Here is a 65,151-nt window from a genome sequence, read left to right on the forward strand (position 1 = left end):
CAGTGGCTACTCCTACCAGAGGTGGCGCTGTCTCTAAAATAGAACGTTCGTGTTACATAGTCATAATTTCTCATTCATAACTCTAGTGCTCCATTGTTGATTGGTTATTTGGTCCGTAAAACGGAGAAATACCAATCTATTTGCTACAATACTCTCTTCGGAACAAACTATCTTTTCAAGAAAAACAATTAAAGGAAAAGTTAGTGGATATGCTACCTGCGCGTTATTTTTAAAAAATTAATCCAAACCACATTGCTTTGCCACTACCTAATTTATTGACTCTTTTTAAATGAACTATTACTACCATACTCTTGCCTTTCAATTTTTCAAATAGAAATGGAACATTCCACTCCCCCCTCTTTTTATTCGTCGCCATCTTGATGCCTCCTTTGCGCAGGAGTCGATGGCACAACTTGTTCTGCGGTGGAACAAACCACGGAAAGGGAAGCATGAGGGGGGAGGTGGGGTGGGGCGATATATTCATAGCGGGTGAAACTAATCGAACTTTGTTATAAAGGGGGGTTAAGGTTAGGCTCACTTGCGGAGGGAAGTAGACATTACTATTTGATAAGTGACAGGGGGTGGGGCTTGGACCTAACTATGATGTGGAAGGGGAGTTATGGTGTGGTGCCCGGTTCTCTGAACGGAACTCTTGCTTGTAATGAGAGGAAGGGTGTGTGCCTGTAGGTGGTACTGTTGTGATTGGTGCGCGTGTATGTGCACCTGTGTGTATCTCCGATCTATTCCGCTGAATTAGGCGGAGAGAAAAGAACAAGAACGACGGGCGGAGCGAAGATTGTACCGTTGTGAACGCTTTTTTCAAAATTGGGTGGGGGGGAGGAATACGGCTGACTTAATTGCGCTGGGACTGGTCTAGGTTTAAAAGGGAGGGCTGGATGGTACCATTTTGGGGAATTTACAGGGAGAACTAAAGTGCCGCCGATTCGAATGATATTCAACCGCGGTTGAGCGGAGAAGAATAGAAGCGGTGCCTTTAACGGCCCACTGTAATCTGAAGGTCGGAAAAAGGCAAGAAGAAGCACCGCTCCAAGTTTAGGAAGGTGGCATCAATGAGAGGCCGGTCCTAGTGGTACCTTGCAAGGAGGTGTCAAGTCTAACCAGCCTATATACCCGGTGGTGCCATTTTGAGCTGATCTTCAAAGAGTGAGGAGGGAAGAGTGGCTTGAGAGCTGAAGAAGCAGAAGTCTGGGCCTTTTCTTGGAGAACATTTTGACATGACTGCCCAGGTTGGAGGGGCCCAAGGAGAGGCATGAAAAAACCCTGCTTTTAGGAAGAGGCCAATATCTGTTCAAGCAACCCCAAAGACCCCCTCTCTCTCTGCCATGGCTTCAAACTGTACTGGAGGCACAGCAGCTGCAAGCACTGGCTCAGCTATAGGTGCTGCCCTCAGTGCTTCCAAGACCAAGACAAAGAAGAAGCATTTTGTCTGCCAGAAAGTGAAACTCTTCCGAGCCTCTGAACCACTCCTGAGTGTCCTTATGTGGGGAGTCAACCACACGGTGAGCAAGAACTGCACAGTTCACCTCCCACCTCTTTGAACCTAAGACCTCTCAACTAGAGAGGCACATTCTGCTGTTGAATATTTGTCTCATTTTACAACTATTATGTAGCATCTCTTGTGTTGATTATTAGGTACAGGGTAAACATTTTTATTTTGGTATTTATATATTAGAATCCATATCTTGCATGAAAACAAATATTGGAAATATTGTAGAGAAAGGCATCATTTAAAAATGGACAGCAAGTAAAATTTTCTAAAATAATTACAAAGGGGAAGCAATTCTGTGTTGAATGAATTTCAAAGTCTTCCTCTATAGAAGATAGAAGTTCTTTACTGTCATCTTTCTTCTCACACATGTGAGGGAATTTGGTGGAACTGGAGCATGTGAGTGGGTGTGTATTGTAGGTACCTATTAACGTCTTCTAAAAGCTGTGCTTTTCCTGAACTTGGTTTAAGGAGAAACATTTTTGTTGAATCACCCTTCTTCAAAATCAGGATTGCTTCACAATTTTAGTTTTTAGAACAAACCAGGAAATTATCTTTATTCAGAAGTTGACTCTTGAATTTAGGAACACTGCTCTGTATATAGGAGTGTAGCTTCAAATCCTCAGCAGCAGATTCTGGTAACCTATGTTGTCACCTGGGTTCAGTAAATCCCTTTTTGCATATTCCTTACCAAAGATGAGTTTTGATTTTCTGTATTTTAAATGATTGCTTGCCTGGATAACTATCTTCATAAAGCAATAATGTAAGTTCTCTGAGTAAAGAAGGGATAACAGATGGAATTTTTTTCAATATCTAGTATAATACTATATAATTCTTAAATATCTATAAATATTATGATAAATCATTTTGTTGGACTCTGTCTGAATATATTTGTGCATTGTCTCAGTTGTACAAAGCAATAAAAGTCTCTTGCCATTTCAGAGTCCAGGGACAGAACTGTACACATCTTAGAAATCCCAGTGAGCATTGTCAACTAATACCCCTAGAATATTTGAAAAGTTGCAGTTTAGAAGGTTACTAAAAAATATTCACCAGCAAACTTCACAAGTTAGTAAGATGGTCCCAAGGAAATTGAGAATATTTCTTTCAATAGTAGCGGTCCTGACAAATGGAGTGGAGATTTTTTTTATATCAATCTTACAAGCCCTGTTGTGTGTTGTATGTACATATCTAAATAGGAAATTATGGTGTTGATGGACTACAAATCACAGTATTTTTATAATCAATCATGCTTCCTGAATATTAATATTCAGGAATATTAATTTAGCAATGACCACACAGGTAGTCTGTGCTTAACAATGTGACCAGGATTTCTATTGTTAAGGGATGCAGTCATGATGTGTAACATCACATGACTACATTGCTTAGCACTGGCATGCCTGGAAATTCCAATTGCTGTCATTAACTGAATTTCACGGGTCATTAGGTGAGGACCCACCCTGATCCAAGCCATTCCCAACTATGTCTTCTCCTCTCCATGCTTTGGTAAGATAAGGGGCTGCCTCCTCTGTCTTTTCCTGAATGCCCCTTATTTCCCTATCTTCTCTCCAATCTCTCCCCTTTTGGCTACCTGCTATCTCCCCCAACCACCCAATCCTTACCCCTACATCTTACATCACTGCAGTACCAACTGGGACCTTCTTTTGCAGGTCTTTTCAGGCCAGGACAGCCAAGATTTCTTTCGCATCCCAACCAGGATTTCTATTCGCAACCCGGGCCTCATTCATACCCCAGTTGGCCCAGCTGGGACCTTTCATGAAAGAAGCCTGGCATGTGAAAGAAGATTTGGTTAGGAGGGTTCTTTTATGCTGGGGCTTTTGTTCATATGCCAAACATCTTTGCCAAAGGCTTTGGGTGGGACATAAGAATAACCTCAGCTACACTGGTGCAAACAAGGCCCTGGTCAGTGCAGTAATGACTTACAGTGTAATGGTGAATATAGTATCAGGTAGGGCCAGCTAGCAGCAGTGGGTAAGTGGGCAGTTGTAAATTAAGATGGATCCAAGTGGGCCCAAATTTTGTTCACATGACCATGAGAATGTGGCAACAGACAGAACATTGAGAATTAGCAATAAGTCCCTTTGTTCGGCACCATTGTTGCTAGGGAATAGAAATTAAGCAAGATTTATCTGTATATGCTTAACAGACAGGGAATATGGTCTAGTGGTTAAGGCAACTGGCCAGAAACCAGGAGACTGTGAGTTCTAATCCTGTCTTAGACATGAAAGCTGACTTCTCTTTCAGCCCACAATGACAGGATCGGACTACAAACAAATCAGTCAATTGTTAATGAATCAACATTGACTTGATATGGAAAAGTGAATCCTGCATAAGGGAAAACAAGAAAAAATGTGTAGATGGTTAAACTTGGTTCATTCAATTGCAATAGGTTCAATTATTTAAAAGTCACTGGTGAATATTTGTAAATGTTCGGTGAATATTATTTATACAAAGTGTCTTCCCCAAGTCACTTTATTTAGGTGTTTGTTTATATGCTACATTGTGGGGAAAAACATCTATTGTTATTGCAGTAGCAATAAATACTATTGAATAAAAATGCCTGACAATTAGAGTTGAATATATTTATCATCGATCATCTTGTTTTGTACTTGATGATTTATCTGATCGAAAATTATTGGCCAAATACAAATATATATGTAGTACAGCACATGAAGTTAAGAAAAAACAAACTACTGTGTTTCTCCAAAAAGGAGGCTGGGTCTTATTTTCCTTTGACCCCCGACAAAATGGCTAGGCCTTCATTTTGGGGGGTTCTAATTATTTATTCACCTAACAGTGGTGACACTGACAACCCCACCCAGCAGGAGCCCATTGCTGGCCCACTTCTGGGGCTGCTTGCTGCCACTTGTAGACAGTGCCCTGGCCTCTGTTTCACCTTCAGATTCCTGCCAGAAAACATCTGCAGCCAATAACAGAGGTCTGGATCGATCCGGAGCTCTCTTATCTGCTGCAAATTCTTTCCAGCAAGCATCTGAAGGCGAAACAGAGGCCAGGGCGATGCGTGGGAGTGGAGGCAAGTGGCTGCAGAAGGAAGAAAGGCAGGTGTTGGGGTATGCGAGGCCTAGTAAGTAGGGCAGCTCCATCCCCACACTACCTTATTTTTTACCTGTGTGCCTTACCCCCACCCCCAACCTTAGGGTGGGTGGGGTCTTAATTAAGGCTAATTTTGTGGTTGGGGCTTAATTTGATTGCATATGCTCAAAAACATGATGGGGCTTCTTTTCAAGGTGGGTTGTCTTTTTGGAGAAACACAGTAATAAGAAAAATAACATTTTAGCAGGTGCTTACCATACTTTCAAACACATCTGAGGATCAAAATACAATCAGATGATTATCTAAAAGTATGAGTGATTAGGACAGATTGAAATTATTAATATAGATGTAAATAATTATCTGAATAAAAATTGATACAGAGAAAGAGGAACATTACACTCTCATAAATTATGCAAACTCATAAACTGGAGATAGCAACTGCTCATGATGTAGATGATGTAGCCTGGAACACTCAGATACCTATGATTTCCTCTCAATAAATATCATCCCTTTCATAGAACATAACTGCTTTCTTGACCACATGCATTTAATGTTGAAACTGCCAGTAAACGTTAATGTGATTTATTGGCTCTACCATTGTACATTCCAACAATTCAGGTGACTTCCTTCCTTTTTTCCCTCACATCCTGTTTAGATGTTGCATTTCTTTTGCAGATTAATGAGTTGAGTAATGTCCCTGTCCCTGTTATGTTAATGCCAGATGACTTTAAAGCCTACAGCAAGATTAAAGTGGACAATCATCTTTTCAATAAGTGAGTAATAATTTTTTTGATTAAAATATACTCCCCCATTCCCCATTTAACTTCAGTATCTGAATAGATGGCTTGTTATGAATATATAATGACATGAATCTGAATGTTGCAGAAGACAGTGTGACATGAAAGAAACACAACTATTATAAAAGAGTAATTGAACTCGGCGCAATTCATTTGTCTGAATGTGCTTTATGTCCAGCCGTGAAAGGATATGATTGGGGACCACAATTCATTTTTGAATAAAACCAGGACATAGAGGATAAAATTTACACACTAGGGGTGAGGGTGGCATCATTGACTCATCCATAATATGCTTTGAAAGCGACAATCTCAAGTACATACATGTTAACCTTTGGTGAGAATGCAATTGCCAGGCAACCTAGATCAACTTTTAATAATTAGATATTTTTTAATTTTTCCCATTAATACCATTAGTATAATTTGAATAATATGTATAGTTTGGACAACAATTGTTAATGGATCAAGAATGTTTTGTAGATATAAAGAAAACTTCTTTTCTTCTTTAATAGTCTATCACAGTGATGGCTAACCTTTTTTGGATCACGTGTCAAAAGTGGGGGGAGCGCAGGGAAGTCATGGTCATGTGAGGGCATGCCCACACCTATAATGCTGTGTGCGCGAGCCTCCCATGCGTGAACCTGCCCACGTGCATGTGCACACAACCAGGCCCTCCCTCTGCTTTTGCTGTGCTTTTTTCACCCTCCCAGACTCCAAAGGCTTTCTTAGGAGCCTGGGGAGGGCGAAAACAACCTCCCCCACCCCCTGAAGCCTCCCCACCCCCCGAAGCCTCCCTGAAGCCTCCAGTGGGCAAAAAATGGTACTATGGGCAACCTGGAAGATTGGGAATGATGACTTCCGGGTTGCCCATAGGGCTGTTTTTCACCCTCCGGAGCGTGAAAAGCGGCCCAACACGCAAACCGGAAGTCTGTTCCCAAACCTCAGGGAAGCCTCCGGAGGGTGGAAAATGGCTGAGGGTGGAAAATGGCCGAAAAAGAAGACCGAAGTCAGCAGGCTAGCGCACACATGCGAGCTGGATATGAAAGGGCAACACCTGGCATGCCCTACAAATGGCTCTGCGTGCCACCTGTGGCACATGTGCCATAGGTTTGCCATCACAGGCTTATCATCATTTTAGCCATTGAATATCCATTGCAGCATGAAGACCTCTTCCGCATGTTTCCAACCAATAAAGTTCCCAGCATCCTTTTGCTAGTCAGACCCACAATACTTGCTGACGTCGTCGATCCATCTTGTCTTAGGTCTCTTTTGTGGACACTTTTTATCAAGTGGGAGCCATTCTATGACTGGCTTTGTCTACCTGCCATCAGTTGTTCTTGCTATGCGACCAGCCTATTTCCATTAGAATTCTTTCACACTCCTAATAATATTGTATACTTTCATTTGTTGTCTAATCTATGCGCAGATCTTTCTATCTTGTCTTGTAAAGCTGAGCATGTATCTTTCCATGGCATCACTATAGTCTTTGTGCTGATAGCAATAGCATTTAGACTTCTATATTGCTTCACAGTGCTTTACAGCCCGCTCTAAGCAGTTTACAGTGTCAGCATATTGTCCCCAACAATATGGGTTTTCATTTTACCAATCTCGGAAGGATGGAAGGATGAGTACTGAATAGACTGCAGTACTGTATTCTAACCACTGCTCCACCATGGATCATCGTGAGGTTAGTGTCCATGTTTCACTAGCATATGTTAGAGCAGGTAACACTGATCAAAAACTTTCTCTTCAGGCATAGGGGGAGCTTGCTAGAATACCGAATCAAACACCTTTTCGTAGTCAATAAAAGCCATGAACAGAGGTATGGTGTACTTGTTGTGGCTTTCTATGACTTGCTGAACAACCTGAATATGATCCATTATTCTGTAGCCACTTCTGAACCCTGCCTGCTCCTTTGCCTGTGTATCATTTAATGTTCTCAATATTCTTTTTGCTGGTATCTTGGTGAAAGCCTTGTAAATGACTGAAATAAAGTTTATTGGGCAGTAATTTTTTAAATTAATCTGAAGCTCCTTTCTTATGTATAAGAATCACTTCAGCATTTTCCCCTGCACTGGGTAATTTTTCTTCTCTGGGGCCTCTCGAATACAGTTTTGCTAGTATTTTATCTAAACTATGACCACCAGATTTTAGCATTTCAACCATAACAGAGTCATTTCCTGAAGCTTTGCTATTTTTCATTGATTTTATGGCATTTTATTTTATTTTATGTATTTTATTTTATTTTATATACTTTATGGCACTAACAGCTTATCACTCATTATTTTTGTTTTTCATTATGTCTTTATCATTTTATATGATATGATTTTTTCAGCAGTGTATCTTCACTTTAGCTTGTACCATTCTATTGATGACAGTACAATTGCAGAATATGGTTTTATCACTTGACATGATATAGTCAACTTTACTTGTATACCCAGATGGACTCTTCTATATCCATATTCAGCTAGTTTTTTTCTTGTAAAATTCGTTCATGATGTAAAGTCCTGTCCTTTAGCAATGTCTACTAGTTTGTTGCTTCTGTTATCTCATTCACACTTCCATATGGGCCAGTTGCTTTTTCTTCAGGTATTGTTCTTCCTATTCTTGCATTAAAGTCACCTATTAGAATTTTGTATTGGCATTTTTCTTTGTCTTGAAGGTGGACCATATAGTCATAACACTCTTCAACATCTCATCATCACTATATCTTATTGTTGACATATAAGATTGGATGATTTGAAGCTTGTATTGTTTGTTCAATTGAATGATGCATTGGGCTAGTTTGTCTGATATACTTTCATCTCTTAGTACAGATTCTTTTAGCTTTTGGTTGATGAAAAAACCAACTCCGCCACATCATCCATTTTCAGTACCTCTAGTGTAGAGTAAATACCCAGTCCTATCAAGTTCAACTAAATTTTGAACTTTTTGTTGTGTTTCACATAATTTAATGATATCCCAATGCATATTTCTGCGTTCAGTAAGCAGTTCTTCTAGTCAAGCATCTGTTTTCAAGGTTCAAATGTTGACCATTTCTGCGTCCAAAGTCCAAAGACAGACTGATTTAATCCGGTGATTCTTAGCACCCTCTCCCTTTAGGCAGGTCTTTCTGCTGCCATGGTTGTTGCCATAGGGCCTCCAGGAATGAGGGCCATTTTTGAGATTGTATTGGCATGAGGAAGGAATAGACCATAATCTGCCACAATGGTGCAATGCAGGTTGGCAGATGTGATCTGTGTTAATCTGAGGTATCTATCGTGGCCTGTTCACCTTGTGAGACCTTTCTGGACATTTACATGTCCAAAAACATAACCCATAATCTTATTTACACTTTTGCCTTGTTAAGACCCTGATCATAGAAGGAGCGTTAGCCTACATTTCCCATTAAAATTGCTTGGAACATACCTCCAGCAGTTACATAAGATTTGAATGTCAGAATCTATGGAACTACCCAGAATTGTTTCAGAAGTCTTCCGACATTTTAATGTAGTTGAGAGGATATATAGTAGTTGCAAATTAGAAGAAGCATTTTATTTTTTCTTTCAAAATTAGCTTCTTTTTTGAACTCTGAACAACTATTATGAAATCACCAAATTGCTTTTTGTAGCTTGTGTCTTTTAAACAGCATCATGGTGTTTTAATTTAAAAACATAATTTTACAATTGTGATTGTGGTGTTCATTCAGTCCAGAAGCCAGCCCAGATTTTGGCTATACCCTTTATGCATAATGCTTTTCATGTAGTTTTTAAACAAAAATATTTATTCTTAAGTAATCCTACCTTTCCTCTAGGTTTCAAGATGGTGTACGTACCATACTACTTCCGCCAGTTTTCCCCACAACATCCTTGTGAAATAGGCTGTCTGAGAAAGAGAAATTGGTCCAAAGTACCCAGTGAGCTTATGTGGCTACAGCTAAAGATGATTTGATTCTGGATCTCCCCAGTTTTAGTCTAACATTTTAATTTTACACCACACTAACATGTTTATTCAATTGATTAATATTATTTGTCCCCCATGGAGACAATGATATTTTCCAACTGGTACCTACCTTATCTAGTGAAATAGAAAAATAATTTTAATCAGTCTGAATAAAGAATTTTAGATATAGGAGCCTCCTGACATGAGAAAGAATTTACTTTAGGCAAAGTATTTGTCTTTAATATTTATACAGAATATAACTTTTTATCCAGATTTAACCTGATCTTGCAGAAATGAAATGTTTTATAGATATTGACAGTATGTTTTGGGGTAGCAGTTAAGGAAGGATAATTTCTATCACGAAATATTATAGAGATGAATCTTAACTGTTTGCATCTGGACAGTTGTACTACATTAGATAAGTATTTGACAGGGATCGCCCCTCAGGCAGATTTTTTGCATAAAATCATTAGGTAAGGTTGAGAATAGAGCTGTTAATATGGTGTAATAATGCCCTCATACAAAGTTTCAATTAGAGTATACTTGCACCATTGTATACCTCTCTTAATGAAAATATTCTAGAACTAGACAAGAGGCAAAATAGGGCAGGCAAAACCATTAGGAGGCCAGAATAACATCCTGTTGAAAAAAAGGCACAATGGTTCAAACACTTTAGCTTGGAATGAAGGAAGGTAAGAGGAAACATGTTATAAATATATATTATACAGTGTGTAATATATAAACACTGTATAATATATATTTATTATATTAATATAATAAATGCTTAAAAGTTTGTGAATCTTTTTGAATGCTTACTGTTTCTGCAGAAATATGAGCTAAAATGATCTGTTCTCCAACCAAGTTTAAAAACTAGATACAGAGAGGTCAATTAAGTGTCTCTGTGTGTATGACAATGTGTGTATATGTATATACTGGAAAATGGATATATGTCCATGAACTGATGCTCAAGACAAAGTGTGTCATGCAACAAGACAACAACTCAAAACACACAAGCATTTCAAACCAAAAACTAATTAAAGCAGAAGAAAGTTATTGTTTTGGAAAGACCAAGTCAAAGTTCTGATCTTAATCCTATAGAAATATTGTGGAAAGACCTGGAGTGAGCAAGTTCATGCGAGGAAACCCCCCATTATCTCTAAGTTGAAGCTATTCTGTATGGAGAAATTGGTTAAACTTCCTCCAAGCAAACATACAAGACTGGTTAACAGTTATCAGAAATTTGGTTGCAATTATTGCTGTCCAAGGAGGTCACACCAGTTATTGAAAGCACAAGTTCATATACTTTTGCCACACATATTTATGTCACTTTGGATCATCTTTCTCTATAAATTAGAGGACATGTAAAATGTTTTTGACTTATTTGTTTTGTTGAATCTTTAGTTTTAATAATCACATTTTATATCATTTGTACCGAGATATTGAAAAAAGGCTTCAACATTTTTAAAAAATACTGTTGTAAAGTGCCTTGATTATGTGAAAAAGATGTTTGTATCATATGAATCACACTTTCATATCCAGGAGGCATAATCACACAGGACGTAATTTGAAATTTGCTAATAATACTTATGTTAATGTCAAACTATTTTTAAAAAGATTGAACAAATACACATAGGGTCAGAAGCTACTAATATTTATGGTTATTTATTGGCAGTGTGTGTTTATGGAAAGTCACTGTAAAAGGGTCTATTGCTTTTCAATCCAAGTTTGTGAGCTTCCAAAATGCATCCAGATGGCTGATCCAACATGATTACTTATTGAGTAGATTTAGTCTAATCCTCCTACTAGTAGTCCCCAGAAGAGATTGTCAAATCTAATGAAGGGACATTTTTTAGGACTGATCATGAAAAGACAAATGTTACTTGAAAGATTGAAAATGTAACCTTCAATTTAAGGTGGAATAGAACTCTAATTCATTTAACCCCCTACAGAAAAGGAAGTGAAGTGACAAAAACTTATTTTTATGCTACATGAATTACTGAAGGCTTTGAACAATTTTGCCTATATATATTCACTTATAAAATTAATTGTTGAGCATAATTTTTAGTTTCTTTCCTAGGTTTTTCAGTCAATATATGAAGTCAGAAATTCAGAACTGTTACTAACCAACTCATTTGCTTTAATTAAACCCAATTAATCTTTCTCTAATGCCATAGTGCAGTGGTTCCCAAACTTGGCAACTTTAAGACTTGTGGACTTCAACTCCCAGAATTCTCCAGCCAGCTCTGGGATTCTGGGAGTTGAAGTCCACAAGTCTTAAAGTTGCCAAGTTTGGGAACCACTGCCCATAGTGGAAGATGTATGAAATTGCCTTTCTTTTTATTCATTTAGATTTTTTTTAAATTCTTAAGCCAATGTCAGTATTAACAAATATAACTTCATCATAGAATAAGCAGTCAGCAGCAGTCAATCACAGGTTTTGATTTGGCAGCCAATAGTCAGATATTCAATCTGATTTTCATTGAATGTCTTTGAACTGCTATGTTGCATTACAGTTGCAGAATTCCAGAACAACATAATCAGAATTACAGCATATCTGGGAGAACATTGTGCTAGTGAAGTCTGAATTCATCATCACATAATGTACTGTAGATACACATTTTAAAAAATAGTTATGTACAAAAAATGTAGAACTAGACATATAGTGTTAAGGTATATTCTCAATCATACCATGTCTCTAAAGATCAGGCTCTTCTGGTTGGTCTAAGAACCAAATAGGGGAGTTCTACACTGGAGATGTAGAGATTAGGCTGGAAGTGGCTGCTAGATTAATGGCAAACTCCACCTACCCTTCCCACCCTTACTCTCTGCTGCCCACTTATCCATCTTTTTATTTACCATATTCATGTATTGTTATCATTGTGTTCCTCTTTCGTTGTTCATTTTATTATTCTGTTATTTTACTTCGGTTCTGTTTATACTTTCATTTTTCTTTGTTTTTATTTTATAAGCCATTTTAGAATAGCCCTATAGTGAGGTAGACAGCAAATAAATGTAACAAATAATAATAATCTATATGTATATTTAAATTTTACATTTACACGCTAACGTCAACAGTATCAACAGTAGAGACCTTCATGTTTCTAGGTTCTGTTAGGTCCAAGGACTTGGGAATGGGCACCTAACATTAGAAACATCATTAAAAAGGCACAACAAAGAATGTTCTTCATATGTCAAATCAAAAAACTCATATTGCCAAGAATCTGTTGATGCAGTTCTACAGAGGAATTATCAAGTCTGTCATTTGTACCTCTCTAATTTCTGGTTTTGCACAGCGACCAAACAGGACAGACATAGACTTCAATGGATAGTTAACAACTGCACAAAAATGATCCCAACCAGCCTGCCTTCCACTGAAGTTCCGTATACTGCACAAACCAGAAAGAAGACAGAAAATATCTACAGACCCCTCACATCCTGAAAATCCTGGACATAATTCATTTCAAGTTCTCCCCTTAGGATGCCACTATAGAGCATTGCATGCACAACCAGATATAGTGTTTTCCCCTGTGCCATCATTCCATTGAACACTTAACACAGCACTTTCTCATTTCTCATCTTTTTTCATCTTCTAATCTTTTCTATTCTGTTGGTTTCCTATAATTTATCAATTATTGTTTGTAATCTATATTTAATGATTGTAATTATGGTTATAACCTATGATCTAATACTTGCTGTTTATATGTACATTGTGAGCTTATGCACCAGAAGTACATTCCTTGTGTCCAATCACACTTGGCCAATAAAGTATTCTGTTCTGTTCTAATTTTCTATTCTATTTCTAGTATTGAATCACAAATTCTTTGTGGCTACTTTCAGAGAGAATCTCCCAAGCCGCTTCAAATTTAAGGAGTATTGTCCAATGGTATTCCGAAATCTCCGGGAAAGATTTGGGATTGATGATCAGGACTATCAGGTATGGAACAAACTAATAGTTTTTATTGAGATGTGTCAATTATATAAATACTTGAAGTATGAAAGTATTTCTGCCTTTGTTGTAATTGGAAATGAATCTTGTGCAACAACAGCTGGTGTCAGTGAATCAGATTGAATTATTTATTATATTGATTGTATTTGTATTTTCCTCCAAACAAGTTGTATATTTAAAATAAGTCAGGCTGAAAAAAATGGTAGATAGAAAAAAAGTTGGATTTGGGGAGCAGTTGATGAAAGTATGAGTAAAGAAACATACAAAGCAGTGATGAAATTCATTTTTTTTTACTACCAGTTCTGTGAGCGTGGCTTGGTAAGCGTAGCAGGGGAAGGATGTTGCAAAAAATCTATTCCCATCCCACTCTGCGGCCAGCCAGAGGCAATATTTGCCGGTTCTCTGAACTACTCAAACTTTCTGCTAGCAGTTCTCCAGAACCTGCCAGAACCTGCTGAATTTCACCCCGATACAAAGACATGAGGGAGAAGCCTAAAAAAAGAGGACAGCAGAAACTTGTAACTAAAGAATAGATATTGTATGTAAAGCAGAGTTTCCCAACCTTTCTGGTTTTGTGGACTAGTGGCGGGGAGAGGAGATGTTTCTGTCTGTGTGGTGAACAAGCGGGTATACGCTCATGCAGCTCCATTAGCATGAGCAGCGAGGGCACACACCTGCCACTTAAACAAATGGAGTGCTTGCATATGTTTGCCTGCGCAAATGGGTGTGTGCACAGACTCGCCATTACTTCCGCAGCCTTGTTCTGAATGGCTCAAGGCCTGGTAGGTTCAAGGCCAGGTAGGTTCCTTAATCCCTGGTAGCCAAGAGATTGGGGAACCCTGATGTGAAGAAATGTTCTATGAACAGAACAAATACAGGTAGTCCTCGAATTACAAATGTACTGGAGCCTGCCCATTCCATTCGTAACCCGAATGGGAGTGACTCTCATACCTTGAACAGGATCACTCCCCCCTTTCACCCATGCATTTGCTAATCGAATGCGAGGCTTGTTAAGTGCACATGAGGTATTTCAGGGTGGGGAAGGCCGGGGGGGGGGCATAGTCAAGGCCTCTCTGACCCACTAAAATGCCTCATGCTCCCCATGATTGCTTTCCCTCACAGCCAACCTGCCGCACCAGGTCACTTACACTGTGAAGATATAGCAAGCAGTCTCTTCTCCAACCTCTCAGCCATGTGCAGCTTTGTTCAGGTCTACGCAGACCTCACCTGGCACGTTGCAGGCCAAAATGGAGCTTTGGAGGGATGGATTCACCCCTCTGGTACGCCGTTCAGGCCTCCGGAGGCCTCACCCAGCACTTTGCTGAAAAAGGAGCTCTGGAAGGGTGGATCCAAGCTTCTTTTCGGCCTCCGTGCCAAGCGAGGCCTCTGGAGGCCCGAATGGAGCATTCAAGGAGTGTATTCGCCCCTCCAAACCTCAATTTTGGCCAGCAATGTGCAGGACAAATGTTGCAGAGCTTCTGCTGTTGTTCATAAGAGTAAACAACTAACTGCTATGGTGCTGCAAGATTCATAGTTTGGGGACTTGTTCATAAACCCTAGGAGGCGCTTATCGCATAGCGTCAAACGTTCGCTAAGGGAACACTCATAACCCGGAGATTACCTGTACATTGTGGCACAAAAGTTTAGCAGAACCATTTTGAGTGGGCTGAGTTCAGAAAACTAAAATCTGGAATGACCTGTTTTCGGTTTCAACCAAAACAAACTCCGGTCTGCAACGTAAGTAGAGAAAGTCCTAGAACTTCCCTTTGTTCTCTTTGATTTCCTTCTCCGTGTCATCTTTATGCTGATTTACCCATCAATGTTCCTAGCACTTTTCTTCCCCACACCTTTTAGTTGTCATCTGTATAGTATTAAATTCTCATTGACCTGACCTTTAATTAGGTGAGATGATACATCATAGGAGGATACTTTTTGAACCAACCCATAATAAGCTAACTTATAGAATGTGTCCAAAAGTCCAGGACTCTGCGGGGAATGAAATTTGAGAAAGTTGTGGTTGCTTCAGTTCTCCTGGCTGCTGTGGTCACATGATCTTTACTTGTGATATTCTGTAACAGTTCCCAGTCAGTCTTGCAATCCCTTACTCTTCTCCCATGCAGCAGCAGCTACTTACTAGCCTGCTGAAAATAGAAGGGATGTTGTCTAATGGTCCCTGCCAGTGGGGAAGCTGGCAGAAAGTTTTAAGTCACTCTTACTCTCTCTGTTTTTTGGGGGTTTTTGTTGCCTGCCCTTGGTTTTTCTGTGCCTAAACAGAAGCACAGAAATATCGGGTATGGTCTTTCTAGTTTTATACAAGTATGACATACCCAATTTGTCTGTCTGGTCTTCTCTTCCCCATTATTTCCAAGTATGGATTTTGTTCTTCTTTTATCTCCACACAGAATTCTGTGACCCGGAGTGCTCCAGTATACAATGATAGCCACGGGCGGTGTGGAGTTCGCTTCCTTACCACTTATGACCGGCGGTTTGTCATCAAGGCAGTGTCAAGTGAGGATGTTGCAGAAATGCATAACATTCTAAAGAAATATCACCAGGTGAGATATATGCAAGGAGAAAGTATACTGTTTTTTTTCAATAATTATTTTTTATTTTTTGTTACAAATTTTTAAATTATTTTACGAACAGTCCGTGTTTTCCCCCTTTTTACATTCTCTTATATATAATTTGTTTTACACCACATTACCATTCCAATTTCAGCCCATTATTTTCTTCCCATGGTTCCATCTTAAATTTATTTTTTTCTTAACACAGATAATATCATTTTTCACCCTTTCAGAAAAAATATGCTAAATTTATCATTTTATTTTTCATTTGTTATTCTAATTTCTATAGGTAGCATATATGATCACATTCAATTTTACTATAACAAGCATTTTACTTAATTGGTTATCCACAATTATCAATGTTATTTTTTTAAACTATATATCATTAGCAGTATTAAAATATTTCATTTTCTACTAATGCATCTCTTCTTTCTCTTCCTCCTTTCCTAGCCATTTTCTCTTGACTCCTCTCTTGCTCTCTTTGATATTCCATTTTTCATCAATTTTATGTTTGTCCTTCTATCCCCTTCTCTTATTTTTCTTTTTTTTTCTTTTATATGTATTATATCTTTTCTTCAGAATTTTCCCTATCATTCTTCTTTGAATTATTTGAGTAAGCCTCTCTAGGATTTCTCTTTTTTGCTTCCCACTATTTCTCTCTATTTTTGAATTGTTCTTTTAGATAGCATTTTCCTTTTTCCCTCTCTACTCTTTCTGTATCTCTGTAAATCTCAATAGAATTTTCTAACTGGTTTGTATTTTCAGCTTTTTTTTTACCCACATTAACCTCTTGCCTCTCTTTTGTGTTTATCTATGTCAGTTCCTCTCCTTTGCCCTGTTTTATATTTTTCAATGATTTTTCTGGTTCTTTAATACCCTTTAGTGTTGTATGTGCGTCTTTTAACATTTCAAGTAACTCTTCATGCCACCCACACTACATGTTCAAGTTTAACAAGTTTTTAATATTATTATATTTTACCACATTTAATTAGGTTTCTCTCTTCGTTTCAAATTTTTCCAGCTGTAATACCAAATTCCAGTCCCAAAATAAAGCAGTTCGTTCCAAGATTTTTAGCTTTCTTTCTTAGCTGTGGCAAAACAAAGTCAAACAACAGGAAATGGCCATACTGTTAGGCATGCCTCCCTCAGTAACCAAGAAAGAAACCTCTCAGTTCAATGGTTGTGGAATTAAAAGTACTTTTACTGGTCATGAATAGATAGCAGTGAAGTAAAGCAAGGTCTGAGGCAGAAAAGCATGAAATCATACATATCAAACTTTTGCCCAGCCCCCTCCCTCCAACAACCTCCACCCCATTGCCCAATCTGCATCTCCCTTAGGTGTCATGTGGGTTGCATCTCCTCTGGGGGTTTAGCGGAACGGATGCATAGCTACCCTTTTCTCCAATTCACATAAGGGTTCCATTTACGTAACCAGGGTAATCCTAGTATGAGGGGTCGATCCATCCCTGGGGCAACGCTAAAACTCAAAGTTTCTTGGTGATCCCCCATCCACATTTCTACTGGTTCTGTTACAAAATGGGCACACACACCACCACCACCACCAGCCACAGACCCGTCCAACTGACAAAAAGCAATGGGCACTTTCAAAGTTCTCAGTCTCAATCCCATTTTTCCACCACTTCCGGGCTAATTATGCAATGTGTGCATCCAGAATCCAAAAGGGCTAGCATTTTTCCTTGGGCACGAGTAGAGGGCACTTTAAGTTCTACTGGAATGGTCATGGGGCCCGATCGTGGACTTACCAAATGGTCATCATCGGAGTCAGTTTTGCTTTCTCCAGAAAAAAGGAGGGTTCTTCTTCCCCTTGGCTTGGCGGGAAATCTTCGACAGGTTCCACCCCTTTCATGGTGGTGTCCTTTCATTTCCACGGTTGTTTGTTTGGTTTCCTCCCACCCACAGCAGTGGGTTTCAGGCCAATTTTTGAATGGCAGATAGCTGCCCGGTCCCCCTCCTTTTCACAACGGAAACAAACAGCCAAGCCTTTCCTCCTTTCGGAGCGCCTCTCAGGAGAGTGGGAGGGAGACTTTTACCTTTCTCACTGTCTTCCCGGTATTTATCCCTGGCGAGGTCAATCACAACATCTGCTGCCAACTCGTACCAACGTTGTAGGTTGCATGGGGCCCCTCTGTTAACACAGTTCTGGTATATATCCTTGTTCAAGCCATCCATAAAACTGTCCATTAAAGCCTCCTTGAACCATTCCCGCATGTATACTGATAGTTCACGAAACTCTTGCATGTAATCAGCTCCCGGACTTCTTCCCAGTAAGAGTTTTTATTTTGGTTTTCACCTTATGCTCGGCTAGCGGGTCATCAAAGCGTTTCCTCATGGCGGCCATAAACGCATTATAGTTCCTCAGCAAGGGGGAGTCATCATTATGCAAAGTGACCATCCAGGCTGCCGCCTTATTTTCCAATGCCATAGTTACCACTCTCACCTTGGCTTCTTCTTTGGGGAGATCTTCTCCAAACTGTTGCATGGACAGTTTTCCCAGACCAGGAAAAATCCTAGTTCCTTGGGGTCACTTCCGAATTTCACGCCAAGAGGAGGAACTTTTGCCATTCGGCATCTGCGGGGGGGGGGGGGGCTTCCTCCCTTGGAGGGGCTCTTTTGGCTGCTGATGAGACAGGTCCTCCTCACATTTCTCTTCTTGATCAGGAAAATCAGCTTCCTTCTCAGCCCGGCTCTCATAAAAATGATGCTTCTCTCAGTCCTCTTGGAAGAGTTTCATAGCGTGGGACATCACAAGATCCTCCTCTTCTGCTTCCTGCCAGGCAGCTGCAGGTCGCCGGTGTCGGCTGGTGGTAACTCTGGCAGGAATTTCCTCACGCTCATACTTCTGCCCCATTCCCAAGGCAAACAGATCTTTCCTCCAAATTCAGTTCACCATACACTCCGTCTCCAAAGGGCAGGAGTCTCCTGCAGCCAGCCATTTGTCCTCTGGTCACTGCCTGGATTGGACATTTCTTTGGAGGTTTGGGTTTTTATTGCACTCCCCTCGGAAGTTGTTAGCTCCGGGATGAGCGCGAAGAGAGACCTTGCTTACTGTCAGGAATGCGTCCCTCAGTAACCAGGAAAGAAACCTCTCAGTTCAATGGTTGTGGAATTAAAAGTACTTTTACTGGTTATGAATAGATAGCAGCGAAGTAAAGCAAGGTCTGAGGCAGAAAAGCGTGAAATCATACATATCAAACTTTTGCCCAGCCTCCTCCCTCCAACAACCTCCACCCCATTGCCCAATCTGCATCTCCCTTAGGTGTCATGTGGGTTGCATCTCCAAGTAACATCATCAGATTGGTATGCAGGATGGTTGGCCTTGACCAAGTCCAAACATCAGCCATCAGTATGTGCAGACAATGGTGAAAACAAAACTTCCTGTTTGATAAATCCTCCTGTACTAATTATTCCCATCCAAAATACCATGCCCTCCCCCCGTTTCCATGGCAGCCGAAAGCAAGCAAGCGAAGCAGAGGCTGACACATACACTCCTTAGAAAATCTTCCACTTATTTTTCTTGTATTCAAGGTTGAGTTTGTCCACTGTACTTTGTTGCCAGATGTTGTATCTTCTTTCCTCCAGTAGATGGTTTTTACAATCCCAGAGACAGTCAAATCAATAAATTGTCAAAGTTTTCAAGAACCAAAAGTTCCAAATCCACTCAATGAAGTTTTTTCTGTTTTCTTTGTGTTTTTCCCTTTAAAAAAAATGTTCCAGTTCCAATTATATTAGCCACAATCTTCTTGGACAGTCCCCATTTTTTTCCTTTTCTTTTTCCTACTTTCAAATTCCAAGTGACAGTTAGCCGCTATTTTAAATCACTGGATAATTTTTTTAAGCTCCAAATTTAAAGTTTTCTTTACCCTTGGGTCAGCCAGACTTTCTCCCGGTCCCAACACTCCGTCTGATCGCCGCTCCTGCTCTAAACTTGATCTGGATGCCCAGGCTCCAGAACAGTCATTGAAGATGGCTGCCACCCCCGCTGCCAGACTGGAGCGCTTTGTTTCCAACCTGCCGAGGAGCTTTTCTTGCTCCTTGTGGTCATTCAAAACGCCTCTCCTGCTTCACCATCCCTTCAGGCCGGTTCTGGCCCGAAGGCCTCCCGATTACGATTTGCCAGCTGGGTTTTTCCCAGATGTTTCTGCCATGATGCTTCTGGTTTCTTGAAAGTATACTGTTTTGGTGGGAATTTTAATAGATGCTCGTATTTTAGAGAAGACTTCTGCAGAAATTTTCCTGTTCTCTCCCAGCAAGAGAGAAAGAAGAAGCTGAAAAAAGAGATTGTTTCTTTCTAGTTTATGAGATTATTGCATGCATAATTTATGAATTATGCTACAATATTTTTATTTAGAAGATGCAGATATGCCCAGAGTCATTTTCCTCAATTTCTTTTTCACTTTCCAGTTACTGAAAAGACCTGCCTTAATTAATTTATATCTTGTGATGGAGAAGCAACATTCCAAATAGAGGAAATAGGATATCAAAAGAAAAGGCTCTTTTACCACCCAAATGCACAGATTTAGTTTTGTATCATTCATTTATTTTATCCTGAAATTCATTTTTATTTTAATTTATTTTCTTCATTTAAGACATTCTAGTTGTATTATCAAAGAGTTCTAAACCAATAGTCTCTATTGGGTTGAGTTGAATGTAGGGCTCAAAACTATGTTTCTTGTTTCTAACATTAACCATTGTAGTAAAACAATTATGCTTTACCAATGTCATATTTCTCAAACATTCTACAAAATAAAAAAATGTTGTCCTTTTGGTTTCATTTACTATAAATAATTTAGTATATCCGCTTAGGTTATGAAACATTGATACTTTTAAAAGTACCTCAAATGCCCTTCTAAATCTTTTGTGGCAGCCCCCCAAAACCTGGCAGCTTTCAGACTACACTAATTGATTATATATTCTTTCCTTTTTTCCCTTATTCTCTTCAGTTCATTGTGGAATGTCATGGAAATACACTTTTACCCCAGTTTCTTGGCATGTACAGGCTTACAGTAGATGGTGTGGAAACTTACATGGTAGTCACCAGGAATGTATTTAGTCACCGGTTGACAGTACATCGAAAATACGATCTCAAGGTAAGCATCTCTGAAGTTTAACAATGTCCCATTCTGGCTCAAAAAAGTGCATCCTTGTAAGTTTAGAATTCTAAGCAGATACTTAAATCTTGGAGTTGTGAAAAAAGTAAGATTGTTTGAAAAATACTATTCACATGGCTACTACAGGTAGTCCTCGATTTACCACCATTTGTTTACTGACCACTTGAAGTTACAACGGCACTAAAAATGTGATATGAGCATTTTTCACACTTAGGACCATTGCAACATCCACATGATCATATTTTGGATGTTTGGCAACTGGTTCACATTTATGACAGTTGCAGTGTCACACTTTGTGACCTGGCAAGCAAAGTCAATGGGTAAGCTGGAATCACTTAACTATGTTACTAAATTAAGAATTGCGGCAATTTACTTAACAACATTAAGTAAGGTCATAAAATGGGGCAAAACACACTTTATTACTGTCTTGCTTAGCAATGGAAATTTTGGGTCAATTGTAATCATAAGTCAAAGACTACTTTTATATTCACATGGTTTGGTTTCCTTGTATAAGAACATTGGTTTTCTTTGAGGGTTGAGTCTTGTAGACCATGGCTACACTGAAGCATTTAGGCCTGGTGTTGATTTTGCGTTCAGTAGGAGTTTTATGCTGGAAGAAGAAAGCTATCACCACAGAGTTAAAAGGAGAAAGATTATTTCCAGATTTTCTCTGTAAAATGAGATGCGGTATTCACTAGTTGTATTGTGTTTTTAATTCCTGTGATGTGCTAGTATAGAAATATTCTATTCTATTATAATATTATAATATTTGGTATTCCCTATCTCACTCCCCAAATTGGGGTTGTTAAGAGACATTAGAGCGTAAAGTAAATATTTTCTTTTGAATAACTGTGATTTATTCAGAAATGTTTAGACTAATTCTTTGGAAATCTTTTGTTTTTAGGTAATCTTATGACTGTTTGCCAACTTCTATTTGCATATAATGCAAAGAGTAGCCAACTTCTATTTGCATATAATGCAAAGAGTAGCTGACAATCAGAAGTGAAATATTATTGCATATATATTCCTGCACTACATATCCCAAAAAAATTCAAACTGTACTGCATAAATGCACTTGATTTCCTAAATCAAACACTGTGATAGTTTTAAGGCAATTAGTTTATGGTTCACTGAGATGAGAGAATTCAGCTGTTGTTTTAGTATGTTGTGTGAGCCTGACTATCCATAGAGCCATAATGTCTTCATTTATTGGATGTATTATAAACATAGCAGTTCTATTGTATTATTCTGGATCAAATTTAGCATGTTCCTTGAATCTTGCTGGTCTGTCTGTATAAGCATTCTGCCTTCAGCCATGGAAAATACATGCCTTCTTGGGGGAGAGGATAATGTGATCCTCACAGATCCATGTGATCCATGTGGATCACATTAGGAAAGTGAGAAAAAGGCTGTTTACCTTCAATAAGTCATTTCTAAATCATAGAATTGGAAAGAATCTGAGAGGTCCTCTTTTTCTGTGCAGCATCAGTTAAAGCTAACATACCATAGTAAAGCTGACTTAATGTATTCAGTTCTGGGGAGTGTAATATTTTCCCAGATACCTTTTTATGGTTTAAAGGTTTAGAAAATGAAATTAGAGTAAAGAAGAAAAAGAAAAGTGCATTGACTTAGCCCTTAATTTATAGATATGTAGTCAGAGTTTTTTTTAAAAAAAACTTTTGGCTTTAAGTAGATAATTGCTTTCCACTTTTACTTTCTCCTCCAGGGTTCAACAGTAGCAAGAGAAGCCAGCGACAAAGAAAAGGTAAAAGTCAAAGTTAGAGAAAATTTTAAAATAAAAACCTTTGTGCTTTGAATAAACCTATAAAAAGTTATTTCTGTATCAGTACTTCTAACAGGATTAGACAAAAGATCCTATGTTATACAAGCCCCCAACCCAATATCTCCCAGAGAGCATGATGGGAATTGTAGTCCAGCAAAGTTTTGGAAAGTGACAGTTTAGGAAGGATTGGCCTCTGCTATATAATAGAGGAAAGTGACATATTGAAGGGCTGAGAAGATGCATTAAACTGCATTTGAGTAGCTACCTTGCAACATATATGGGGTAGAAATAGGAAAGAGCACACAATGATTGTGTTCTTATCCTTCATATGATGACTTTGCATTCTTTTTTCAATTAAGTTTATTTTTTTGTTTTAAAAAGAAGCTGCATTTTTGTTTAAAAAAGACTGATAATCAAAATCATATATAAAATATCAAAGTTTAATAGAATCTGGCAGTAATACATGACATTAGCAGCTTGATATAATATTAAAATAAGTATTAACTAGTTCTTAAACCAATTAGTGCTTATCAAAATAAACATGTTTCTATTCTTCTCGATGGCTTAAACTCTTGTTTGGGGGTAAAATATTTGTTCTAAGCCAGGATGGGATATCTTTTTAGTGTTGAGAGTTAACTAAATGCATATAAAAGATTATTAGAAACTCAGATATCAGTCAAAAGTGGATATCCTCTCTCCTTCCATTTCTCCCCTACAAGCATGTATGCCCAGGCATACATTTAAACACATAAGCATTGATTGTGGCTCTCCAGTTATAAACAAAAAACTGCCAGTGGGTTTGCCTCTGAGACTCCTCAAAATACATTTATTCAAAGATTCTTCCTGTTGGGATTGAGAGCAATACAGACAAAGGCAGTTTAAACAGCATTTTTTCCTTTGGACCTTCTCTCTTTCATGTAGTCCGCAACTTATGAATGTTCATTTAATAGTGCTTTGAATTGAGATGGCCATGGGAAGGATGCCATCTTACCATCGCAGTACATTATACCACTTTCTTAGATACAAGTTGTCTCTCTCCTCAGGGACTGAAAATCCTGCTTGGATTTCAGCACAGAGAATTTACAATTTCGGAAGTGAGAGACGCACACATATGGCCTGGATTTCCTAGGGCCCGTCTCATGCCCCTGAGGTAATCTTACCTGGGACTCTGTCCACTTAACGACCTGTGAGATAGCTAAATGACCACAACCAGGAGTATCGAAGCTGTAGTCATTGAGTGAAGCAATCAAGGGACATCTTGCTTAACAACCACTTTGCTCAAGATTCCAGGTGCAGTTGGTTATAAGTCAAGGACTACCTGTATTATAAATTATATAGTCACTCAAAATTATTTGCATTTCACTCCATATATCACTATGAGTACAGCTGTCAAACAGTTCTAGAAGTCACTCTGGATTCTCTTGGTGAGACAGAAAGTGGAAACTGCAGGTTTTAGCAGTGAGAGAAAGCACAGTTGGAAGGAGTAAAGTAGAAAATGGAAGGATTGGAAGGGAGATCTGGGATGCACTTTTTTTGAAAAAGTTTTTCATTTTATTTTAATTTCATACATATAACCACAAGTATACCATTACATCTGAACAGAATTTTTTTTGTGTTGTCTATTATCATATCATTCCTTCAACTCTGAACAGTTGTCATTTGCTCTTCTGTTTTCAATATACCATATTATACCCTATTTCACTGCCGTCCTATCTCCTCTCCCTGTGTCCTTCTCCCTATCTCCTTTCTTTCCTCTACCATCCCTCTCTTTTCTACTTCCTCTCTCCTTCTCCTCTCTCCTCTTTCCACTCCTTCCTTCTCTCCTACTTTTCCTCTCCCTCTCCTCTGTATCCTCTCTTTCTCCTTATCTTTACCTTTCCTTTGTCTCCAATTAATTTACATGGTGTATTTCAGCATCTGAGCACCATTTAGTATTTTCTGGTATTGATCATTACATTCCAATAAACATCTTTCATATTTATGATTTTACATATATGGGATGCACCTTGAGGGACCACTGAAGACCTTATGTTGGCTGAATGTGCCACCTATAAGCATCCCTGGTTATAAATGTAAAGAACCAAAACAATGTTTATTCCTTCTGTTGCTGTTTTGGGTTTCTAATTGTTATTATTGCCACCATATTCTTCAATGAATTATTTGAATTAGATTGATTTCTAAATGTATCTATCCTTTGCCCTATCTTTTTTTGCCCCAGTTAATATTAGTATGATCTCATACCATATAAACCTTTTACTGACCCAATTCTATGCTTCATGAACCCAACCTTTTTTTAAAACAAGGAAAATGCTTCAATTATTATTATTATTGCTTTTTTGCAACCTCATTCTAAGGTGGGGCACTAAGGCTTCCAAATGTTACAGAATATAAGCATTGAAATATACTATTGCACTGTTAGACATAAGCAATCTAGAAAGTCAATAGGGTAAGATAAAGATGGTATATGTTATTGAAATCTGAACCTGAAATTAATACTATAAATAGAGGACAAGCACTTTCAAGAGCAACAAGTATGTTTCCTAATTACTTAATTGGTGAAAGAGAACCAATTTGTTGTATGGTTAAGGCACCAGCTAAAAAACACAAGACTCTGAATTCCAATTCTGCCTTAAGCACAAGCCAGCTGAATGACCTTGAGCCAATCATGCTCTCTGAGCCCTAGGAAGGAAGTAATGACAAACCACTTCTAAAAACTGTTGTTGATAAAACAACAACAAAAACTGGTGAAAACAAGGGAAAGACTGACTTGTCCTTGTCCTGAACTAGGAGTTTTACAGCCTTTCTAATTATGGAAAACTTGATGTGTGCATGTTCAAAATGGGCGACATCATCCAGGAATCCCAAAGATGCCCTTACTATGTAGCCCCATCAGATAGATCAAAAGAACATATGTAGGTTAGGAAGATGGGGCTTTTTTAAAAAAAAAGACACTCCACCATAGTTAATTTAGTAAAAGTATGGCAGGAATTGCCCTTAAAAGTTTCTGGTTTTATCCCAGATACATCATCTTGAAATCTATATGGCTTTGGTTCTTTGGTTTGCTAGCTGTGTGAGGCTTGACAACAAAATGGAAAGACCAGTTCCTAGGAGGAGTCTCTTTTTGAACTGCTGTCTTCAACTGGGCTGTGTTGCTCTTCTGACCTAACCTGCAATCCTTCTCTACTTCCTTCCCACAATCTCTCACAAACTTTTACTTTTAGCCCAGTAGTTTATCATCAATATTTTCATAATTTTTAAATTATTTACTCAAAGTTGATTGGAATTGAATTTGCCCCAACTTTAGCAAAGAGTATATTAAGCTGCTTTAGATTTTAAAATATGGAAGCAATGTTTTGCACTTACTTGAGTTCAATCCTCTCTAGGCTAAGGACCTACCAACCTTTAAAGACAACGATTTTCTAAATGAAGGCCAAAAGCTCCATGTTGGAGAGGAATGTAAAAAAAATTTCCTGGAGAAATTGAAGCGAGATGTTGAGGTAGGATAGCTGACTTGTTGATTTTTGGGAATTGGGACATAACTAAGGAGTGGGATTGACAGAATCCCCACTGTTACAATAATTTTCAAACTCTTTAAAAACTAGATAAGGTAGAGATGTCAGGTAGGCTCTGTCTCAGACTCTAAAGTGAATTTAGATTAATTTGAAAATCTGTTTTAAAAAAAGCAAACAGAGGAGTTTTATTTCTCTTGCATTTACTTTGGAAATTTCCTCCTTCATCTTACTCAAGAGTAACTGAGTTTTCCATTACTCAAGATCAACAGAAGTGAGTGTTACTCCTACACAATGCAGAAGGAATTTGGTAGCGCCTTCTGTAACTAACAAGCTTTGTTGGATTGTTTAATCAATTTAAATTTAAACAGAATGCAGACTTCAAAGTACAACAGATCTTAAAATGACCATTTTGTAAAAGTTCAGGATCATTGAATGAGAGAGTGCTGAACTTACAATTTTATGCAATATTTCTGCAAAAACAGTGTTTTCTTTAACATATTACAATTGTTAATTGATTCGGTACTTGCTGTCTGTCTGATATGTAACCTGCACATGCATAATTAACTAGTCTTCCCTTCCACCTCATCCCATTTTAAATTCTACATCCATCTAGCCATTCTATGCATCTGATGAAGTAAGCTGCAAAGTCACAAAATGTATTAAAAGTATTTTCCTTCTATAACTCGGTAAACCCAAGAATTTCAAGCAATCATGTAAAAATGCTTTGAGATTTATGGGACTTAATACTTGGAGCTGGTGCCAAGTTAATGAAAGACGGTTTAACCCAAATTCCAGAGGTGATAGAGAGACATTGAAAATGAAAAGGATTTTTTTTCTTTTGACTTCCAGTTTCTTGCACAACTGAAAATCATGGATTACAGTTTGCTGGTAGGAATTCATGATGTTGATCGAGCTGAGCAAGAAGAGATGGAAGTTGAAAACCGGGCAGAAGATGAAGAATGTGAGAATGATGGCATAGGTGGGAATCCAATTGGTTCCTATGGGACTCCACCTGACAGTCCTGGTAACCTTCTCAACTTCCCACGTTTCTTTGGGCCTGGGGAGTTTGATCCATCTGTGGATGTCTATGCTATGAAAAGCCATGAAAGTAAGTACTGAAATATGGATGTTGGTAATGGAAATGGAAGACAAATGTAAAATTGTGAAAGCCAGAGTCTGATTGTAAGCTTTTATTGATACACGGTGGTTATTTGAATCAACTTTATTTTCTCCACTTTTTTTGAAATCTTAAGACTGTTTGACTCCCTGAACTGCAACAGTATATCCAGTAATGTTGCCTTAATTAAAGACATGACTTCCAGATTAATTTTCCTCATAGTGTGTGCAGCCACAGTATAGAGTAGGAGTGTCTATTTGAGAGCCAGGTGATAGAGAAGATCATTTGGATGTCTTCTCTAATACACAAATGTCCAGAAGATCTTCATGTCCTTTAGCAGCTTTGTCTAGTATTCACTATGCCTACAGGTAGTCCTTAATTTATGACCATTCATTCAGCAACCATTTAAAACTTGTGCCCAAAGTTATGTCTATTGTAGTTCCTCTGTGGTTACGTGAACAAAATTTGGCAGATTGTTTGCAGATATGATTCCAGAGGCGGGTACAGCTTCTTCCCTGTGCCCACCTATCTGCCCCCAATCTCTGTAGGCCACCAGAACATGGAAACTTTCCCCCAGGAAGCCTTGATTTGCTACAGGGCCCACCAGCATGCAAAAAACTGCCATAGCCCAGAAGGACTTCGTTGGCTACCTAGCTCATTAGCACATGCAAAGCAGCCCACTTAACTTTACAATTTTCTTCAACTGCTGACAAGCATATCATGCAGTCTATGTAAGGCGCACCTTTCCTTTTAAGGATACCTTGTTCCATTCTCCAAATGGGCTCCATTCTTTGAAATTCTTCTTCTCCAAGTTGCCCAATTTGGAGAAGGAGGTTTCCAAAGGATTGTGAGAACAGAGCTGACTCTCATGGTGCTTTAGAAGCATCCCAAAAATGTGCAATTTGGTGTGCCCTGTAGCTTTTAAAGGTCTCGCAAGACCTCCCAAGCCCCCCTCCTCATCCTTATCTCCCTCTGTTTAACAATCAATAAAATTGCTTAACATCGACAACTGGGAATGAGATTGCAGTCATTGAGCAAAGCAGTCACATGATTTTTTGTTTAATGATCCTTTTTTTTAACCAAGATTCCATGTGCTTATAAGTTGAGGACTATTTATATTTTGAACAGCCTGATGTATAGCCAACTTATGAGTAAATTGGGACTAGAATCACATTGAATGGAATGGTTGTTAAGCAAGATGCCCATGTGACTGCTTCCCTCAACAACTACAATAACTCCCCATGCTAACTTCCCCATTAACTTTTTGAGGAAGCCAGCAGAGAAGAGTACAAATGGCAATTGCATGGTCACTGGACACTTGATAACTGGTGGTAAATGTGAACAGGTTGACCAGCACAGCACAATTATATGATTGGGGGGAGTTGGGGGAGGGGGCGGGAGGAATGACACCATGTTTTATGAAGGCTGGAAGTGATTTAAGGTCCATAAAGTCCCCTCTCGGAATTGTAACATCAAATGGACATTAAATGACTGATGGTATATTGAGGATTATTATTATTGCAAAGTTTTTAAAAAAATAATATTTACTCTCAAGTCTACCATAGTTGAAGAGAAAACTGCTCTGCATATAATAAAATCATCCACTTTTTCCCCTGCTTCCTCAATATTTTCACTGTTTTAGGTATTGCCTGAAGCATCTGTTGATAAAAATCTAGTTCTTGGATCATTTAGCATAAAAAATTCTGGAGTGCTTTAGTTGTGCTTGCAGTTCAATAAGAATAGCAAACCCTAAAAATAGTTCTGCATCCTCCAGTACTAATAACTTTCTCTATCTTGTTTTAACCAGGTGCCCCTAAGAAGGAGGTATATTTCATGGCAATTATAGATATCCTTACACCTTATGACACCAAGAAAAAAGCAGCGCATGCTGCCAAAACTGTGAAGCATGGGGTAAGAAAGAACTATTTGTTTGCATTTTTCTCATTGTGCTTAGCCAAGCAAATGTTGTTGTTAGTTGCAAAGTCATGTCTGACCCATTGCAATTCCATGGACAACATTCCTTCAAGCCTTTTGGCCTTTTGGTATTGTCCATGGGTTTTAATGGCAAAGATAATGGAGTGGGCTGCCATTTCCTTCTCCAGTGGATCACATTTTGTCATGGCTCTCTGCTATGACTTGTCCATCTTAGGTGGCCCTGAATGGAATAGCTCATAGGTTCATTGAGCTATGCAAGCCCTTCACCACAGCAAGGAAATAATCCATGAAGGGATAGCCAAGCAATATCACATTTTATAATATATTTCAGAACAGCTGAAGCCACAGCTGGCTGAGCAGTGATCCAAAATTGTGAAAAAGAGGCAGGGATGCAACCATTTGATATATATATATATATATATATATATATATATATATATATATATATATATATATATATATATATATATATATATATATATATATATATATATATATATATATATATATATATATATATATATATATATATTGTGAAAAAGAGGCAGGGATGCAACCATTTGATATATATATATATATATATATATATATATATATATATATATATATATATATATATATATATATATATATATATATATATATATATATATATATATATATATATATATTGATGGGGCTAAGACTTCCATGGTTTTCATTTTTTTCTTTCAGTATATTATACTTGTTTGCTATACTACACTTTTTATGTGTATGATACATTCAAAATGATAGCAATTTTTCAGGAATTCTGGTTACAAAGGGCTTTGGAATTTGCAAAAAATAATGAAAAGCTGGAATAGAAATTTTGTTAAATAAAAGCCATATCCAGTCAGAGAAGCATGGCTTCTCTACCTCTAAAACATATATTAGGTTTCAGTGGTGGAAGTGTAATTGGATTACCATTCTGTATTGTTTAAGTAAGTTACCCTGATCCCCAAAAACAAGACCTATCCCGAAAATAAGTCCTAGCATATTTTTTATGCATGCGCCTAATATAAGCCTTACCCCAAAATAAGCTCTATTTAAGAGCCTGTGCAGCCAGTCATTCCATCTGGTTGCTTGTGGTGCCACGGCCACAAGATAAGATGGGATGGAGCTGCCCCATGCGCCCCACGCTGGCTTACCTCAGGGCTCCTATAGTCAAGCCATCTACGCCCCAATATCTATTCCACAGTGGCAGTACTGGCAGCCATGTGCAGCAGGTGTACACATGGCCACCAGCCTACTTCTGCTTTCTCGTAGCCGCAATGGAGAAGGAGGCAGAGCGATGTGCTATGCCACGGCAGGTGTCAGGGTGTGGGTGGCCTGGCTGCGAGGGCCCTAAAACATTCTGGTGTGGGATGTATGGGGCAGCTCCATCTCTACTGCCTTGTGGGGGTGGCACTGCTTGTGGCAAGCAAACAGAAGGAGTGGGCCTCCCGTACATTGGGGGGGGGGAGAAAGGCACTTTCTGAAAATAAGTCCTAGTGCTTATTTTGGGGTCCAAAAGAAAATAAGTCCTGGTCTTATTGTCGGAGAAACACGTACATTATAGTCTTTCATATTCCAATCATTTTGGTTGTTTTCTGACCATTCCGCAGCTTCCAAGTAAATACATCAGGAATATTTTAATATGACCACACCAAAGATACATTTTGATATGATTTTTATGTTGTTGTTCTGTCTTCTATTTCTGTCTGTTCCTGAGTCTTTTACCATCACCATCACCCACAGGATATTTCCTTTCAATGAATCTCTTGCCGGTGTACATGGTTTTCTTCTTAAATAACTTTGTCCAGTTTAGCTCCGTCCATCAAAGTCTCATCATCCAAAGCCACAGGTTACAAAATGCTAAATGAGGATCAGTATGAAATTAATGCAGAAGAATCTTTGGAGCATTCAGATGCTAGAGCTGAGGCTATTAGGATAACGATATATCCTTTTCCAGTCCAATTTACCTGTTCAAATGGGCATGGTCCAGTGCCTTTCTGCTCAGTTTTTCTTTTTTTTCTTTTCATCTGCCTTAACAATAATTTTAAGAGGACTCTTGGTTTCCTGATAATTTATTTCCAGTAAAATGCTAATCTCAACTTTTTTTCCTGGAGTGTCTTCTAGCCTCAGCCCTTCATTCTAATTGAACACTGTAACAATATACTTTTGTGCAGGTGATGAAGTTACTGTTGGGGTGGCAGTCCTACTCTTTCCATAATCCTAAAGTAGGCTGCATCATCTTTCAGACAAGTGCCTTTGTTGTTCCTCTGCCTCCGCAAAAAGCATGAGAGAGAGGATGTAATCACAATTAGAGACATTGTAACCACATTTTTCTGGTGGCTATACAAGTGCCTGTTCAGATGTTCTGCCTCTCTGCTGCAGGTGATTATTCGGCTCTCTCTAAACTGAATGGAAGTACAGGAAGAGAGCTTTGCCCCTTGGAACATTCAAACAACACTGGGCCTGGAGAGCATGCTCTACTGCCAAAAAGGCTAGGATAGTCAGAAGATGTTTGAAACATCATCAGCTGAGCAATTTTTCTTCATAAATGTCCATTGGTAATATGTAGATTGTAAGCCCTTTTCTCCTTCAGATTCTGAAGAGGATGAATCAGTATAGAGCCATTTGTTACTTCTCAGATTTTTAAAAATTTGAGGCAATCTCTTTAAAGAAATGACTGATGCCACTTTTTATGCTTGAATGATATTATATGTGCTTTAGGTTTTTTGTTTTGTTTTCCAGGCTGGAGCAGAAATTTCCACTGTCAATCCCGAACAGTATTCAAAGCGCTTCAATGAATTTATGTCCAATATCCTGACATAGTTGTCTTCCTGTTGTTGGCAGAAAAGAAGGGAGAAGAATAGTAGAGGGTGGGTGGTAGTGTTTCCAGTTCTACAGGAATGCAGCCCAGTCTGCTGGATATGATATTCTGTGAGTGTGTAATGACAGTCTGACCTAGCAGAAAACTAACCTCTAGATGTGGGCCTCCAAACCTGGTGGAAAATGAGACTATTACTCTCTTCTATTTTGGTTGCTACAATAAATAGCCAAACATAAACCTGAGGAATAAAGTAGTGTTAAGATTTGCACTTTTCTTTGAAAAGCATCAATCTCCAAATGATCAGATGTTAATGTGAACACACAACAGAAGATATAAATGATGGTTTTCTTCAATTGAACTATGGCTGTTACTCAGAACAAATTCCCTTTATTGCTTTCTCTAAGGATTGGACAAGAGATTACTTGTCATTTCAAGGACAAGGACTGTTATAATGATTAAGGAAAGCCATTTAAGTTAGTTGAACAAACTTTTTACTTCTGGTCTTTTGATATCCCACTTTCTTTTTGCATTGTTATTTCAAAACAAGATGAGAATATGAGGGAATTAGATGGCTGCTTAAAATTTTATGCAATCAAGGGAGGAAAAAAGCAGTTTAAGAAGAATCCACATTTCTAATGAAATTCGATACAATATCTTGGTGGAGATCATGAAGAGGTGAGGTAACTTTATGCAGATACATTTGTACTGAGTTGGATTACAACTTGGATTAAGTTATCTCTAATATAATGATCTACCAGAGCTAAATTATTCATGGTTTTATACCTTGATCTGGTTGTAAATGCTGTAAAATGATATTTTCCTGTTTTAAAAAAGGTACCACTTCTTTGTAACATCTTATGCTGTGAACCATTGTGTTAGAAATATTAGCTTTTGATCATTCCATTGGGGAAGAATCTAGTCTCAGAATATGGGGGGAAAATAATAAATTGTTGAAGGTGACTGCTCTTAACCACTAGGACAGATTGTCCTGCTAATCCAGATTTTTGGAATAAGTTGCACTAGCTCAGTTTTCTTAAAAGGATCCAAACTGTTCTTGCCTCATTTCAATTACAATTTTTTCTTGTAATCTGCAGACTAATGTTGGATTTCACCACCATTCTTGTCAAAACTGAAGATTTTGAATTCATTGATACCATTTTTTCAGTATTCTTCTTGTGAGGATGGGTTGTTTATAGGTGTTTTTTTTAAAGAGGGATTTGGCAAATTATGAACCATCAACTTGCAATCAAGACACTTTGCTTACTCTTTCTGAATGTGTTTCTTACACATGCTTTTTGTGTGTGTGTGTATGTGATTGTTGGGGTGTTAATGTCCTGTGCCTTCTGCTTTGTGGATTCTATCTTTTTTGAGAGTAAGGTAAATGTTTTATTCTTTCTTCATTGTCCTCAAGTATGTGTATTCTTTCAGATGGGTTTTTCACATTTATAAACAACAAAAAATTGCATAACACATTCCCCGATTTCAAAGTCGTATAATAGTTTACAAGGCTTAAAAATCATGGAATATGCTGTACCATAAGATTTTGTTAAGGCATAAATTAAACTATAAATGCTGCACTTAGAAATTCAGTGTAAAATAGAAAATTTGGTCTACCCTGTCTTAACATGGTCGTTTCATTTTCAGCTCTTTTTGTTTACATTTTGATTAAAATTGGTAAGCATTAGCCTAAAATGCTGTTTTTTTACATTTTTTATAAATATTTGCCTACCTTAATCTATTTAGGAGTTAGTCAGTGCACAGCTTAAAAAACCATGAAAAGATATGTTGCCAGGTTGATTCATTTATTGAAGACATTTGAAGCAACCAATAATGGGCACTCAGGCAAAAAGAACAAACTCTACATCTTTGCCTCCTCTTACTTTCTCTTCTCAGTCTTCCCTGGCCTTTGAATCTGCACTCTCTCCATTCCTCAATCCACTTCCATCAGACGTTTTTCTCTTTAACACCTTTAACATCTTGTTCTTTTGTCTTCAGCTGCTTTCATCCCCTGACAAAAGCCACCCAACCCATCTAAGTTGTTACTGATTCTATTCTGCCTCATTATTTAAAGTCCTCTTTGATGTGCATACTTTGTACTTAAATATTGAATTTGAGTTTTACTCAGATATTTCTCAAGATGATCGGGAATATATCCCTAAACACACCTTTAACTCCCCGTTTGATTTTGTTTTCTGTCATACATGCCATTGACTTGTTAGTCCTTACTACTAAAATTTTGCCCACATATCCTCTTTGCCATCTCCCACTCCCATATTTGTGCCTTTTGTTATGCTGCCCTCTATCAGGAACTTTTAAGACTTTCATCTGAATTCATCTTAAAGTCCTATATCAGTAAAAATGTAAACTGGCTTTTGCCTCTAGTCCCATTTTATCCTTTCTCTATTCTATTAATTTAATATTCAGCCTCTGAGTTCTGCCCTGGGGTGGTGATCCGTATGATACTTGGATCTACTAACCGTTGTGGAATTTTTCCCTCTCAATTATTTTTTAATAGAAAAATAGTTCAATGATTTGAAATCTTCAAAAGGTACAGAAAAAGCCTAGTGGGGAGGTCAAGAGGGATGTTATGAGCCTTTTTACTTCAGGTTTCCCCAAACCAAATATCATTGAGATGCTCTAGTTTACAACTCCACTAAACATGGGATTTGTAAGCATTATACGTCTGGGAGATGTCTTTTGGGGAAACTTGTTACACCCACATACGGACACTTGAAATTTACTCACTGGGAATTTCTACAACTTTTAACATTCCTGTTTCTTGCCATTCACACCCAAAATTTTCACCAGAAAATGGAATCACATGGAAATCTTGTTTCCGTACCACAGTATTAGAATTTTCCCCTTCTTATGAATATTAATCTGGCAATACAATGAGAATGATTTACACAAGAAATTCTGATCAAAGCATTGTCTGTAATGCTACAAGAGGTGTGTGAGAAAAGGAACACATACCATCCCTTCAGAGTATTGTTAGTTTTGACAGAAGATCTGTGATTAAACGAGGACCTGATCAGTCTTTTGCTCTTCCTTCCTTGTTCCTATTTTCCTCCCTGCCTGGTATCCTTAAATACATAATTCTGAAAATAGCTCCTGCATATTTTCCCTGTAACTCTTAGGATAGCACTGGTAATGCAGTTTTATTTCCAATTCAATATGTCTAAGAGATCTTTTAAAACTCTATTTGCTTTTCAGCCCCAAGTTTCATTCCTCTAAATGGCATGCATATTGGCACAATTTATCCATCAGTTTAGTCTGAAAATTGTTCCCATCCTTTGTTTTGCTGCAGAAGAGCCCATATTGGATCAGAAGCAGATGAATATTAAACTATTTGGAGATTTAGCAGTAATGTATGGCCATTGGTGCATAGAACTGCAATCTTTCTAGATCAAGAACTTTGTTTGGAATTCAAACAGGTTTCTTGTTCACCAATTTATGCAAGGGAATGTCAAGTCACTCTTTTTCTTCCCAGCGTGCATCTTGTTATAGTTGCAATGATCCCAAGTTATAGCTAACACATAGAAAGGAAGTACATTTTCAGTAAATCTGTGATTTATCTTTTTTAAAATATATATTTGGAGCAGTTTTATGACTTAACTGGTTTGGAGGATTTGGGGGCATATGTGTTAGTCTTGTTCCCAAGTCGACTTACACATGTACATTCTCAGTTGGATCATGTCTAGCCAAAGAATGTGTGTTGTTAATGGTAGTCTTAGCTTCTTCATCTCCTGTTTTGTGGAATGTATTTCCCCAACCCATGGTTCTCCAGATATATTATAGCAAAGTTCCCACCATTGTTAACATGCCTATTCTAGAGTGAGATGGAACTCATACTCTTTTTTGTTCATCATCTAAAAATATTAAGATATCTTAAGGGGGAATATAAGCTAAGTTTCAGCTTTGGCTATCATGTTTGAGGAAGAAAATCTCAATTTTGTTCAGTATATAGTAACTTTCACTGCAATCATTGATGTATCCCCACAGTCTATATTGTTAGGTGGTTACATCCAGGCAGTTAAGCTGGGATTTCCTGCACTGGAAAAAAAATGTTGAATGTGGATTTTTAAGGGCTAAACTGAAGTAGATGGTGACAATCTTTAATCATGTCTGTTATGTTCATGTGTAGAGGAAGGGCTTGGGGAGGGTATCATTAAAAAGCACTCGGGTGAAAATGTTATCTTATAAACACACATAGATATTGATGGCTAGCTGTAAGCCACATGGTCAAATAAAGTTTGCACTTCTTCATTATCTATGTCTTTGAGAACCTGGTATGAGTGTGTGCAATGCCATCCCAGGCAAGCTTTCAAAATTGTATTAATTGTGAAACCATATATTATTTAAAAAGATAGAGGAAACAAGACATTTGTGTTCCAGCCATTATCAGTATCTTCCTAATTGTATGCTTGAATACCATATGAATATATTCAACACAATACATATAATCATATGGCATTTAAACATAAAAGCTGGTTCATAATGGCAAGCAGGCAATTACAAATTTGAATCTCCAACTAATAAAAATAATTTAGGTTTTTCATACCTTTTTTAAAATAAAATTTTAAAGTCAATGTGCTTATAAAGTATGAGACACTGTTTTGAAATGCATGTATGTTAACAAGGTGTGAAGTCTCTCAGGTGGGTTAAACAAAATAAAAATGATTTTTTTTGTGTAAAACTGCTCTCAGGGTTTTATTTTTCTCCCCAAAATAGTTGTAAGAATGAAGAAGTTGTTTAGCTTAAAAGGCTTGACTGAGTGAGTGCTAGTTGTGATTCTTGGGTGCAATATCACACAATCATTTCAATCTTTTACTAGGTTTTCTATCTACCTGCATGCCAGATGCTGGCAGTGAAGGTTACAAATGGCAATCTTGTGAGTAGGGATATAGAGTCAAACACCCAAATCACAATTATGGGACTATGGGGACACTACAATGGCCACAACTTTAAGGACAGTTAATAATCACTGAGTCAGTAACTGAAGATTAGCTGCATATTCCCAAGTAAGCCAAGAATATATCCACAAAATTGTTCAGTTTATTTGCAAATGGGCGTATCCATGCATTTATAAGGTCCATTGATCCAGTTGTGTTCACATTAATAAGATTTATCTCTAAATGCTGGCCTCCTGCTTTAATAAAACAAGTTAAGAAAAAAGGACTTGCTCCCTCATTTGAAAACTACAGCTATTTATTACTTTCAAAAGAACTTTAACAACAAACTGAAATCAACAGCTTAGTCTAGAAAAAAGTCCCATTGAAATGACTAAAAGGTTTAAGGGTACCACCTATCTCTGCTTATTTTATAATGCAGCATTTGGGATTTTCAAAGTTACATATTGTCTATTGTTCTTGGAATATGAGATTTTCCATTTAACTAGGGAGTGGGTTTGGAAAGCTAAATATGAGCTGTCTTATGGTAGGCCCAAGAGATATACAAAATATCTTTAACTGAAGTTTTGAACATGTATTGAAAAGTGAAAGCAAGTAAGTCAGGCTCCAAGAAAAAAAATTCAGTTAGAAACTTTTAAAATTAAAGTCTTTTGTTGAGTTTAGCTCAACAACCATTACCTTGGCCTTGCCATCATCTTTTTTGGGTGTACATTAACTGTGCAACTTGTAGATGTACAGTATTTGGGCCAAAATTGGGATGCACCACTACCCATTAGCAGCTCCTCAGTGACTACCTTGCCACTACTATCTAAACTCAAAGGTATGTTTTCTTCAGCAGTCTCCAGCTGGCATAAAAGAGGTGACCAAGTCAGATCTAAATCACTTTTGCTCAGTTTAGATTTGATCTCAGACTGAATATCTCTATTGCAATCCTACTCAAGGCCATGCTGTAGGGCACACTGAATTCAGCAGGACTTTTCTCAGGTTAAATCAACAGCAGTATTTTGCATTAAAAAAAAAAAAGATCTGCCGATTTTAGTGGATGCCATTTTTTTAAAGTTTATAATTTACAGATCAATTTTGGTATGACAGCCAGATTACATTATTACATAATTGTTTGAAAATTATCTTCTTCAGAACAACCTTTTATCTTTGATTTAAAAAAAAATCAAAATATATATAGCTTCTACATAAAAATGAAAAAGTTGTGGTTTTAGAAAAAAAAGTTTATTCCATTAACAGTACACTATTTCCTATCTTGAGATATCAATTTTCTTAGTAGGACTTTAACTTAATCCATGCGAGCTTTCAGTGTCCGGGTAGTTATTTTGTCTTTCTCACTGGTAAAAAGAGAAAAGGGAGGGAATCAAGATGAAAATTGTACTACAGTTAATCCTCTACTTCCAAATAGCAATTTAATGTTCAGATTTATAACAGTCTCAGAAATAGTTCTTTATACCTGCAATGCCTTTCCAGCCATCGTGAAATGTCAAGCCACATTCATTTCAGGCATTATGACTGCCTGCAGCTTCCTAAATGATTTGTGATATTTTTTGCTGATTTCACCAAAAACAACTGCTTAATGTTTGCCATAAAAACAGTAGTAAAATCAGCCTGTCACGAGGGTGCATCAACCTATAACATCATCACTTATAACCAAAATTCCAGTCCCAATTGCAGTCAAGAATTATCTCTATTGGCTCAGCAGTTAAATCCCAATTTTATCCGCCAACAGATAAAAAAGATATCTACAACCATAACTGTTTTCCCAAGATTATTCATAATAACAGCACTACCCCCCCCGAAGGAAGGACAAATTAATTGGGAAAATAATTTCACTGGCTTAACCTTGCTTGCTGCCAATTACAGCTATTGTCTTTCCAGGCTAGCCATGAAAATTAACCAGAGAGATACTGTCCCACATATTTTTTTTAGAACTGATCTTTACCCACTCAGTTTCTACTTACATCACATGCACTATCACTCCCATACCAGACACAGCATCTCTGTCCACAGCATTAAGCATGGACTGTCCTATGGTTTCAAAGAGGTGATCAGGTTCCTGCATTAAAAAAAGTTCACTTTAATTTAGAGTTATTTTTAAGCATTTGTTCAAACTTAAGTGAATGTATTGAGTATAAAAAAATGTGGACTGAAACAATATAGCTATATTGCCCCTTTGAAAGTCCCTAAAAACAAGTTTGATGAGGATGGAGAGGGAGAGGAATTACATATTAGATTGCTATTAAGGTATTTACAGAGAATGCATGAATACGGCTATGAAGCTTCTCATACAAGTTCTCTCTAGGCCATATCAATATATTCATGCATTCAGCATGTAGGGGTACAGCAGAATTCTAAGCAAAGCATCATATGAACAAAAGATTTTAAACTGAAATATAATTTCTGTGTTGAGAGGTTTAGAAAGTGAAAAATACTGGGAAGAACTTGTACATATGCCCTAAAGCCCTTTTCACACATACTTTTTGAAGTCCAGAGACTGGCTTTTATTAAAAGTGTTATTTAAAGTAGCTAACCCTGCTATATTTCTTATGACCAGCTCTATATTTTTCTTACCATGTCTGGCTCCCAAAGAGACTCACACATGCCGTACATTTGCTCTGTACAGGTCCCACTGACCACAAAATCATCTGTTATCATCGGACAACCAATCAAGTCTAAGGAGCAGATAAAGGGTTCATAAGTGATTGGGTTTAATCCAGCAATTACAGGTTCTGTATAATAAGGTCCAAACCTGAAAGCAACAAGAAAATAATTACAATTAACTACATTTTAAAATTATAAATTTCCTTGGCATGACTAGGAAAAGGTTTAAGATATGTCCACAATTTGTCTATCTCCAATACTAAGAAGCTGGGGGGAAATCCTCATCAGTTTTGAAGAGTACCTACTATCATCTTGAGCAGAGAAATACTGTGTTTTTCAGCATATAAGATGCACCTTAATTTTGGAAGAGTAAGGCAAGGGGAAAAAAGTTTCTGCCTCTGCCTACCAGCATCCATCGGTATTAATCTGGCTAGCATCCTTACAGCAAACAGCAAATGGCCTGGTCAGCTTCAGCATGTTAATGCAGCCTGATTCAGCAGGAGCAATGATTGGCAGGTGGAATACCCTCAATCAGCTGTTCCAGGCTGCGGGGATTGCCACCCACCATTGCTGTCTCTGTGCCTGGCATTTTTGGGTGGTTCCAGGTGGTGGGGATCCTCACTTCCACTCGGATTTTGATAATGAGCTTTTTGTCCATTTAAAACAAATCCTGTCACCCTACACATATTTAACTGGAGGGGGTATGATTTTCATGGAGGCAAAAGAGAGACTTGGCACCGAAGGCTCCACTCCCGAGACTCCCCGTCTTCCTACCTATAACTGTAGGCATTTAAAGCCTGGCTTTCTCGCAGCAAGGCTCCAATAAGGAGCCCCTGGTGCCAAGTCCTTCTTCTGCCCCCATAAAAATCACACCCCACCCCACTCTATCCAGTTAAATATGCTTAGGGTGATAGGGTTTGTTTTAAATAGATAAAAAGCTCATTATCAAAATCTGAGTGGAAGTGAGGATCCCCATCTCCTAGAACTATCCGAAAATGTGACGCACGGAGCAGGTGAGTGGGGCTACATTTGGAGTGTAAGACACACCCAGATTTTCACCCCCTTTTGGGGGGGGGGGAGAGAGGTGCCTTATACTTCAAAAAATATGATACTGCTATTTAATTGCAACGAGTTCAACTAAATCTGAATGAGCAAAAACAATCTGCTTATTTAGCAATAATCCTGATGCAAATCAATTATTCTGAGGTGGAAAACATTAAATCTCATAAAATAATTAATGAATCTGTATGCTCCATACAGCCATGATTAAAACCAATGATTTTGTTAGTGCTAGGTAAGAAACACACCAGTTTTGATATTTATACCTTAATTTATGTATCACAGGGATCTTAAACTTTGCAATAATGCAAAGTGAGGAGTAAAGCCTAGAATAAATTCTGACACTTTGTCTATATGAGCCTTGTTAAATCATCCAAGTAAGTTTCTCCTGACCCCTTCCTAAGGCTCCCTGATTCTCAGTTCAAAAATAATTGCCTTATCAAATCTATTACTGAAATTTATTTTTTAATAACATTATTTCCAGATATCATGAATGCTTGACTCTTTACCGTCTTTCATATAGGAGATTAGACACCATGCTCATTAGGGTCTGCGGCTTAATTTGCCTGCCTTCCTTCAGTTCATAGAGATTTAGTCGAAATCTGAGTCTTTGAGCACTATAAGAGGAAAAACAAAAGAGTTTCAAATCCACTTTAAGGCAAAATGATCATTCTCTTCTATTTACCATCCAAGTGGCACAGAAATATAGTTTAAAACCTACTAGCTGTCTGTAAGTACCATATTTTTCGGAGTAAAAGACCCACCAAGGTTTTGAAGAGGCAAATTAAAAAAAAGTAGGTAGGTAGATAGAGAGGGAGAGAAAGAGAGAGAAATACAGTAGGTAGATAGGTAGATAGATAAAGGGATAGAGAGAGAAATAGAGAAAGAAATACAGTAGGTAGGTAGATAGGGGGAGAGAATGTAGGTAGGTAGGTAGAGGGATAGAGAGAGAAATAGAGAAATACAGTAGATAGGTAGGGAGCGAGAGAGAGAGAGAGTAGGTAAGTTGGGGGGGACAATAAACAGTCCAGTTTTTTTCTCATTTCTGCCCTCCCCAGCCCCCAGGAACTCCGTGAGAGCCTCCATAAGGGTATGCACGACCATTTTGTGAAGGAGGCGGGGTTTCAAGAGGCAAAAAATGCTATATTCAGTGTATAACACGCACCCAGATTTTCAGCCTCTTTTTTGAGGGGAAAAAGTGTGTCTTATACTTAGAAAAATACGGTAATTATAAAATAGAAATGTAATGAATATGAATTGATTCAAATTTGTTATTTCCCACTAATGTGATTAACACATGCACACATTACTACATTCCTAAGATCCTTTATACTATGATCAAGGGGAAAAATAATAAACCTGAGTTTATAATTCTGGAGTATCAGGGAATTTGATTTAGTATCTTGTTTTGTTTTGTTAAGCAATCAATATGGCTTACCTAACTTTTCATTGTAGAATTTGAAATTCAGGTAAGCAATCTAGAGATGACTGCTTGGAGGCATTTAAAATAATTATTACTATTTAAATTGTTGTAAGGGCAAGCAACCATTGTTTAATTCTGAAAAGGACATTGAAATTTAGAATATTAAACTCACAATTCTCAATAGTTTACATTCTATTTCAAACCACATGCAGAAATGATCAGGGTGAGCACTCTCCAGATGTCTTCATTTAAAGTATGTCCCTGAGTATACAGAGACTGAAAATTTATTTTGAGTATCAGAGGAGTAAGCTTATAGCTTATTTCACATAAATATTTATCTCTGGCTACTGCGAGATGTTCTACATTTTAGCTACTTACAGGTTGAATTGTACAAGCACAGTTGGAACTAAGCATATGGTCATTAAACAAGTCACAACATGACTAGGACTGATTTTACTGTGGTCCACTTTCCCCAACTGACTTTTATTTGTTGGAAACTGGTGAGGTTACAAAACATGATCACATGACAACAAGATGCTGCAACTGTTCTACATGTGTTTTGGTTGCCAACTGCAATCATAACTTATAACTTTGACCACAGATGCTAGGTCATTTTTTCCAAGAATGTTGCAACTGTGAACTATTGTTAAAAAAGCAGTCATATTGATAACTATCTGTATTTTAGGTGAAGAAAATAATTATATTGTTGATACTTTAAAACATTGTATTAGAAGTTAACTTGTTTCTGCAAACTCCTGATATTTAGAAGCTGTCTTCCAAGAGCCATTTTAGCCATTCTTGACTGATCCCAGAGATTCAAAATCCATCATCTAATTTACCTCCCTGCCTACCACTATAGATGTGAATAACTGGACTTAGCTTCAACTGTTCAGTAACCTGGCCAATTATGACATATTTATTTCCCAATGTTGGAATAAGAATAAAAATAAATAAGAATAAACTAAGAAACTAGCTACAAGTTAGTTACAGTTCTTATGAATATTCTAGTTTTCTTGCTTGTATCTATGCAATACTTACACTGTCTGCACATCTGTGGCAAGACCAGCCAGACCAATGAATAATCTGTCTCCCATTGGAAAAATTTTCTGGAAGTCTGTAGACACCATCTGAGCTTGAATACCAAATCTGCGATCAGCTGCAATAGCCACACAGTTTTTCCCTTTCATGGCCATAACAGCCCCTCCATTATAGGACATAATAGACTAGAAAAGAAAAAAAGTTGAATTGAAATAATATGTCAAATGCAGCACTTTTTAAACTAGAAGCTATTAAGTTGCACAAATCAAGGTTTATCCTTATGAATATGAAGAACATCAGAATAAGCATATTTGAGCCACAGTGCAAAATATTCCAAAATGTAATCCCCATACCGGACACAGATAGAATGGGCTAAAAGGAATGTTGTATTTTGGTTCAGAGAGACTAAGAGTTTTTTCCCACTTTATTGTAATCACAGTACAAACAAGCTATAGTAAGCACTTTTTTTTTCCTGGTGTCCCCATGATGTTGCCTTCATCCAATTCCTAATCCATGCTCCAGACAACATTAAGTTGTCCTTAGCTTTCCCATTTTAAAAATATTTTGCCCCTAAGTAACCAATTATGGATATAATCTTACAAATCCCAATACAGTTGGTGGTACTGTAAAATGACCTCATAAAAGTGGGATCAGCCTGGTGTCTATTGGCCAGTATAGGATCATATGGACACACCTCTCACTTCCAGTCCTTGGACATCATCCTCCAGAAACAGAGAGGGAGAGACTTCTCTCTGCTGCTTCAACCCCCACCCTATCAGTAAACTGTTATTTGAGCTAACAGCAATTTGGGCTAATCTGGATGTCTAAACCAGGGATAAATTTGGAAACCTGATGAATAAAAAGTTTCTCCTTACACTTGTCCCGTCTCCTAGCTCATACAGCCAATACCCAGGCTGGAAAAGACAGCAGGTGAAGCCAGGACAAGTTCTAATAAATGGTCAATATTGCAGGTGTAACCATTTGACAAAACCTTATAAATTATCTGACAGAGTCCAACAGGATTAAGATGCTGCATAACTTTGCAAAATAAGTAGACAAACTCCAGCAGTACAGAGATCGGCAAATGCCATTGATGGATATTAGGAAAGTGAGGAGATTCGGGATCTCCTTGCAGAGCAAATGAGAGCATTATCCTCTGGCTGCAGGGGAAAACAGAAGTAATTTGGATTGGCAATGGAGACAACAGAATCTATGCCAATTTACATTACTGCTGACTCAGAGGTGGAAGGAAAGCATTCTGTAAGGTTGAACTATAATCAAGTAGTCTCTAGTTTAAATCTCTCCTGATATAAATTAACTATGGTGAACCAGTATTATCCAAATCACTATTATCAAGTCCAGAATACTTTTGATAACAATTATATTTTCCAAGTAGACTTCTCAAGAAAATAGTTAATATTAACCCCAAAGGACTATCCATTATATACATAGTTATTATTTGTAATACTATTAAACCTAGTATTTACTAAATTATTTTCATATAATAGATGTTTGGGAGGGGAGGTGATATCGAGGAACTATTTGAAACTTCATAAAGGAGTCTATATGCTGATGAGTTTGAAGGACCCCCTGCTTTAAAGCATGGTGAAAAAGTCTGCCTCTTGCTCCAACCTTAACACAGATTTTAAAAAGGCCAAGTCCCAGGATTCTCAGCCTAAAACTGAAAATCAGGCTTATCAGATGTTACATCTTTTCTATCCTGCTCTACAGAGTAGTGAGTTGATCTTTGACAGAAAACCACTTGAAGAAATTAGAAGCACTGAAATGTGGATTTACAGATGGCTGTTATTTACAGCTGGGCTGACAAAATCAGAAATGAGGAGGTGATAAGCCTTCTGGAAAAGCACAGGGAAATCATCACAGCCATTAAAAAGGGAAAGTGTGAATATTTTGGATATGTGATGCAACACCCAGAAAAATAGGGCATCCTTCACTTAATCCTCCAGGGAAAGATGGGAGGCAAAGGAGGTCCAGGCAGAAGGAGAACATCATAGCTTCAAAACCTAAGGGACTGGTTTGGGCAAAACTCAGCAGCATTTTTTCATGTAGATGGTGACAAAAATAGGATTGCCAACATGATCGCCAATGTCTCATGACGGATATGACAGAAGAAGTAGTCCCAAGCGCGCAATTATTCCGCAAGGCCATGCATGCAAACCGCTTTCACTATCGCCTCCATAAAAATTCAGGAAATAAAGCAAAAGCCTCCCTCCCACCCTCCCCTAATCTGCAATCAGCTTCTACAACAGACACGGCTGAGAGCAAGAGTTGGGGCCACAGACCCGACGACCCCGGTATTACCCCCCCACACACACACACTTTTTTTTCTCTTAAGCAGACTGATCTTCAAGGAGGAGAGTGATCAGTGATCCCTCCCCGGATTTAAGCTAATTCTCCTTCTGCTTTTACCCGCATCTCCCCCCCCCCTTTCCAACATCAAAACTCACCATGATGAAAACCTCGGGGGGGCAAAAAAAAACGCTTCCTCACGCAACAAGACCAGCTTCCTTCCGCGGCTATAACTAAGCCCCGCCTCTACCAGGACGTAGCACTTCAACATAAGCTCCTGCGATTGGACTGCCTGCCCCTGCCAATCTAGGACCGGAGATGGGCTGTCGGTACAGGAAATGAAGAGTCATACCTGTTTGTCATAGAGATAAAATAAGAGAGTAGTTCGCTGCAGTCTATGACCACGGGTTTGTAGCTCGAATTTTAAACGGCATTTTAAGATAATCCTTGGAAAATTTGCTCTTAGAGAAAAAAAAAATCGAGCTCCGATACACTTTTCTTGAAAAAAAATAAACTACAAAATATGCCACAGAAAAATAAAAGATAAAAAGAAAATTATGTACTAGCTCATTTTATTATTGAAAGTCTCTTTTTCTGATTCTTTGGAAATAAGGAAATTATCAATTTGTTCAAAATGTTACTCTCTATATTTAATAAGCAACTCTTTCTTCACTCTACAAAGATCCTTTTAAAAACATCAGTGAAGAAATTAAGCAACATAATTAATACGAATCAAGTGAAGAAAATTGGGAAGCTGGTGTGCATCTACAATTTCTCTGCTCCTTCGAATGTTTTTTAGACCTGGGGTTCGACATAGAAAGAACTGAAGAAACTTCTAAGAAGCGAAACGTTTTCAAATAAAAAAAAACCATGAAAGTCCAGTTGTCTTTTGGAAAAGCACCTTTGGAACATCCATGAATTGGATGGTTGAGATTCTCCATAGACCAAACACTCTTTTTATGATCCTGCAATCACTTAATTCAGGATTAAAAAAAATGATAGAGGAAGAAACTTATTGGCAGAGTAAAAAATTATTAGAAGGTAAATACAATAGCAGAGACATCACCCTGCCAACAAAAGTGCGTATATTCAAGGCTATGGTTTTCCCAGTTGCAATGTATGGATGTGAAAGTTGGACCATAAGGAAGGCTAAGGGCCAAAGAATTGAAGCCTTTGAACTATGGTGCTAGAGAAGACCCTGTGAGTCCCTTGGACTGCAAGGCAATCAAACCGGTCAGTCCTAGAGGAGACCTGACTGCTCTTTAGAAGGCCAGATCCTAAAGATGAATGAAACTTAAATACTTTGACCACCTAATGTGAAGGAAGGACTCACTGGAGAAAGATGAAGGGCAAAAGAAGAAGGGGACAGCAGAGAATGAGGTGACTGGATGGAGTCACTGAAGCAGTTGGCGTGAGGATGGTAGCAGACAGGAGGGCCTGAGGGAATGTTGTCCATAGGGTCGCAATGGGTCGGACACAACTTCACAACTAACAACAACAAATCACAGTAGAATGGGAGAGTTGAATCAAGATGTCATTCTGCCTTTAATACTTTTTAAAAATCTTTCATGTAGACTAATGTTTCACAACCTCAGCTGCGGCTTTTACACGCTTCTGATGGGCCGCTCATGCTTGTAGCCGAATGGGAAGAAGAAACACCGGACAAATCCTTCTTGTGATGAGCTCTGGCCCCGAGCAATGCCCGGGAGGCTTTTTTATTAGTCCCAAACAAAGGAAAGGTGTATACAATATTACATCAACAGGCACATGACTAAATAGTCCAATGATAAATATACAGCGTGGCAAAAAGCTTCGTCTCTGGGCAAAAGAGGGGGTGCGTGGCAAGGGGGGCTGCTTCTTCCCTGGGCAGGAGAAGTGAGATAAGGAATAGGGAGGGGGGAAAGTGAGCAGCTCCGCATTCCTGTCTTTGAAATGCTAACTGCTAGATAGATGCTGGTACAGAAAGGCACACTAATTAATAGGAGGGCTTACGTATTGCTAGCAAGAATGTTTTTGTTAGTATCCATCTTTGGCCTATATTTTCCAGACAGCCTTAGCTTGTCCTATATACAGAAATAGCAATGGATCTCAACATCTCCTCATTTTTGTTTTAAAATGAGAAGGAGGAAAGCAAACATATCAAAATGCAGATTCTTCATCATCACTGGTTATAGCAAACACCTTTACAAACGAATTGTTGTCCAACTCATGGTCGTCCTCAGCGTCCAGAAGGGACTTAGTTTCGTGGATAAGCACGTTCTTCCTAGCTGAGGAAAAAAGGCCTTTGAATAGCTGAAAGAGGGAGGGTAGGCATTGAATGCAGCAGCAAAGTGACACGAGCACTACTATAATACATATAATGGAGGAAAAAATGCTTCTTAACCAGGAGCCATCCGGTAGCCAGGACCACAGACCATCCCACCAGGCTGGCAGGACGTCTTCTCGAATCTGGGAAGCCAACTCCTTTAAGGAACTGATCTGATGCTTAACCAAGTGAGAGGTGTCTGACAGGTTAAAACAACACATGTTTTTGACAGATTCACAGCCTAGATGATGTACCAGTAACAGAAAATCAATGGCAGCACGGTTGTCTAAGACAGCATGTCTGATCTCTGCCTGTTCCATATTCAAGGCAGCTATGGCTGCAGATGTGATGTTTATAGTTTTTGCAAGGGAACAGGCAATGCGATGGGCTGTCCTGTGGTTATGCATTGCTAATGCCGGGACACCAACTATAGAGGTAGCAAGGGAAAGATATTCAGCCTCGTTAAAAAGATTAATTGAGCTGTCACATGTTTCATCAAGGACTACCGACCTCTGTGGTCGTGAAGTGAGGTCCTGTTTGGTTGGTAGAACCGCAGTGAGGCGACTCAGACAGCAACGTGTATCTGATAGATTAGCAGGTATGTAATTAAAAGTTTTTTGACCACATGTGAAAAACCAACCAGCAGGAAGCAGAACGTGAGCCCGATTGTAGGAAATGTTCTCGTAGGTGGAACAGTTGGCAGGAAAGATTCCCGTGGGCATACAGGATTGTGTGAGAGAAGCAGTACAATTTTGAATGCGTGCACATGTAACGTTGGGTCCACTAGCTACAAAGGGTGTGGTGAGAGACATGGCATCAGCTGGGAGCCGTCTTGTAAAAGGGCCCCACACCATAGAGTCACCGTAATTAACTTCCTTCCTTTTTTTAAACATTGCTAGCTGGGTGTCTTTTAAAATAACAGAAAGAGGTGTGCAAACTGGTATTAAACAATTCCCTAATAACATGTTCAGGTCCACAGCTTCGCTTAGGCAAAAATTGGATACGTTTGCCTGTTCTGCCAAACGCATCCACAGGTTGTATGTCATTCGAGTGTGCAGACTGTGAGAAGCAGCTGACCTTTTCACCCTGTGTGTGAGAGATCTAGTAGGCACATGTAATGGTTCCTGTAACTTGTAAGAGGCACGATGGGAAATTTCACAGCGTATAAAAAGTGCAAGCAATACTAAAACTATGCCACACAGTGAAAAAATAACATAATGATATGAGAAAGTTCTAAAACTAAAAGGTTTCATACACTCCTGCCACCGCGACAGGGGATAACCTGGAGGTCTTCTTCGAAATAAGGGACATCCTTCTGGTGGTGAATACGGTGGAGGGTGTCCTTCCCCGTTTTCCTGGTCGGGGCAGGAAACAGCCTCTGTGTTCTCATATGGTGGAGGGTGTCCTGGCCTGTTCTCCAGGTCAGGCCAGGAGGCAACCTCCACAAGCTGTACCTCATTTGGGGACTGACGGACGATCGCCATCCCTGGAAGTGTGTGGTGGTGATTTAGGAAGAAAAGGTCTTACGTGTCTTCCTGGCACCCAGAGCACCTTGTCTTTTAGCTGGATGGCAGCGTAGCCCCGTCCCCAAGTGATCAGGTCAGCAGGTCCTCGCCACGTCAGGTCAGGCAGGCAGCGATAGTAGACAGGTGGACGGGGGTGTCTGCAGTAGGTGGAGCTGCAGAATGACGAGTCGCTGCTGAGGATGGTGGGCTGCCGGTAAGATTTAAGAAATTCAGAGTATAAAGGCAGAGGTTAAGCGTGTCTTGCACTGCTGGGAGGCCAGGGGGCATTTTTCCCCTATTGCCAATATATCTGTCCAGGGCATGTTTTAATGTCTGGTTGGCGCGCTCAGCCAACGCCTGACCCTGGCTGTTATAAGGAATGCCAAATTTATGTACAATGCCCCATTGGTTACAAAAGGCAGCGAAGGCTGCACTTGTGTAAGAAGGGCCATTGTCTGTTTTTAATTCTTTTGGGCGTCCCAGCGATGCAAAGGTCCGAATACAATGATTAATAACATGTTTGGTGGCTTCGCCCCTTTGGGGGGATGCCATAATGTAGCCTGAATACGTGTCAATGGAAACATGTAAATATTTCCAAGGGGCAAATGAAAAATATTCGGTAATATCCATTTGCCAAATCTGGCAACACTCTGTCCCCCTGGGGTTTACCCCCATAGGGAGAGAGTTTGCACGCTGGCTACAAGAAGGGCACTGCTGAATAATAGCAGAAGCCTCATTTGCAGTAATGCCAAATTGTTTCATGAGCGCTTTCTTGTTCTGATGAAAGTAAGAATGACTCTCCCATGGAGTGGGAGCTGTCAAGGTTAAAAGAGAAGAAGAGTTGGCAGCAGCCGCTGCCGCAGTGTCGGCCACATCATTGCCTTCCTGGAGAGGCCCAGGGAAGGGCTGATGGCTTCGAATGTGGGAAACATGAAAAAAGTGAATGCGGGCAGAGATTAACTTCTGCAAAGATAAAAGGAGCGAGAGTAATTGTGGTTCCAATGAGGGAGAAAGATAGGCCTCATAAATTGATTTCACAATCTGAGTTACATAGAGGCTATCCAAAATCAAGTTAAAGGGTGTATTTGGAAAAGTTGAAAAAGCCAAAATGGAGGCAGCAAGCTCCGCACGCTGTGCAGAAGTCTGCGGGGGGGTGATTTTTGTACACCACCGACCATTCTCCTGCCAGGCACAAGCACCATAGGTTTTGCTTCCGTCAGCAAAAATAGTCATGGCCTGAGGAAGTGGGAGGGGGGAATATGGAGTGTGCCATTGCAAGGGAACAGTTTTCAAAAGAGCCAATCTTGGGTCAGGGGGTGCATGGCAAGAAATCTCACCTGGCCAGTCAGCGAGTGCAAATTGAAGGTTTTCCGAATTAGCAAATAAGGTCTCCCAAGTTGATAAAGAACAAGGGACAAAAATTGTGGAAGGTTCAATTCCTGCCAACAATTTTGTTCTGACACGGGCTTTTGTAATTAGAGCTGCAAAAAGTGCAGGTTTCTGAGAAATTGTGGATTTTGGGGTGTGAGACAAATGTACCCATTCAATAATTAATAATTTTGAAGTTTTTTATACCACGGCTCCTGTTGGGAGCCCAAGAGTGTTACATATGATGAAAGCTAAGGGGGTGTTATCCTGAAAACGATCCACCCAAATTTGTGAGAGGGCCTCATTTACCTCTTTTAAAACTTGCTGATGTGTTTCATCTAATTTAATAACATCTGCAGGGTTTTTGCCCATTGTTAATGCAGAAAACAATGGAGCCAATTGAGGGGTTGTGAGCCCCATATATGGGCGTGCCCAATTAATGGAGCCCAAATATTGCTGTAACTGTACTAATGTGGGAGTGTGTGGCAAGTCCAATTTTGGCATTGCAGGTGCAGCATGAGAGGCCAAAAGCTTATGACCCAGATACGAAAAAGGTTGTGCTGTTTGAACCTTTTCTGGAGCTATGTGCAGGCCATTTTTATGGAGAAGATTAGTTAAAAAAGGTAATGTTGCTAAAACCGTGCCTGGGGGCCCACATGCTTAAAAAGTGAGGATGTGCCGTCCGATACGGCTGCAAAGTTTTATCTACAAAATATTGACACAAGGTGGAGCTGTTGAGCATTCCCTGAGGCAGGACTGTCCATTGAAAGCGAGAAGCAGGTTTGGAGTTGTTAAATTCTGGGACAATAAAAGCAAACAGTTTGCGATCTTTTTCATGGAGTGGTATAGAAAAAAAGGCATCTTTTAAATCAATGATCATGAGATTTACCAAATTTCTTTTTTATAACAAACACTGGGGTAATATAAGGGCTGTGGGATATATCTCTTTCCTCTTTCTCTCTTCTCTCTCTGTCTCACTCATACTCTTTGTCTCTTTCAGTCTCAGTCACTCTTTTTTCTTTCTTCCTCTCTCCCACTCTTTTATCACTTTCTCTTCACTCTCTTTTCCATTCTTCAGTCACTTTCTCTGTTACTCCCTCAAACACACACACACACAAACACTCATGCACGCACAAAAGCATTCTTCTCCATTCCAATTCAGATCCTATAAATCAATTGCTCTTTGAAGCATCTGTGAAAAAGATTCAGGTGCTCAGGCAGGAAAATATCATCAAAGCAACAGAAAAGAAATCAGAAGAGTCAGTAAGAAAGGGAATAGCAAGAACTCCTTGAGACATAGAGGTAGCCAGGATGACCGGAAGAAAGTAAGAAGAGCCAGGCATTGGAGCATCTATAGATTCACTTGCCAAGAGATTGAAATAAGAAGGAAGATAAGAAGCAGCCTTTTTTGTGAGGCTGGCTTAGTTTGCCGACTATGAGTCAGGTTGGAAAGCAGGCAGAAGCTTCCTCTAAAGGGATGTGATGCCGGGGAGCTTCAAAGGCTGAGGGTAACAAAGGCATGCATACAAGGGAAGAGAAAGCCTTGGATTCAAAGTGTGAATTTAGTGAAGAGGTTTCCAAATATGGCAGGGGGGGGTCCGGTCCCCCCATCATGGCCTTTTCATGAACTTTTAAGCATTCCATGACAATCTGCCAAGTGGAGAGTATTTTCGCTGGTGCCCTTGGGGGCTGGAGAAAATACTTCCCTAATTTTGCCCAAATGTTTGTTCGAATTGAGCCCTTCTCAGGATATGTGGGACAAATTTGATAAATGTACCTGAGAAGGTCAGTAAGATCTTTGTTTGAAGGGATGGGGAGAAAGTTCCCATTGTTTTTTAAGATTAATGTTGAGGATTTGGACAATTCTCTAAGTTCGAAAAGGTGTGCAACCTGAGGCTTAGAGAATTCTGCCCCCATTACTCACGAATCTGGGAGGATGCTCCGTCTACGACGGCCGGTCCTGGTATGCAAGAGGCGTTCCTTCGCCGATGAGTAAGAGGACTCCAAATGGGACGGATTGATCAGCAATCACGTCGGAGGTCACCAGTTGCGGCTTTTACACGCTTCTGATGGGCCGCTCATGCTTGTAGCCGAATGGGAAGAAGAAACACCGGACAAATCCTTCTTGTGATGAGCTCTGGCCCCGAGCAATGCCCGGGAGGCTTTTTTATTAGTCCCAAACAAAGGAAAGGTGTATACAATATTACATCAACAGGCACATGACTAAATAGTCCAATGATAAATATACAGCGTGGCAAAAAGCTTCGTCTCTGGGCAAAAGAGGGGGTGCGTGGCAAGGGGGGCTGCTTCTTCCCTGGGCAGGAGAAGTGAGATAAGGAATAGGGAGGGGGGAAAGTGAGCAGCTCCGCATTCCTGTCTTTGAAATGCTAACTGCTAGATAGATGCTGGTACAGAAAGGCACACTAATTAATAGGAGGGCTTACGTATTGCTAGCAAGAATGTTTTTGTTAGTATCCATCTTTGGCCTATATTTTCCAGACAGCCTTAGCTTGTCCTATATACAGAAATAGCAATGGATCTCAACACTCAGCAACTTTGCTATATTAAGATAGATTTGAATTGCAAACATTGCAGTACACAGATAGCAGCAAAGAGGTAGTTTTTTGTATCTCTGTGTTGCAGTCTGGATACCAAAACCTATAGTTTTTTGCAATGTTACAGTCCAGATTGGTAGCCTTATTAAAGCTAGCACTAAAAAGGGACATTTCATCTTTACTATTCAGTTTCTATTGTCTGAAAACCTTGTTTTTTATTTGATTTGTAAATATTTATAAGTCACACTGCCTGTTGGCTAATGAAAAGAGGGAACAGGAGGATGAAAACAGCCTCCCCCCACACCCCAGAGGCCCTCCAGAGGCTTCAGGGGCTTCCCTGAAGCCTCCGGAGGGCGAAAAACCACCCCTACAGGCAAACCAGGAGTTCGGAATGGACTTGCTCATAGGGCCGTTTTTGTCCTCCAGAAGCCCTTCAGGCTTCCCTGAAGGAAGGCTCCTAAAGGCTCCCGAGGGCGAAAAACAGCCTTACAGATAAACCAGAAGTCACTTCCGGTTTGCTTGCACAGCTGTTTTTTTTCCTTCCGGAGCCTCCCGGGAAGCCTTCTGAAGGCTCCAGAGGCTTCCCTGAAGCCTCTGGCAGGCGAAAAATGGCCCTATAAACAAACCGGAAGTCTGTTCCTGAATTTTCAGTTTGCCCATAGGGCCGGTTTTTCATGCTCTTGAAGCCTCTGGAGGGCGAAAAATGGCCTCAAAAGAAGGCCGAAGTCAGGCGCTGGAGCTGACAGGGCAATGCCTTGCATGCCTTAACAAATGGCTCCACATGCCACCTATGGCACGCATGCCATAGGTTCTCTATTATGGCCCTATACCATTGAAAAGCATAAAATCTGGGGTAGTTTTAATACAATACCACTTTTGAGCAATATAAGGTAAAGGTAAAAGTTCCTCTCGTACATATGTGCTAGTCGTTCCTGACTCTAGGGGGCAGTGCTCATCTCTGTTTCAAAGCTGAAGAACCAGTGTTATCCGAAGACGTCTCTGTGTTCATGTGGCCGGCATGCCAAAGGCACACAGAACACTGTTATCTTCCCACCAAGATGGTCCCTATTTTTCTACTTGCATTTTTACATGCTTTCAAACTGCTAGGTTGGCAGAAGCTAGGACAAGTAACGGGACCTTACTTCATTATGCAGCACTAGGGATTCCAACTGCCAACCTGCCAACCTTTCTGATCAATATGCTCCGCATCTTAGCCACTGAGCCATCACGTCCCATTGTGAGCAATATAATAATCATTCATCATCATTTCCAAGAATAATCATACCATTGATCATCTTATTTCCAGACTTTTGCTAATAATCTGTTGGATGAATATTGCCTTTTCCCTTGTCAACAAATATTGAAGGAATGGTGAGTTACTTTATGAACAGTATGGATGAGATCTTGAAAAAGAGAGAGAGGTGAGAAGCTGAAAGAATGAAAGGCATTGCTGGAAGCCCTCTGTGGAGATGATGAAAGCAAAAATGCAAGATTGTGTAAACCATGATGACAAGTAAAATAGCAGAAGATAGATAACAATCTCACAACAGCTGGCCTTTTCTATGTAGATTCCAATATCAGATGCAAATATATAAACCACAGGTTGCATTATAAAATCACAGTGTACTGGCCTTAAACCTATAGACACCTAAATTAAATTGAGGAATATCTTCTCTTCTTTTTTTGTATTTTACACCTTTAATTTCTTTGAGTTTCTTACTTCTTTTCTGTGCTTTTGAAAGCATTGTCTACTAAGAAAGGGATTAATGTATTGGGTAAAAGTGAATGTGTAAACCACAATAGCTGGTTCATATTACAATGTGCAGGAATAAATAAATTGACAATTAAAATCAAGAAGGCTTTGAATACTTTTTCACGTGGGATTGATTTTAGCAATTGCCAACTAACGGAAACAGAAATTAGAAATCCAAAAGTATGAAAGAAAACACCAATTATGTAAGGAAAGGTCCCTAAAATGCATAAGGAAATATTACTAGATCATTATTAATACGTAGATAACTGCGGGACATTACACACACACAAACACACACACACACACAAAAACTATGACAATGCCAGGAAAACACCAAAAGCTAAGAATCCCCCTCCCCAAAAGACTGCCAATGAAACCAGTTTTTTTTTCCTAAGCCTAAAAACAGGAAAGACAAAGTCACTGGAATAAAAACCATCAAGGCATTGTGGGAAATTATAAAGGACAGGCGCTCATCAACCACCTCAGAATTACCTAAACAACGAGGGTGAAACACTAAATCTGGCAAAGCTGCCTTGCATCAACCTGGCCTGCCCATAGAAAAGCAGCCACTTTGAGACACATAAACTGGTCTGAACACTTAAAAGCAACATATTGCATCACAAAGAAAACATGTGCAAAAAGGAATAACATTTCTTGTAGTAAATATATTTTATAAACAATTAAAAAATAAAATTCCCCCAAAAATAATTAAAAAAAAGATATTCTATAAATAAAAGAAATCCTTAAATACCATTGTTAAGTATTCCACCAGCAATAATTTATACTGTAACTATTTCAAGGTATTGTACCAGCCATAGTATACTGTAACCATTATACCAATGCACCAGCAATAATTTATACTGTAACTATTTTAAGGTATTGTACAGCCATAGTATACTGTAACCATTATTCCAATCCACCAGCTATAATTTATACTGTAACCATTTCAAACTATTTCACACACAATAATTTAAAATGAAACCATTAAAAATATTCCATACACAATAAATTACAATAAACTATTTTAAAAAATTCTATGCACAATACATTTCAAATTATTGAGTATAGAATTTTTAAGAATGGTTTATTTTAATTTATTTTGGATAGAATCTTTTTTTAAATAGTCTAAGACAATTTTAAAAAAGAATCCACACACAATAAATTGAAGTAAACCATTTTAAAATATTCTACATTCAATACTTTTAAGTAAAACTATTTTAAAAAATTCTATGCACAATAAATAAAATATTATTTTAAAATACATTAAAAAAATAAAAGAAAAAAACCCGGGTCACTTACCAGTAGGCAGAATCAGCAGCACTCCGATGCGATGGATCCTCGTCGTGATGGATGGAAGCAACAGGGAGCAGGCAGGCAAAGAGGCAGCAGGAACAGGTAAGACACTAAGCAGGTCACCCTGCAGGTTTAGCCAGGCAGGCGAGGCTGGAGGGGGGGGCAGGGGGTAAAGCAAGGCCACCTTTGCTGCCAGCCCGCAGCTTTCGCTAGGGAAGGTCTGAAGGCCTTCCCTTGCAAAAGCTAGGCCGCAGCTACTGCTAGCTCACGGCTTTCGCTAGAAGGCCTTCCCTTGCAAAAGATAAGCTGCCACTACCACTGCGCTGCTACCACCCCCCACCCACCTTCGGTCGCATGGCGTATGCCAGCCCATGGCTTTCGCTAGGGAAGGTCTGAAGGCCTTCCCTTGCAAAAGCTAGGCCGCAGCTACTGCTAGCTCACGGCTTTCGCTAGAAGGCCTTCCCTTGCAAAGGATAAGCTGCCACTACCACTGCGCTGCTACCACCCCCCACCCACCTTCGGTCGCATGGCGTATGCCAGCCCACGGCTTTCGCGAGGGAAGGCCTTCAGGCCTTCCCTCGCGAAAGCTGGGCCGCCACTGTCCACCCGAAGCCTCCCTAGTCCCACCACTGGGGCTTAGTTGTTTACCTGAGGGGGAAGCAGTGAGCTCCTGGAAGGAGAAGGGAGATTTCAAATGGAGGTCAAGCGCGAAACTTCGCCTCCAGCCCACTCACTGATTGGCTGGACCCGTACCCGTGTTCCCGGAAGTTAATTACTTCTGGGTTCACTGACCAACCAGTTCGCAAGGACCGCAGAGGATCGGTAAGAACCCACCCCTGTCCTGAAGCCTCCAGAGGGCCTCCAGGGAGGAGGCTGTTTTCGCCCTCCCCAGGCCCCTATAAAGCCTCTGGAGCCTAGGAAAGGTGAAAAAAGCATGCAAAAAAATGGGGGAGAGCACTGACCATGTGTGCATGCGTGCTGGGGGAGTAGCGCATTGCATTATGGGTGTGACACGCCCACACACAACCCCCCTGCGCTACCCCTGCTTTTGGCAGTGCAAGCCAAAAAAGGTTCGCCATCACTAGTATAGTTGATTTATTTGATCAAAGTTAAATTGTTATTATCCTTAATGGATTTTTGCCAACATCAGTCCTGAAATGATTATATTTTATGGATTTGTTTATCGATAGAGGATGGAATATGGGAAGAGGAGATATTTGCTGTACTTTAACAGAAGGTTATAAGTTACTATAATTGTTTATACTTGTGATGAAGATAGGAAGTCACTTCTTTATATATATTTCTTTTTCTTTATTACACTCTTATTTTGTCTTTATTTTCCATTATTTTTCTATTTTTTTCTTTCCTGCACTTTTTTCCCCAGTGTTTTAGTGTGTATTAGTAATTTTCAATAAAATTACTATTACTATAAGAATTACCACTAAAATGCACTTCCAGTGGAACAAGCAGAAGCTGGTAGGTTTGGCTAAGGACAATAAAGAATTCTATGGACCCTTTACACCTTCATTTTGAATTCTTTCTCTCTCTCTCTCTCTTGAAAGAGGGGACTTTAAGACAACTGGGTAACCGTTACCAAAAGTGACACCCGTCCCTGGGTGGGCTCGAACCACCAACCTTTCGGTTAACAGCCGAACGCGCTAACCGATTGCGCCACAGAGACTGCTGTAAACGCTTTCTTTTTGCTTTGGATAGCCATTTCTAACCTGAAAAATGCTTTCTACATTCTGCCACTGGAGGCAGAATAAATTGTGGGGACTAGATGGGGGAGGATATGAAGTAGCGCGAAACAAAAAGTTTAATTTGATTTCGAGTCCTTTTCCAAATGAGACGATCCATGTCAGATACAGAGTTCAGAGCCCCCTCCGGAGCTTAAGTGCTTTGCAACTGCCCTACAAATGGCCTTGTCTCGATCGTCTCTCCGCTTCCCTTTCTTCACTGAAATACATGTTTTATGTTTAACCCTCTCCTGGAAAAGACGGGGACTCTCCGGGCTCGGTTCCTGTGAGTTTTCCGTTTGAAAAAGATTTATTCAAGCTATACACAGAACTCGAAAGCTTTGCCCGCTCTTTGGACAACTGTCAATCTTTCCATCCAAAGACCTCACGAACAGGGGCGGTGGGACATTTCTTGAAACAACTCGGCATGTTTAAATTTGCATGGAGTCAGAACAGGCTATTCGTTTTATAAAGATTACGGAGCTCTGAATGGGTGACAATATTTGGGAAAAGCCGTTTCACCCCACAACGTGAGCGAAAATCTGCCGTTGGGGAAAGTTATCTTGCGAATTCCATATCTTGTCCCGCTTCCTGTCCCCACTAGCGAGCGTCGAACTGGCTGGGCCGCCCCTTGCTAACCGGGCTGGGCGGCTATCATAATGCCACACATTCGGAGAGCCCGAAACTGACAGGCCGCTTCGTTACAGCGACGTCGAGCACAACACGTCTGCGGGGTCAAACCAAACGCCACTAGATTTGTCTAGGGCGCTGCGTATCTGTGTCCCTCTGGGGCGTTTCTTTTCCCCTTCCATTTCCTTTCCTTTCCGCGAGAGCTGGACGGGCTAGATTCCAGATTAAGCTCGCTCAGCGCAAGCATTCCCAAGAGATTGGGGGCTCTTCGTCTCTTCCGCTGGTTTTGCTCTGTTTCGGCGCAGTTTGACACTGGCCTTCGGATGCGAGTCGTTGGGTGTTTTTAAAGCAGACAGGCGGTGTCTTTGAAAGAGGCAAAGTGGTGGTGTCAGATATTCAGAATTAGGCAGAAATCGGAAGAAGACAGGCGGTAAAGGTGTTGGGGGGGGGGTGTTTCTGGCCAAGAAAAATTTGGTAGTGGCTTCCATGAGCCAGAAATGAGAGAGGGCCGCGGGAAATCAAAACTGCCGTTGCCGTAGTACCTTAATGAGAACCAGCAAGAGCCGATGTGCTAAGTGGCAAATTCTTAGCAACTTAGCGACTCTCTTGGGACCAGAGACGGAAACTAACCAAACGGGCTGGGTTCTTCTAAGCCTTAACTCCGCAAATTCAAAGCCGTCGGACGGACACAGCCAAGGCTGACGGTCTTTCGACTGAGGGATAGAAAAAAGGAGTGCCTGTCCCACTCAGAGAAAAGAAGAGAAATAAGTAGGGCTATATAGTTATAACAGTTTCTGTCATATGACAGTATAACTGAATTTCGAAAAGGAATCAGCTGCCCCATCAGCATACTCCTGAACCCCCTCGGGTTTCTCCCTCGAATTTAACTTTTCCTGCCGAGGAGTCGGATGAAAAGTGTATGTTCAATCACTTCAGTGTCTCCAAAGAGCATCGATTTTTCTCACCACTTTAGAGGACAGGATGCGGGCAGTAAGGGGACTTTTGCCCTGTCGTCGCCTTTCGGCAAACCTTTGGAAACTTTCTTGGTGTGTTTCCAAAAGAGTCTGCCCTGGAGAGGAAGAGCAACATAGGGCGGCGCCCAGCCCTCCACACCGATCCCTCTTCCCTTTCGTCGAGCAGATCCTCAGGCCAGCAATTTTCAAAATTCACCTACAGACCTGTTGGGTGTAGCGGGATTTTTATTTATTGGCAAGGCGAGAAGAGAGAAAGAATTTAGTGTTTCACGATTTCCTCTAGGCTGTACTATCTCGGGTTCGGAGATAGATCGCCAAGTAAATTAAACGAAGACTTATTTCTGCAGATAGGCGGGAGGAAAAGCATTTCAAAGGAAACACTAGATCTTCCTGTGCTGTTCTCGTTTTCTGAGGGCGATGGGTCGATGCTTTCTGTAGTCCAGAGGTGTCCAGAGAAAATCTTTCTGTAGGACTGTGCTGAAAATATACGACAGCCCTGATTCATCGGAGAATGAAGCTGAAGAGGTCATTGTCCTACCGGTAGTTGAGAGGATTTTAGATGCATCTTACAGCTGTATCTTAAAATGGGATTAGTAAATAATACCCTATCTAATCATTTAGTCTGGTTAGAGAGTTAGGAATGAAATCTCTTTAAAATAGCCTGGTCTATTTTTTGTCCATTAAAATAAAAGATCCAATCCACAGTCTGGCAGTAGTTGGCAAATCAAAGTTCTGACAAGATGCTAGAGGAACCAAGACTTCTTAAAAATGCCTTGTGTCTGTTAGGAAATTCCTGTTTACCAGAAATCCTGGGGAAATTTCATTGAAAATAACCTTCTTTCATCTAAGTGAAAGTTGTTGAGCTTGTTGACAAACTTGCCCAGGGTTGGACTACATGTTACTGGTCAAAAAGGCCTGGAATTATACAATTTTTCATCAAGTGCACCCAATAGTTTTAACCAAAATGTCTTACTTTTCTTGTCCCTAGAGAAAGAGGAAGAAGTGCTGGAAATATCAGATCTAAATTATTTGGTAAACAGAATTATTATAATGTCCTGGATATTTCCATAACATTAGGAGCTGCTTCTCCAGACTGCTATTGTTGTGACTTTTTTCTCAGATATCTTCACTGAAGAAGCTTTATCATTGTCAGGTCCTCATATGTATAATTGGTTACAAACAACTTTCAGGTCATTTTCTCACTGGTGATTTAGACTAGTTGTGCTCAAACCAAGCAGATTTAAGGTATGTGAACTAACTCCCAGAATTCCCTTCCCTATGTTGAGGTCCATGCATCTTAAGTTGTTGAGGTGGAGAAGTACTGATTTAGAGAGTTACCCAACCATTATTTTGGAGATATAAAGGCATTTTGGTGAGTGGTAAAGGCACCAAGCTAGAAGCCAAAGGGTTTAAGCACAAAGTCAGCTTGGCTAGTGACTCATTCTCATCCCTAGGAAACAAGGCCAACCAATTTTCAAGATATTGCCAAATAAATTGCAGAAAATTGTCCAGGCAGTTGCTAAGTATCAAAACTGTTTTGAAGGCACATAAATAAAAAAGTAGTGCTACTGTATCAGAACACCTGTGGTTAGGTAATGTTGTGAATCATAATGTTCACAATAATGGCTCTCAACATTTTGAGAGCCAATTTGACCCAATGGTTCAAGCATCAGGTCAGAGACCAGGACACTATGAATCCCAGTCCTCCCTTAGGCCAGCTGGATGGCTTTGGGCAAGGTACTTTCTCTCAGGCCAACTCAACTCATGGGGTTGCTGTTGTGGTGATAATAGGAGGAAGGAGTATTACTTATGGCTTGAGTTATTTAAAAAATAATAAAGAGAGGAAATAAATAAATATATAACTAGCCTATTTCTTATCTAGGGAAACTGACCTGTATTTCATGTGTCAGATAAAGATAAAAGGAGAAAGATCAGCTACAGTTTTCTCCATATTAAAGAGAGGGTTAAATGTGGAAGGAACAATTAAAGCAGAACTGGTTATAATTTGCTTTAAAAACGTAAACAATTTTATTTGGACATAATTTTTATGTACTTTCATTTGTTACTGTGTCTCTAGTTCTATATTTTACCTCTGTGAAAAAGGAAAAAGTTCTCTAGGCAAAAAAAACTGCTGAAAATTTTGGTACAGCAAAAATTTAAAAAGCACTATCTTAAAAAAAGATTTGCCACTTAATTTAATTTGACATATTATACTATCCCTTAGCATAACAACAACTGGAAATACAGCAGATTTCTGCAAGATAATCACAAAGCTGATTTTGTACTTAAATTTGGGGGTAAGCTCTCTTGAATCCAGTGAACTTGTAAACCTGTATAGGGATGTGTGCCATAGTCTCTTGCAAATATGCAAAGTTTGGCATTGCAGGGCAAACTTCATTTTACTTTATATACTTCCGGTATGTACTATGTGTCTAAAATTCTTCCTACATAACTTGTATCCCTGTGAAAGAGAACCAACAGCTTCTGTGTTGGGAGCAGGGAGCAATGGACTATTAAGATGTCCCCTTGGCTTTCTGAGGTTCTATTCTGTCTACTTGACCAGCAGTAAAACTCTCTAATCTCGCCTGGGCTAATCTTTGAGCAAGTTTCTCTCTTAATTCAGGTTAGTGCGCACACCTAAGAAAATGCAGGGTTCGAAAACTTAGACCGAAGGCTAAAAAAAAATCGACATCAACCCTAAAGCATTATCACTTATTTGATGGGGGAGAACTGAGAGGCAGGCACCTGTGCGGGCAGAGTCGCCGGTGCTTGGTTGCAATTTCCCGCTCCCTCCACGATTCTGGTCCCTGCCTGGAGGTTGCTATCTACCTTCCACCCAAACTTCCGCACATAGTAGGTGGGGCTCCAGTGCTTTTGAGCACCGGCGCGGAGCAAAACAAAAAAGGGTGAGGAAGCCTCGGGCTCTAGATTTTAGTGACCCAGATGGCTCCCCTGATGGCTCCTTCCTATGGATCCAGCCAGGTAGAGACATCAGTGGGTCTCCGGGAGAAACTGCGGCAAAGTCACTCTGGTCAGAAAATGACGGCTGTCTGCGAAAGGATCTGGAAATGCCTTCCGCCGGCTGATTGGGCTATGCTGTGTACCATGGATAGGGCAGACCGCATCCCAAATCGTGATTGAATATTTGAAGAAACACCGTGAATCAGTTCATCCCATTGAAATCAGCGGCACTAAATTAAGCAGTAGTAGAACCCAGAAAGATTTCAATTTCTGAAATGATATTTTTTTTTAATATTGGGCCATTGACTTAATAAAGGAGGGAAACAGAGAAAAACATGGATTCGACATATCCACCCCCCCCCCAAAAAAGAATCCGGGGAGATAATACAAACGACTGTTCGACCACCGGGCCCCTGCCTTGTCAGAACGATGGGACTAATAGTCCAAACTCTCCGGAGGGTACCGGGTGGGGGAAAATCTGGCACTTCGAAGGGAAGAATCGCTTCTCCCCGATCCATTCTCTTCGCTTTCAATTGGAGACCGAAAAGAGATGTCCGCGGTGGGTCTGAAGGAATCAGAGAGACAATTGTATGGGGGTGACAAGATTCGGAGGGGTTGGTTTCTGCGCCTCGAGATCCTGAACGACTGTCAGGCAGGTTCGCTGGCCTGGTTTTCTAGGGAGGAAAGGAGGGAGCTGGAAGGGGGAGCGGAATTCCTCAGCAACTAACTGCCTCTCCTCCGGCATTACTGGGGAACCCTGTTCTTCGAAGGAAGTGGTTTTCGGCTACTGATCTCTGAAACATCGCTTTGATCTCCTTTCTGGGGCTGTCGGTTGAAATCTTCGAGGGCTAGCGAAAAGAGCAGCTTCCCCCATTCAAAAACGTCTGCCAGAAGGAGTGACGTCTGGCTGACGCGAATGTTCGTCCAGCAGCAGCAGCAATAGCTCGAGCGCGCCCAATTTGCTGCCGCACTTGGATCTAGCTGCGCTGGGCATCCTTAGAGCTACCAAAAGGGATGCAAGTTAATCTGTTTTAATTTGACAGATATAAAGTCCTGAAGTAGCTTTCATTCTTCCTATTCTTATCCTTTTTTAATCAGGGTTTATGACCCATTCACCAGCCACTGGATGGATCTGAAACCCGCCTTGCTCTTCCCAATCACGATCTTGAGTCGCCGCCACGACTCTTAAGCAAGGAAAGAAGGGGTCTGCCTGCTTGTCCAGGATCTGGCTCGGTAGCGCTGAAAAAACTCGCGTGAATAGGCGCGGAGTTTCACCCCCAGGCAGGCAGCAACTAAGTCCAGGTGGCCCGCACCGACCACGTGCAGGTTTATAGATCACACGAGGAAGGATGTAATCGTGATATGAGGACATTTTCATGGAACTAAATGGGGTTGAAGAATCTGACGGTAGAATAGTACACAATAGAACCACAGACGGATAGATTTTAGAACATCACCAACTCTTCGCCGTCATTACCACTAGAGAGGATTTTAAAAAACCCAACCCCTTAAGGGAGGCTGGTGTTAAACTGACCACCAGACCATCCTGAGCGCAGCAGCCACTGAACTCTCCTTTTCTATCCCCTGGAAAGGAAGATCAAAAGCAGAGCTGGGACCAAAAGTCCCCAAAAAGCAAATTCCAGCCACTCCTCAAAAGAGCTGACTTTTTGAAGCCATAAGAAAAGCAAATAGAACGTACGGTATTTTAAATTTAACTCTGCTCATAAAATGTTTATCGTTACTTCCAAAAAGGATTATTTGTGAGTAGACTCCCGCAACCGAAATCCGGTACTCCGGATTGAAAAGCAAACTACTTTCAGTATATTCTGAGCCTCACTAGTTTACCTTTTAAAGTCATTTGTTTGCAACACCCATCTGAACTGGTATCCTGCTGTCCTTAATTTTTAGCTGGATCATTTCTTACTGTCAAGAAAGATAATCCGCAACATCCCCCTAATCTGTTTCTATTTTGTGTTTTGTTTTATTTTCTTTATTTTTCTCATAATCAAAGCAACCAACTGGATCGTATGGATTTAGGTTTTAGAAAATTATTTACTGTTAAGTAAAGAGTACAGTGTCTAAATATGCTCTAGTCGAAGAATACAGACACATGAGAAATACAGTAAATTACTACAGTATTTTTATTCTCTTTCCCTCTTAGCGGTTTTTCTCACAATCGTAACGTGTCAATTTTCGTAAGTGCATATGGAGCAGAATTGTCGCGAAATTGCATGTTTTATTCACGCGGCAATTGTTCAGATTTCAAGTAAAAGTCCTGGAATTCAATAGAGCTGGAACCGGGCAGAATTTATTTTCACTAAATTAATCTGAGGCTGTAGGACAGGAGGCGCGCGTGTTTGTCTATTCAATATTCAAAGACTACAGGATTTTTTTATTGCAGTTTAGCAGATTTTCCTAAACGTCTTCTCGACGCTTCTTTTCTTCCTTGCCTTCGCAGGCACGTCTTTTCTTCAGCTTGACTCAAGGGTTTGACCCGGCGAAGTGACGAGAGGAGAGGGGAAGGGAAGGGCGCACCAAAGCCGCGGCTTTTGTTTCTTCCCCGGTACAGCTGAGCTATATAGCTGCTCGTTCCGGTTCGGTTTTGTTT

At 39.6% G+C, this 65,151-nt stretch overlaps 3 protein-coding genes and 1 non-coding gene across 6 annotated transcripts; 1 reads left to right on the forward strand and 3 right to left on the reverse strand.

Annotated features, from left to right (window-relative positions):
- The first annotated feature begins 503 nt into the window (after window positions 1-503).
- Window positions 504-37,014, forward strand: PIP4K2B (phosphatidylinositol-5-phosphate 4-kinase type 2 beta). Of its 3 annotated transcripts, XM_014058244.2 has the most exons (10): window positions 506-1,520; window positions 5,258-5,355; window positions 13,135-13,231; window positions 15,646-15,798; window positions 20,769-20,915; window positions 22,663-22,701; window positions 26,103-26,216; window positions 27,081-27,339; window positions 29,156-29,259; window positions 32,038-37,014. In XM_014058244.2, exons 1-10 carry the CDS (start codon window positions 1,344-1,346, stop codon window positions 32,116-32,118), a joined length of 1,269 nt encoding a protein of 422 aa, XP_013913719.1. In that variant the 5' UTR covers window positions 506-1,343; the 3' UTR covers window positions 32,119-37,014. The 3 variants fall into 3 exon arrangements, with proteins under 3 accessions (XP_013913721.1, XP_013913720.1, XP_013913719.1); XM_014058246.2 differs by lacking the exon at window positions 26,103-26,216 and having other exon boundaries at window positions 504-1,520; XM_014058245.2 differs by lacking the exon at window positions 22,663-22,701 and having other exon boundaries at window positions 505-1,520.
- A 139-nt stretch (window positions 37,015-37,153) lies between these two features.
- Window positions 37,154-45,755, reverse strand: PSMB3 (proteasome 20S subunit beta 3). The gene is made up of 6 exons (XM_014058233.2): window positions 45,622-45,755; window positions 43,154-43,338; window positions 41,202-41,309; window positions 39,604-39,781; window positions 38,994-39,088; window positions 37,154-38,366 (listed from the first exon to the last, which is right to left on the reverse strand). Exons 1-6 carry the CDS (start codon window positions 45,622-45,624, stop codon window positions 38,318-38,320), a joined length of 618 nt encoding a protein of 205 aa, XP_013913708.2. The 5' UTR covers window positions 45,625-45,755; the 3' UTR covers window positions 37,154-38,317.
- A 1,608-nt stretch (window positions 45,756-47,363) lies between these two features.
- LOC148045951 (uncharacterized) lies at window positions 47,364-49,421 on the reverse strand. Its single transcript, XM_087713254.1, has one exon. The coding sequence runs from the start codon at window positions 49,250-49,252 to the stop codon at window positions 47,603-47,605; it is 1,650 nt and encodes a 549-aa protein (XP_087569380.1). The 5' UTR covers window positions 49,253-49,421; the 3' UTR covers window positions 47,364-47,602.
- An 8,428-nt stretch (window positions 49,422-57,849) lies between these two features.
- TRNAN-GUU (transfer RNA asparagine (anticodon GUU)) lies at window positions 57,850-57,923 on the reverse strand. Its single transcript has one exon. It is a non-coding gene; the product is annotated as a tRNA-Asn (tRNA).
- Window positions 57,924-65,151: the final 7,228 nt, after the last annotated feature.

The sequence above is a fragment of the Thamnophis sirtalis genome, unplaced genomic scaffold, assembly GCF_051295495.1.
Source record: "Thamnophis sirtalis isolate CommonGarterSnake01/CBP01778 unplaced genomic scaffold, rThaSir2_p1.2 scaffold_4, whole genome shotgun sequence".
Classification (NCBI taxonomy): domain Eukaryota; kingdom Metazoa; phylum Chordata; class Lepidosauria; order Squamata; family Natricidae; genus Thamnophis; species Thamnophis sirtalis.

What these genes read in the sequence shown, in the direction of transcription:
- PIP4K2B (XM_014058244.2), top strand. Translation starts at nt 1,344, where the DNA reads ATGGCTTCAAACTGTACTGGAGGCACAGCAGCTGCAAGCACTGGCTCA. An exon ending in GACAATCATCTTTTCAATAA is followed by an intron (nt 5,356 to 13,134) that starts GTGAGTAATAAT and finishes GGCTACTTTCAG; the next exon opens with AGAGAATCTCCCAAGCCGCT. An exon ending in AAGCCAGCGACAAAGAAAAG is followed by an intron (nt 22,702 to 26,102) that starts GTAAAAGTCAAA and finishes AATCCTCTCTAG; the next exon opens with GCTAAGGACCTACCAACCTT.
- PSMB3 (XM_014058233.2), bottom strand. An exon ending in GCCACAGATGTGCAGACAGT is followed by an intron (nt 41,310 to 43,153) that starts GTAAGTATTGCA and finishes TTCCTCTTATAG; the next exon opens with TGCTCAAAGACTCAGATTTC. An exon ending in AATCTCCTATATGAAAGACG is followed by an intron (nt 39,782 to 41,201) that starts GTAAAGAGTCAA and finishes TGTTGCTTTCAG; the next exon opens with GTTTGGACCTTATTATACAG.
- LOC148045951 (XM_087713254.1), bottom strand. Translation starts at nt 49,252, where the DNA reads ATGGCGATCGTCCGTCAGTCCCCAAATGAGGTACAGCTTGTGGAGGTT.